Consider the following 72,089-nt stretch of genomic DNA (forward strand, 5'->3'; position numbering starts at 1 on the left):
GGATTTCCCACCTCTTAGTAGAATTTGCAAAGATGGTATAAATGCGTTGGATGAATCCAAAAAAGTTCTTTCCTTTAACACACTTGTTAGCCATATCACATAATGTTAGATTAAGAGAATGGCAACCACAAGGAGTGTAAAATGCTCTAGGATTTATATCTAAAAATCTCTTTTGCACTCCTTGGTGTATTCCTTTCATGTTTGCTCCATTATCATAGCCTTGACCACGCATATCATCAATTTCAAGACCAAAAGACTTTAACTCCTCAAGTGTAATATCAAATAGTCCTTTTCCAGAGGTATCATCAACATTCAAAAAACCTAAAAATGACTCCTCGACAATAACAAAATTATATGATAACTTTAAATACCTAACTATTATAGTCATCTGTTCTTGGTGACTTGAATCGGAAGTACAATCAAGTATGATTGAGTAGTACTTTGTTTCCTTTATCGTCTTGATAAGTTCTTTTTTAATTTATTGAGCTATCAAAAGTATTAGTTCGTTTTGGATTGTGTGCCCAAGATAATGCACATGAAGCTCTTCATTTGTGATCCGTCGCACATGCTCTTTGATAACTGGGTCAAACTCTTCTAACATTTCAATGACACCCAAAAAATTTCCATTACCTGTTAAATATATTTAACAAATAAGAAGTGGAATCAATATTAATAATTAACAAAAAGGTATTTGTTGGAATCGGAAAAAAATATACAACCTATAGTTACCTTTTTTATACAACTTTTCATTTGATCCAATGAATGCTAAATTATGCTTAGCAAGAAACTTCACTACTGCAATGATTCGCAAAAGGACTTGTTTCCAGTAATCTCTTTCTTTCTTGAATTGCTCGTATTGCACTTTATCAATTGTTTCATTCAAGTTCAATCTTTTACGCATATCAAACCACTTATTCCTATTGGTGAGATGATCCAAGGAAATTTCGTATTCTTTAACTTTACTAGTAACATGGTGCCAATCCGAATAACCTTCGTCACCTAATTTACCTTTAGAAATCCCTTTTCTAAACACTTTACAAAAAAAACAAAATACCTTATCGAGCTCTTTCGAATATACTAGCCATTCTCTATCACACTTCTCCAAATTTGATAAAGTTCTTGTATATAAAGCTGCAGAAAATCGTCTACCAGATTTATCGTAGGGACCATACATAATACTAGTATCACTTTTAGGACCTTTCTCAACCAAAAGTTCAAGCTCTTCATAATTAAGTTTTTCCCACCTTCTTGGATCACATATATCAACAAGCTCTTTAATAGGCTCTTGCTCTTCTACCTCTTCTACTTCTACTTCTACATTTTCTTGGTGTTCAACATGCTCTTCAACAGGCTCCTCAACAACCTAGGCTCCTCAACAACCTCTTCAACAGGCTCTTCAATAGGCTCTCCAACAGATTGTCTATGAATAAACTTATCTAGAGCACCGACGTCAGCCTTTCTCTTTTTCTTCTTCTAGTTTTCTCTTTTTACGTTTTTGACTACCGGATGGTTGTTTAGACTTCATCACTACAAGTTCATTACTTTCAACTTTCAATATTCAACTAAATACAAAAAACATAATCTGATAATTTGATTAAATACAAAAAACATAATCTGATAATTTGATTTTAGCATCTGATAAATTTCAATCAAATAACAATATGAGATTTTAGATAATAACATAATAATCACAATTTCAACATTCAATCATATAATCAAATTTTTGATTTCAACTTAATTTCAAAATTCAATCAATAATCACATGAAAGACATTCAATCTTAATTGAATTAGTGAATTTTGATTATGATTCAAGTTCAATTATTCTCTAATGATTCAAGTTTAATTGCTCATCAATCATCATTCAATTATAAAATAGTACTATTAATCTGAATAAGTGAATAATCAATTAAACAATTACCTGATGAAGTTATGAACAATCAATCTTCAATGTTTTTCCTTCTTTTCTGCCGCAATGAATTGATAGTCACATGCGATAAGAACTAAGCCGCTAATAATAATCAATTAATCAATAATAATTGCTAATTGATGAATAGTCGCTTAAACCTTTGCTGCCGACCTACTGTCTATGTTTGTGGATTAAGAAAATATTTGGGCACAGGCCCTGCCCTGGTTGCCCCTCCTTACCACCAGCTATGCGTGTGATGATTTATTGAAGAGTGTTCGAGAATTTTTTTTTTGTTCTAAAGGAGATATATACCTAATATGGTTTAGCAAAAGATGGTAATATTTATCTTTATTATTGTTTATTAACGTTTAGTATTTACTAACATTTATTAATTATTTGATATTTTAGTTGGTATGACTCCTTGCACCAGTCACTATATGACAACTATGGTTCTTCCATGTGCTTACAAGATAAAATATTGGCAAGGGGCTATTTTTTCGTTGGATTTAATCCATCCACAATGGAGGATTGACACATCATCGTTAAATTTACAAAACGATTTGCATGATGAAGACGCTGGTAGACTCAATGAGTTGCTTAGTGAATTACCCTCAACATACCAAAATGGCCCTTAAACAAGAAAGAACATGCACTTTCGGTCATTACTAACCTTGTGAACCAGTCCGATGCCGTTTTTGAGCCTGTGATTCAACGACCAAAAGGAAAACTTCCAAAATTAGAAAAGATAAAAAAATAAATAACATCCACGACACGGGATCCTTGAAGATTTGAGTTGGTGTAATCAACACAAAGACGCAACAAGATGGATAATGGAAACAATTTATTTGATTTAAACGTCTATCAATTAGATATATTTGATTTAGATAGTCATTTTTTAAGTGAGACATAATATTTTTTATTTTTGATTTGGATGGTTGTTTTACTCGAAATCTATTTTAAACCCGTCATAGTAGGTTTATTATTATTATTATTATTATTATTATTATTATTATTATTATTATTATTATTATTATTATGTGGATGCTTATTTGATTGGACAGTTGTTTTTATAACATTTATTTGGAAAAAGTTTGTTCATATATAGCTAAGTCTTTAATTTTTAAGTTATTATCAATTTGTATGTACTTTGTGGTAGGCAGAAATATGCATACACGACAGCACGTGGAAAAATTAAAGGAAATGGTAAATTTGGGGTTTGGCAAAAAAAAATTATATATGAAATGTATAAACATATTTGTATAATGGGAGAAGTAAAGTGCACGATTGAGGAAAACATGGTAGAGAAAGGTTGGGGTAAATCTATCTCTTTTAATAAATAAAATCTAAAAATTACATGCATCAGCTTTTTAGAATATTTTTTTAACATATAGTATTTTTCTATGATTTTTATTATTTTCGTTTTTTTATAACAAATCAAATTCAATTCAAAATTTGAAAAAACAAAATCATATCCTAATAACATTATTGTGTTTATTTTGCTTAACAAATTAATTCATAATTACTTACAATCAACAATATCTTGAGTTTTTTTTACATTTTTTTTATCTATATAAAAATTTTAAATATACCGACTGTGATTTCTACGGGTTATAACCTAGTTTTAATATAAAAGTAAGAATAAAATTGTTTATTTATAAATAAATTTGTGTGTCGTTAAAAGTTGTGTACAAATAAATATATATATATATATATATATATATATATATATATATATATATATATATATATATATATATATATATACACAAGGAACCAGATCTTTTTTTCAATTTCTAGAGCTTATTCTTTATCGGAAAAAAATCTAAAAATATCTAAATTCATATATTAACATTGTGAATGTGAAAAATATTTTTCGGATTCACCGTGTGAATCCGGATTCACGTTTTGAATTTTTGAAGATTCACATTGTGAATTTGACGTAAAAAAAAAAAATCGAATTTTATATCATTGGAAAAATGATAAAAAGTTATGAATTTCTGGATTTTTAGTTTTTTTTTTGATAAAAAATAAGTTCTAAAAGTTGAAAAAAAGATTGGTTCCTTGGTTAATTATGGTTCTCTATTGAACCTCACCCTATATATATATATATATATATATATATATATATATATATATATATATAAATGTTTCCAACAAGTATTGTGTGCCTCAAACAACCAATCAGAATTAAGAAAAAATAAAATCAATAATAAATCATAAAATGGTATACTAGTAATCTTATTTATGATAAATATGGTAAATAATTAAAATCATTAATAACCTTTAAATATGGAAATTCTATTAATAAACACTACAAAATCACTGAGATATCCCTTTATTCGTCATCCCTATCTTCTAAACCTAGCCCAACATACTCCCATCGTCCTTTCCCATCGCCGACTAATGTCCAACCCCACTGCAATCGATTGTGGCTTATTTCCCCCAACCCGTTTTTTGTTTGATCAGGGAAAAGGGAAAAGGCACACAATGAGGCGATGAAAGATACACGAAGGAAAGCACGAGGCAGAATCATTGGGGGAAAAGGACTTCGATCCTTGTCTGATCGAGAAGGAGGACCACGGTTGAGAACGACCGCAAGGTCGATCAACGGTCAAGTGGCCGAATTCGCGAGGAGGGGCGAGCAACACAAAAGGCCGTCGCCTCTTGTCTTTCATCGGGAAGAGAAATTGCTGCCTCTCGGTGTTTGGAGGATGAAACGAGGGCAACAAGGGCTGCTTGACTAGAAATTTCATATCAATCAATGAGCAAACCCTTCCCCTTTCTTATTTGTGCGAAAAATCAAGAAACTTGGGGTTACTCAATCTGTTTTTGAATCACCTGTTAACGAGGAGATGCTGGTAAGTTCACATGAACTTTATTGATCTTTGATTAAGTTTTCCGAGTTGGCTTTTTGTAAATTTTTAATTTTTTCAAAAATTCTAGACACCATTCTTTGATGGTAGAGAACTTGTAGCTGGAAGTATTGATGATTCAATCTTTGTTTACGATGTTGAAGCAAACATCTATCCTGATTATAGCTTTGATGTTAAAGCAAATAGACTTTCCCTTATGTTTATGATGTTGAAGCAAACAGACCTATGGGTTGATCATAACTTTGACGTTGGAGTACCTGTGGATCCAACCTCGGTAATTATCCCCTTCAATTTGCGAACAATTAGACTATGAATGGTCCTCCAACATTTGCATATTTATATTGGCATGCCTATTGTGCAAGGTTATTGAGGTTTTAGCAGGATAAATGTTCTTAGTTCCTCCTTGTTACCTGTTTATGTAATTTATATGTCCTGTTCTATACTGTTATGGTTGGAAGTGTAAATTGTTAATTTTCAATTTGATGGGGGAGAAGTACCTGCTTGCAAAGAAAATGAAGAGGATAAAACTTATTAACCATTGATGGTTAGAAGAATGGTATGCATCTTGTTTGATATGCTCTCTTCCTGAGACCTTGTTTACCTTTTTATAATATTTTTGTTTATTTCATTATATTGTAAGCTGCTACTAAGTTCAAATTTATGACCTTGATACCCCCTCTTCATTTTCCAGTTTAAAGGCCTAGGAGATTGTCTCAGAAGCAGATTATACTAGAAGGCGAGAATGAGTTTTTATGTCAATCATATATGTGTATGCACATCTGATATGAAATACATCTTTGTAGTTATTCATTCAAAATACATATTTGTGTTAACATGATCTTTTCCTGCATTTATATTTCAAATGTTTTGTTCGTTGGGTATATTCTTGATAATACAAATTCTTTAAGAATATTCAAAACCATTCTGCAAGAATAGTTTATTCTGTAAGAATATTATTGTTGTGTTCTGATATAATTGTAGTTAATTAGTTATATGTTTAATGTGCAGTTGTTACAAGTGTATCATTACAAAATATTTGGCAATGAATTTGTGATAGAAATGACTTGAAGACCTGATGGGAAAGGCTTGAAGAATGAATTAAAGAATGATCACACTCATTTGTTTAAGAATGTTGTTATTTTTTAAGAATTACACTTGTTATTCTTTCAGAATGTTGTTATTATTCAATAAATCACAATCATACAATGTAACTATTTGGTATAATATTAGTTCAAGAATCAATTTTGTGTATTCTTTCAGAATGTATTTACTAGTTTATGATTGACATTCTGTCATTCTGACAAAATAAAATCGAAAACTATATTTACTAGTTTACAGTTGACATTCTATCATTCTGATAGAATAAAATTGGATTTTTTAATTTGAACTAATTTAAAATATTCAGATTTTTAAAAATAAAGGAATTAATTATCCCTAAAAATCCGAATATATCCTTTTTTTAATATATGTTAATTGACTAAAATGCCTTTATGCTGAAATTTGTGTGATTATATGGTACATGTTATCCTATTATAATATCATAGACCCTCAGATCATGACCTTGATTCTATTTTATCTGGTGGTCCAGATCTGTACATTCTGGCACACAATAGTTGTTAAAAACAGAATAACCTAAACATATATATATATATATATATATATATATATATATATATATATATATACCTTACATCAATATGTAAGGGTTACTTGAGACTAATGAATGTTAATGCTACTAGATATTTAGATTAACTATATATATATATATATATATATATATATATATATATATATATATATATATATATATATATATATATAGTTAATCTAAATATCTAGTAGCATTAACATTCATTAGTCTCAAGTAACCCTTACATATTGATGTAAACCTTATTTCATGCTAGTATAGATTAGAAGTTCGATAACTTTCAAGATCTATCGTTTTTATTAGGGTAAATGATATATAGTTACTAACTTTTGTATTATTTTTGCAATTTTAACATTGTTTTTTTTTTGTTTCAATTAGAAAAAAAAGATATTATATTTTCATTATTTTATGATTCTTTTTCAATTTTGACACTATTAATAAAATGTGCAATTTACCCTTTACTAAAAGGTTTAAACATTAAAATATTACCTAATATAACGATTTGAATGATAGTTTCTTCATCATTTTAACATTATCTGATGAAAAGGAATTCAAAATCTTCGATCACAAAAATCAAAGCTTTTTCCCTTTAAGCCTTTGGTTTGCAATACAAATGAAAATAAACATATGCAAAAACTTATACAAACGGTAAATGATAGTTCATAAAAAGATCATTCATGATTTCTTTTCAAACAATAACGTTTACCATAAAAACAGTATAGATATTGAAAACAAGATCATTTAAATCCAAAAGTACATCTTACTAAAAGAATCTTCTACCATAAAAACAAAGAAATTTGAAAAGAAACAATGTATGTAAGATACAGAGAAACACCTCAAGATCTACAACATCGAAATGATATGACCCAATGCTTGAGCAATTAGCAAATTTCATATTTCCATCTAACTTTGATGGTTAGATATGCTCTTAGCTTTCCTTAATAACACAGTCATGCCTCATTCCCGTGAACTACTTAATGAGTGTTAATAAAAATAAATAAAATACATTAAATATCAATCTGAATATATAAATTGTAATTTATAAAAGATTATGAACCACCGTTTAAGTGGTTATCAAATGAATTGAATTCAAATCCCATTATATTCCTTGCAATTAAACTATTTTGAAGGGGAACCAAAACTTGGATAACATTAAGAAAGCAAAAGAAAGACATCCTAACCTATAAGATTGATGTAGCACCAATTGATATATATATATATATATATATATATATATATATATATATATATATATATATATATATATATATGATGGGTTTTAGCCATAAGAACTTTCCTATGTGCGCATGCAAAACCCTAATGCTTGGATCTAGGTTTTCTAATTAAACATGCTTTGAATCCAAGACTTCTAATGACTAATTAGGTATAAGAACAATACAAAATCAGATCTAGAAGTTTACCTTTGAATCTCTTGTTTGATCTTGTTGTCTTGGAGCTCTAGAGTCACAATTGTCACTCCTCTAATGGCTTACAAACACCAACTAACAAAGAGGATGATTTTAGAGAGAGGAGAGGGATTAGAAATCGGCCAGGGGTTCTTTGCTTTAGCAGATGTGTCGATTTTCCTTGCCCTAGGGATCTATTTATACTTGTAAACTCCTAGGGTTTCACCTTGAAACCCTAGCTGGATAATCTTTCCTTAAAGCAATCCAAATCCTTACCTTAGATAAGCCTTGGACGATTTTTGAGCTATCCTAAGCCCTAGAATCCGTCCATCCTTTATCCCTTAAGGATTTACAGTATAAAGTGTAACTATCAAACAATTGACAGTTTATACCCTCTTATTTAATTAATCTCTTTAAGTCACCAAATTAATACTAATTAATTTATGACTTATATTAATCAAATAACAATATTATTATTCCTTATATTATTCTCATAATATAATAATATCTATTCTCTCATAATAAATCATCCTATCAAGTTGCTATGGTGAAGGCAACCCACAAGGACCATGCACAATCGGGTCAAATACTTGCCTAATATAGTTGCTGCCTTAGACACTATTCCAACAGTCTCCCACTTGGATAAGTCTAGTAACTATATACACAAGTACAATTCGATATGCAATCGTAGCTCTCAAAGATGCTGTCAAACTCTGATCTAATCAATCTTGTCCTTTAGATAAGAGATCGTACAGTCCTCTGTTAAATATCATGCTGACAATTTCTATGGAATGATTAGTCAAGCATTTAGGTTTCTCGATCTCTGATTTATTTGACATAGAACTTAATCGAACACATCAATTCAGTTCTGACCGGGCCCGACACATAAGTCAAATCAAATCATCGAGCGGCCGAGATATCGCTTTTACCTTCTTAGGATAAAAGTTACAGATAAACTTCGACTTATATGCATTTACTTATTCATTAATCAACTATACACAACAATGCGTTTTATAACATCGAGTTACTGATGCGTTTTCGCATTATCAATGTACAACCAATCAACAAATAACAAACCATATATCTAGGTTTTAAGACTATATGATATTATCGTCTTGCGATCACCCTTTTATATATCATATTCCATAAGGTGATTCCAGCAAGCACGGGTTTGTTCCAATGCTCAAAACCAGTTCATAAGCACTCATGAATGTCGCAACAACCCTTTGCTATGTCTAATACCATTTAGACAATCTACGCACCAATTCATGACAATCTTCATCCATATATACTTCCAACATATGAACGATTGTGGACAATTTGAATAATTCGATTATTCTTAATAAATTCAATTATTCTGGAAGTCAAAACATGCAAAATGAAACAATAGTTAAACAATTAACATAAGACAGTAACATTACTCATAAATAAAACTCATTTATTTAAACATCAAATGTTAATTACATTTATCTATTACACGTTTCTTATACTATTATCTAATCTATGCTAATATCATCCTTCAGCCTAATACTCCTAGCATGCTGCAAGTGCTTAACCCTGCTCAGTCCCTTCGTAAGCGGATTTGCTGGGTTATCTTCCAATGATATCCTCTTCACTACGAGTTGTCCTTCTTCTACACGATGTCTAATAAAGTGATATTTTCTGTCGATATGTCTAGATCTACCATGATCCCTCGGTTCCTTGGTCAAGGCAACCGCTCCTTCATTATCACAGAAAATCTCCATGGGCTCCTTTATGGCAGATACAACTCCAAGATCACCGATGAAGTTCTTCAGCCATATTGCCTCCTTCGATGCTTCGCTCGTTGCAATGTACTCTGATTCGCACATTGAATCAGCTACGGTTTCCTGCTTGGAACTTTTCCAAGTCACTGCTCCTCCATTTAGGGTAAAGACCCAGCCCGATTGCGAACGGTAGTTGTCCCTGTCGGTCTGAAAGCTGGCGTCACTATACCCTCGCACCTTCAAGTCATCACTCCCTCCGAGGACTAAGAACCATTCCTTCGTCCTCTGAAGGTACTTAAGTATATTCTTCACCGCAATCCAATGGGCTCTGCCAGGATTTCCTTGATATCTGCTAACCATGCTCAAAGCAAAGGCTACATCAGGGCGAGTACAAGTCATAGCGTACATGATTGAGCCAACTGCGGAAGCATATGGTACTCGGCTCATTTCTGCCATTTCAGCTTCGGTACTCGGACTTTGAGTCTTACTCAACTTGGCATTAGTTTGTATCGGTAATTCTCCTTTTTTCGAGTTTTCCATACTAAAAAGTTTTAGTACCTTCTCTAAGTAAGTGTTCTGACTAAGTCCTATTAGTCTCTTACTTCTTTCTCTCACTATCCTTATTCCCAAAATGTAAGAAGCCTCTCCGAGGTCCTTCATAGCGAAGCACTTCCCGAGCCAGGACTTAACTTCCTGCAGAGTCGGGATGTCGTTTCCAATGAGTAATATGTCATCGACATATAGAACGAGCAAGCTTACTATACTCCCACTGGCTTTGACATATACACACGATTCATCTTCGCTTCGTACAAATCCAAACTCGTTGACTTTCTCATCGAAGCAAAGATTCCATCTGCGAGACGCTTGCTTAAGTCCATAAATGGACTTCTCAAGCTTACACACTCTATTCGGATGCTTCGGATCCACAAACCCCTCTGGATGAGCCATGTAAACATCCTCAGCCAACTTCCCATTAAGGAAAGCGGTCTTGACATCCATTTGCCAAATCTCATAATCATGAAATGCGGCAATCGCTAGCATCACTCTAATAGATTTTATCTTCGCAACTGGTGAGAAGGTCTCATCATAGTCAACTCCGGGAGTTTGAGTAAAGCCCTTCGCCATCAATCGTGCTTTATATGTGTGTACGTTTCCATCCACGTCGGTCTTCTTCTTGAAGATCCATTTGCACCCAACGGTCTTACGTCCGGGCACATTATCAACCAAATTCCAAACTTGGTTATCATACATGGATTGGATCTCGCTATCCATTGCCTCTTTCCATTTCGCAGACTTCGGGCCTGCCATGGCTTCCTTATAGCTATTAGGTTCATCAAGGTTTATTAGTGTACCATCACTAATATACGTGTCCCCTTCGGTAGTAATATGAAAACCATAAAACTGGGGTTGAACTCTAACTCTTTCGAAACGTCTAAGAGGTAAGGACTCGTCAATTGGTTCAACCGGAGTTTCCTCCTCGGGTTGAGTGCCAACGGTAGAGGTTCCTTCATCTATCGACTCTTGAATCTCTTCAAGCTCGATTTGCCTCCCACTGTCTCCTTGGCTTATGAGTTCTCGCTCTCGGAAAACCCCTCTTCTCGCAATAAAGACAACATTGTCCTTCGGTCTATAGAAGAGATATCCAAAGGATTTCTGCGGGTAGCCGATGAAAATACATCGCTTACTACGAGGTTCGAGCTTGTCGTGAGTATCTCGTCTTACGAAAGCCTCGCAACCCCAAACCTTGATATGTGCTAACGAGGGAGCTTTCCCTCTCCACATCTCGTGAGGTGTTTTGACAACCTTCTTAGTATGGACTCGGTTAAGGATATGGGCGGCAGTCTCTAAGGCATACCCCCAAAAAGAGATAGGTAGTGAAGCACGACTCATCATAGAGCGAACCATGTCCAACAAGGTTCAATTATGCCTTTCTGCCACACCATTCAATTGTGGTGTCCTAGGTGGCGTCAATTGTGAAACTATTCCACACTCCTTGAGATAATCGTGGAATTCAAGACTTAGGTACTCTCCTCCTCGATCGGATCGAAGCATCTTGATTTTCCTGCCCAATTGATTCTCCACTTCATTCTTGAACTCTTTGAACTTTTCAAAAGTTTCTGACTTTTTCTTGATTAAATAGATATACCCATATCTACTATAGTCATCGGTAAAAGTCACGTAGAAGCGGTTCCCATCCTTCATGGTTGATCTAAACGGTCCACATACATCGGTATGTATTAGGTCCAATGACCCTCACCCCTTTCACAAGTACTTGTGAAGGGTGACTTAGTCATCTTTCCAAGTAAACAAGATTCGCATGTGTCATCTTCCCTAAGGTCGAATGACTCCAACACTCCATCCTTTTGGAGTTGGGCTATGCGTTTCTTGTTGACATGTCCAAGACGACAATGCCACAAGGATGCTTTATCCATACTATTGGAAGAATCTATGTTCAAAACATCATTTCCTAAGTTATCAACAATCATAACAGTTTCATATATTCCATTACATGGTATAACTTCAAAATAAAAAACACCATTTAGATAAGCTAAAATAGAACCATTCTCATTATTAAAAGAAAATCTAAAACCTTGTCTAAACAAACCATGAAATGAAATGATGTTTCTAGCCATTTCTGGCGAATAGCAACAATTGTTCAAATCGAAACTTAAACCATTCCTAAGCACTAAAGAATACACTCCAATCTTGGTCACAGGCGACGATCTTCTGTTCCCCATGATTAGATTTATTCTTCCAGCCTCCACATCCCTATTTCTTCTTAGTCCCTACACATTAGAACAAATGTGGTAACCACAACCAGTATCAAGAACCCAAGAAATAGCATGAGATGAATCGTTAGATTTAATTATGTATATACCTGCGAAAGATGGCTTGATCTTTCCTTCCTTGATGGCTTGCAGGTACTCTGGGCAGCTTCTCTTCCAATGTCCTATCTTGTGGTAGTGGTGGCACTCTGCCTCCTTTGGGTTAGGGCAGGGTTTAGCAGGATCAACTTTGGTCCCACTAGAAGAGGCACTATCTCGGGCTTTAACCTTGCGATAGTTCTTAGACGAAGCCTTCCTCTTCTTTCCCTTTCCTTGTCCAATAGCCAAGACAGGAGCAGCGGGTGGATTGGGAGTTGGTGCAGCAGACTTGTCCTTGAAGTTGCTCTCAGCGACCCTCAAGAGACCTTGGAGTTTGCTTAGGGTGACCTCTTCTTTGTTCATATGGTAGGTCATCCTAAATTGATTATAGCTTGGAGGCAAAGAGTGAAGCACCATGTCGATCGCCAAGTCTTCCCCAAAGTCAACATTCAACTTGCGAAGACGGTCGACATACCTTTGCATCTTTTGCAGGTGCACGGTAAGAGACTCTCCATGACCCATCTTAGCGGAAATCATGTTAGTGAAAATCTCATAACGCTCTTGTCTCGCGTTTTGGTGGTATCTCTCCAATAAGTCTCGATGCATCTCGTACGGGTACATGTCCTCATAGGACTTTTGGAATTCGGAGTTCATGGTGGCTATCATGATGCAATGTACCTTCGTTGCATCGCGCTCATGAGTTTCAAAAGCGGTCATTTCAGCCGGAGTAGCGATTTCAGGGTTAATTTTCTCGAGCTTCTCATCGATGACATACTCCTTATCCTCATAGCGAGCAATGGTGCGGATGTATCTTATCCATTCGCTAAAGTTCGTCCCATCGAAAGTGACCTTTTGACAAAGGCTCATCAATGTGAAAGAACTAGTAGCAACGTTGTTTGCGTTAGACATCTACAAATAGAAAGGACAAAGATAGATTAGAATATGAATCCCTAATTATCACCCAATAAGAAAAATTAGGGCTAGGATCCAACAACAAAATTTACATATTGGAAAAGGGATGCCGTAATCCAACATGCAAATAATATGAAGGTAAGTGAATGACGATTCACTAATTCTCCACCATAAAAACATAACTTTAAGTCCTAAATGTATTGAGAATTCCTAGGTTCGGATGAGATTCATTGAAACTATTCAATGGCATGTTTAAATCTCGATATGCCCCTCTTGTTTGTGACTGGGATACCGAGGATCACAAAGCGGGTGTGAATGACCATGAAAATTCACATGGTGCCTTCATTGTAACGATCACCTATTCGATGTGCCGGTAAACCACACACGCTCCATCGAACTATGATAAACAATGAATCACCCTTTGCCACCTTTGCTTAGAACCAATTAGTGTGCCGGTAAACCACACACGCTCCACTAACTTCTTAGCAAGGATGCAAAGTGTAATTTCATGGGATCGCATCAATTCACTTTTCCTAAAGTAACTAAGATTGGGAAATTTTAAAAACATGTAGTTACTTTGTATTTCATATTATACTTTTAATGAGGGGATGAGGTTGCCCTATCATACCCGTTCGGCTAACGACCCTCCACCGATCAAGCAAGCGGTGGGTCTGAGTGTACACCCATTAAGCGCCATTTTATAGGCCGCAACCTTATACCCATCTTATAGATCGGCTTCGTGAATGAGGCCTACTAACGGTAAGACTAGCATTTTAGTTATACATACATACATACATACATATATATATATATATATATATATATATATATATATATATATATATATATATATATATATATTAATCTTGTAATATTATATTAGTATAGGGTTGTATTTTAAACTTTTAAAAATCTAGGGTTTGAAATTTATATTGTCTAAATTAAAACTTTTAATCACAAAGCATAAATTTCAAAACTTGAGGAAAAGTTTTAAACATTTAAAACATGGAGGATCAAATAACAAATAATCTTTATTAACAATTAATTCCATAATTATCCATATTTGATTTATTTAAAGATTTCTTGCAAGATAATTATCAATTTAATCAAAATAATTAATTAATTATCTCATAAGGAAATTAAATATTTTATTAGTTGATAAATATCTTTAATTAGATCAAGATTATAGTCATATATATCAGAAAATCGGATTAAGGTTGATCTAATATGATAAAGACAAGTTTCCATAAGATAAATATGAAAAAATTCCGAATCTGGCCCTTCCTGATGCTCGAACTCGTCGAGTTCCCAACTGGACTCGTCGAGTCAGGCCAACTCGTCGAGTCCACCATGGGACTCGTCGAGTTCATGACACAGAGACAAAAAAACGAATTTTGCAAACAAGATTCAAACAAACAAGCAACACTTTAATAGAAACCAATCTAGGCTCTGATACCACTGATGAGTTTTAGCCATAAGAACTTTCCTATGTGCGCATGCAAAACCCTAATGCTTGGATCTAGGTTTTCTAATTAAACATGCTTTGAATCCAAGACTTCTAATGACTAATTAGGTATAACAACAATACAAAATCAGATCTAGAAGTTTACCTTTGAATCTCTTGTTTGATCTTGTTGTCTTGGAGCTCTAGAGTTACAATTGTCACTCCTCTAATGGCTTACAAACACCAACTAGCAAAGAGGATGATTTTAGAGAGAGGAGAGGGATTAGAAATCGGCCAGGGGTTCTTTGCTTTAGCAGATGTGTCAATTTCCCTTGCCCTAGGGATCTATTTATACTTGTAAACTCCTAGGGTTTCACCTTGAAACCCTAGCTGGATAATCTTTCCTTAAAGCAATCCAAATCCTTACCTTAGATAAGCCTTGGACGATTTTTGAGCTATCCTAAGCCCTAGAATCCGTCCATCCTTTATCCCTTAAGGATTTACAGTATAAAGTGTAACTATCAAACAATTGACAGCTTATACCCTCTTATTTAATTAATCTCTTTAAGTCACCAAATTAATACTAATTAATTTATGACTTATATTAATCAAATAACAATATTATTATTCCTTATATTATTCTCATAATATAATAATATCTATTCTCATAATATAATAATATCTATTCTCTCATAATAAATCATCCTATCAAGTTGCTATGGTGAAGGCAACCCAAAAGGACCATGAACAATCGGATCAAATACTTGCCTAATATAGTTGCTGCCTTAGACACTATTCCAACAATATATATATATTTGCATGACTTTAAATTACTCCATGGGTAGTACTTACAGTTCAAATTTTACTTAATACTGACACTATTACCGTTTGACAGTTGTATTAAATCTTGAGACTTCTTAATAACATATATAAAATCCTGAAATAACATAAAGAGAGTTACTAAGTTGGGTGATATTTAAGGTTTAAACCTTTTATTAGAGGGTAGAAGTCTGTACATATATATACATTTGAATTTGCATTTTATTTGGTAATGAGGTTTAAACTTTTTAGTAAAGGGTAGCCCAGCGATATCAAGTATTGCCCTCTCTTGTTGAGGTTAGGGGTTTAAGTTCCGTCATGAACATACTGAAATTAAAGAGTAGTTTAAAAGTAGATTAAATTTTCTGTTCTAAAAAAAATTGGAAAAAGATTGAAAATTTAGTGTCAAAATCGCAAAAAACGAACACATATTGTCGTTTGCGCCACTTTTTCGACTCTGACACGTCATCATACCACATCAACATCACATAACCAAATAATATTATGTTAGCATGTTACGTCATCGCCTCATGTCACGTCAACAGTGAAGGCCGTTAAATATCTCATTGATGTTACAAGGATGGTAACACTCAAAAGTTTTGTTGGGTCAAGTGGATCCCCTCAAAGTAAATTGCTTTGTATGGCAAATGTTGAAGAACCGTATTCCCATTTACTCAAATCGTGTGAAGCGGGGATCACTGTGGCGTCCACATTATGTCTGTTATGTTGGAACCTTGAGGAAAGTTTGGATCACTTATCTTTCTCTTGTTCTGCAACCTTGAAACCGTGGGAATGGTTGTTGAAATGGTCTTCATTACTTCATCACAAACCTCTTCTTTTGTGAATCTAGTTGAGATGTTGAAGTCGACCGATGGTAGCACGAAGTTACAAAAACTGAGGCTGTCTCTGGTTTACACTACTTTGTGGATGCTTTGGAAAGAAAGGAATACAATCACTTTTTGAAACAAAAGACTATCTATTATTATTATTTTTTTTTAATTTTTTTTCGGATGACATTATTACCTGCAACTTTAATAGAATTGCTCATAAATCTAACTTAAAAATGCTTGATTGGCATAGTTGGTGTATGTTTCCCATTTCAAATGTTTTCTGATAGGTTTGCTTGAGGAACTTGCTTAAGCTTTTTCTGTTTTCTTCTAATATAATTTGTTCACTGTTCACTTAGGTTGTGGTGACTCGGTAAGACATATGTAAGATATGATGAATAACCTATTGACTCATGTTCAAATCCTGACACTACTAAGCCCATATGGCCATGAAAGTTCGCATGTAATGACTTCAAGACAATGAAGCATAGTCTCATGTTCGCAACGAGAAATTAATCGGTATATGAACGCTGACTTGAAAACCATCGTTAGAGAACTTTCCTCCCCAGAGAAAAAAAAAAAAAAACAACATTGGAAGAAAACAAATGAATTTTTATTTGATTTATAAAAATGGGTCCATCATTCATGATCAATGGCCAACTCCTCTTTTTTTTGGGCCCACCCAGAAATGCATCCCGTTCAATCCCCTAGATGGCGTTAAGTGATTTGAACAGTTTAAGTGACAAAATAGTCAAGTAATGATCAATCTCTATAGTATTTCATCATTAACATCATTTACCAAATACAATCTGCTCACAATCGTAATCAATTCTTTCCAGCGGCTGTGTTTGCACCACCAAAACAGAAAACTGAAACTCCGACGAAGCTAACAAGTCTCCAATCCGCCCCAGTTCAGGGCACTGCGGTCTCTCCGATAGCCCATGCGTTAACTTAGAACCAGAAAGAGAATGTGCTCGACCAACTATAAACAAATCACAACCCTCTTCCATTGCTCTCAGCAAATGCACTGTTTGTACTCCATCGTCTACCACCTCCTGTTGAATAAAGATATCTCGTCCTTTACACTCCATACGAAATCGATCTATCATCTCATTATCCAGTTTCTTCTCGTGTAACATATCTGGTGTCTGGTCTACGTCAGCATTCGCCGGCCGGAGCACAACCACCAACAAACTTACATACGGGTGTTGCGCCATTCGACAACTTAATGCAAGTGCTTCTCTATCGTCTTCACCACCGAGGAAAAGTTGGGTAATATGGAAGACTTCCGTTCGTCTGGTTAACACAGATTTAGGTCCTCCGATCTGGCCTCTATCCACAAGTATGCCGATCGAACAAGGTGTTTTCTCCATGAGTTTTAGGTTGACTGATCTAATTCCAGGAAAGGTAGCATCAATAGTTCCATCAATACCCCAACATTTGTGAAATGGAACGATAATAATGTTAGCGCACTTGTTAATGGAGATAGTGAAGATATCTTCATGCATGGTACGATATGGTGCCATTGAGACAAAATGTTCGACTACAACAGAGTTGCGGTTACGTTGCCTGAAGTAATTGAACGCATTTCCAACTTGAAAGACTCGAGTTTGGGCTGATGGGATCTTTTTGACTTCGGAGCTGGGGACTAAAATGGCGGAAGCTCGACCTTCGAGCTGTAGTAGATTCATTGTGATAACTTCTATAGGTTGATGTCTTGAAGGATTAGATGCCTGTAAAAGGTTTATGATCGATGGAACATTGTCTTCATTGTGAATGCAAACCACCATTCGAAGATAATCATCTGGTTCGCTATCCAAGATGCTAGTTCTTTTGTAGCTTTGGTATCTTGCCGATGGATCATAAAAATGCCATAGAAGAAACCTCGTACTTCCTGTCACCAGTAGCATGTTGAGTATAAGAAGAGAGTATCCTTGTTCTGTTACCACCTGCATATGCCAATCAAAGTATATATATATCGAGTAAATCATACATAGCAACAGAAATAGAGCTATATAGTGTTAATTAAAACTTAAAATCATGATCATTAGGCATATATACATACCCGATTAGATCGTATAAGCGAGAAGGCAGCTACATCAATGATGCCTTTGGTACACATGATCATAGCGAAATGAAAAGCATCCTGTGATGAAACGTTGAAATACATGGCTAAAAGAAAGTTGCTCATGAACTTGACCAAGTAAGCTATGGTGATAACAACCTCAGTGATTGCAGAAGCTAACGCATTATCACCTCCAAGAGACCTTAGATTGACCTTAAACGCACAGATTGCAAACTTGGCTGGAACTAAAATGGAAGTCGCCATCCAGTCAACTCGATTCACCATAGCCGAACCAAACGGAGGTCCATCAGGCACACATATACCCATCGTGAATCCACCAAACGAAGCATTTTGTCCCAAACACTCTGATAGAAACCCACATAGCAAAACTGCCACAAGCACCATAACAAATTGACTCTCTTTTATCTGCTGACCTTCAGGAATTCTCTTCGCCATCCACAATATAAATGGCCGAACTATAAAACAAATGGTGAACAAAAAACAAATGATATAGAAGATATTGGTCAACGCCTTCCATTCTGATCTTTCCAAAGCTACACCAATCGTAGTCAAAGCTAAAGTTGTGACGTAGCTGCAGGAATCGGTAACTAAAGCTGTGCTACAAGATAATCGACCAAGATCGGAATTTAACAAGTTTAAATCAGAGAGAGTGGAGGTGACAGCCGGGAATGTTGTCATGGAGGTTAAAGCAGCGACGAATGGAAGAGTATGGAGGCTTAATTCGTCAAGTTCGATCAGATTAGGCAATGGCACAATGCATAATATACAAACCGCATACGGAAGAAAAAAGGACATGCAACCAATGAGCACCATGTGCCTATGCACACTCTTCAAGATATTCGTGTCAATCTGAACTCCGACGACAAAAACATGCAGCATGAACCCAAAGCTGGCGACGGTGTCAAGAACCAACTTGCCGGATTCCGGGAACAGTTTGTTGAGGAGGCGATTGTCGAGTCTTACGAACCAGATGAAAACAATACAACCCTGGAAGGAACAGACGAATCAAGGCATGATCAAAAAGAGATTTCAGAAACGAAAGCATGGATGCATGTATATAAATTCTTACGATAAGTTGGCAAGAGAGAATACTTTGTCGTAGGGGTTTGAGCAGGAAGAAGGTGGTATGCGAGACGATGAATATCATACTGAGCTGAAGCATCAAAAGGGGTAAACTGAAGGTAGAAACATCACATCCGAACCAAGAACATCCCATAGAACCGGTCATATGTAGGTACTGGCAAATCATTTGTTCGGGCTCGTTAACTCCGGGGACATATCCTTCTGATGATACGATGGCCGGTAGACGAGACATTGTTTCATGTGAAATCAAACAAATTTGACAGAAAAACGATGGTTTTTGGGAAGAATGTCAGAGACATAGGGAATGGAAAGGCCAGAGAGGAGGAACAAGATTGTTGATCGACGATTCTATAGCCTAAAATCACGGGTATCCATTTTCTTACAAGTTTTGTTTTTGATATATTCAATCAATTTGAGCTATATTTTTGGCTAGATTTTCAGACCCAACTTTTTGCGTTCGGCCTCAATCACGCCACTCGTCAGAATAAGGAGGCAAAATCTCTACCTCTCTATCATTTTGTATTTAGATGATACAAGGTTGAACGTAGGTTGTTCACGGAATTGTGGGTGTCAATAAAATTATAAAGATGCGGGGGAGTGGAGATCTATACTCTAATACCAATCTATAAGAAAAAAGGCGATGTGAAAATTATAAAGGAGTTAAGCTTTTAGTCACTCCCACTTGAAGATCGAGAGAAAAGGAAGTGAAGAGGGCACTGTAATCCCTATTCTTGTGTGGTTGTACCTAGGAGAAGAGGGAATTCCCTGGTTGACGAACCTCTTTAACATTATTTTTTAAGTCGACAAAGATGTTAGACGAGTGGAGATCTAGTATTCTGGTACCGATCTATAATTAAGAACAAAGACAATGAACAATGTTGTGACAAGTACAGAGAATTAAACTTCTTAGACCTGAGGGTGTGGGAGGGACTCTTCCCTCATTTTTGGTGGACCATACCCCTCTTTCCCTCACTTTCCTTTCCCTCGTCTAAAGTCAAGGATTGGGTGGGAAGCCCTTCCCTCACTTTTTTTTTTTAAATATATTTCATACATATATTATACTTATTTTGTAGAGAATTAAAAACCATGAATTTTGATATATTTTTTATATTTTTATAATAGGTATATAATTTTATAAATATTAAAAAAGATAAAAAAAAAAAAACTGGCCAATAGCGTGAGGAGAGAGAGTGCGGCACCCCCTCCCCCCCACCTCCTTTCCCGCGTTTCTTTCCCTCACCCACGGAGTGGTGTGCAGGAGTGAGGGAAGCTTCCCTCATCCATTTCCCGCACCCACTCCGTTCGACCTTAGTCATACCATGAAACTATGTGAGACACTTCGCCTTACAGATAAATATCGAGAAAGAAATAAGGATTTGCACATAGTATTCATTAACTTAGAAAAGACATATGACAGTGTCCCACATTAAATGATGTGGGAGATCTTGGAAGCTAGAAGGGTCTTGAGGAGTCATGTCAAGGCTATTCATAATATATACTCTAGGTCTAGAACTTTTGTCCAAACTATATTAGTGACACCACTAATTTCACATTAAAAACAAGCTTCATTAAGGACCAACTCTTAGTCCGTACATCTTTTCTTTGATTATGGATGAAATTTTGTGAAATACCGGAACACCTGGATCCAGAGGTATTTCAATTTTCCAATTACTTTTAGGCATTTTAAGGTTGCCACGACGTGAGGGAAGACAAGTTGGTATCAGAGCCCTAGTTTGAGAGAATTGGATGAACATTCGTGTGAAACCAGACTCAAACTAAGGATCAGTAAAAGTGTTTTTTAATTGTTTTCAAAAATAACCAAGAAATGATGAGATGTGTACTATCAGCCGGAGCAGTAAATTATACACCAAGTTACCCACACTATTATTTGTTTATGATGATTATGATAGAACAACATGCTAGTAGTAGGCTAGAGATCCTCAAGAATTGCATGATAGAATTGTCTGATATATGATGCCTGATAGCCTAGGAGAACTTCTTATATGTTAGATGGAATTGATATCATTACTATAGTTGTTTAGTGTATGCATCATAGTTGTACATAACTAAACTAAGAATGTATAGCCTAAGAATGTTTGATTTAGCCTTATTTCATGTTCCTTGTTTGATTGTGGGCTTAGGGTAGAATTAAGTATTCGACTGTCTATAGAATCTAACGTTACACATGATTAGCATTCACGACTGGCTGCATGGTTGGTGGAAGTTCCATAAGTGTGTGTGGGATGGTAGCAGGATAGCTTGAGGGATGATTAACCACTCTCAAGAGAGTGAGTATTGGATGTATGTGCATCCTAGTCGTGGGGCTTTGTTATCGGGTGGTCTATGACGATCCTTTGAGACAAATATGGGTAGGTGTGGAAGGTAGTATGGGCCCACACTGCTGGAATCACAAGGTCTGTACGCATAGCAAGGAAGTCACAAACGTTAAGGGTTTATTTTTCTGTAATGGTTGTAATATCATGAATTGTGGTGTTTTTGATATATTTTGGTTCATTTTCAATATGGTGTTCACGAGAGGTTCTGGTTCAGGAGCTGGCGGTCTGGAGAGGCCAGGTTAACAAATGATGATATTCGTGAGTTGATCACTACTGAGGTAGCTACGACTATTTGGGGTGCCATCCTGAATGTTTTTGGGTCTATCAAGACCACGATGATTGAAGTATTTGATGAGCAGTATGCCACTGTGCTGAGGTTGCTAATACTGCAGCTACCGTAGCTGTTGCTACTACGGGGGTTCAGAGGAGAGGATCATTCCAGTATTAGGACTTCAGCAACACGAAGCCCCTGAATTTTGATGGGGTCAAGGACCCGATTGTGGCTATGAGGTGGTTTTCAAATATGGAAGGCAGTTTCTTCACTTGTTCCTGTCCGGAGGACTGGAAGGTCTGGTGTGCCCTGAACCTTCTGCATCTGGGCGTGAAGGACTGGTGGAACCTGGTGACTAATTCTTCTACTTCAGAGCAAAGGGTTTCTATAATCTGTGATCAGTTTAAGGCAATGTTTTGCAAAGAGTATGTTCTATGAGCCGGAAGTCGATTGTGTAAAGGCTTTGGGCCTTAAGGAAGTAAAGTTTAGTCCTTGTGGAAGGAGGTTGTAACATCCCGAAATATCAAGAGTAGAGTTGAAGGGCTAAAAGAGTAAATTAGGAAAGAGCGACTCGGCGATTCCATGGGTGGACTCGGCGAGTAGAGTCGCGACTTGGTCGCGTGTTAAGTAGCCGACTCGACGAGTCAGTAAGATGGACTCGGCGAGTAGGCGCTGAGTGGAGAAAACCCTAATTCTCGGGGTTGAGCCCTATATAAAGAACATAACATCCATTCCCCCAACCTCTTTACTCATCCTCAAGTCCAGAAACCCTAATCTTCGTATGTGAGTGGATCAAATTGCATTTGGGAGCTTGGATAAGCAATTGTTGAGGAAATCTTGAAGGGTAGGAGGCTTGGAGCAAGGGGCTTTGCTTGGATTCGAGTTCCATTGCAGTTGGGGCGTTCTTTTGAGGTAATTGTTGGATAAGGTGTCTAAGTCCATAACTATTTCTGGTATGTACTTGACCCGACCCGGCATGGTCCATTTGGGTTGCATGGCACCATGCAATTGGATAGACTAAATGAGAGAAATAACACTTGGAGATTATTAATATATTATAAGTTCTAATATATTAATAATATTATTTGATTAGTTTGATCAATAATTAATTTAGAATTAATTAAGTGGTCAAAAGAGAACTAATTAAATATATGGGTTGATTATGTAAATCATCCATATCTTGTATAGTGGGCTAAGAGGCTCCATGGATTATCAAGTTGGGTTCTACCCATAGGATGCTCCATGGATGCTCCATGGGAGTTACAAACCCATGGGTCATGGAAATGAAGAGTCATGACACATTAGGGTTTACATGGTGTAACCCTAGATGTGTCAACACTATATAAGAAGCATATTCTCCACCAAAATCGGCTACACTTATAGACACTAAGGAAACTAGAGGGCTTGGCCGATTTTGAGAAGTGTGTATTATCTCAAGAGTCTTTCCAAGAGCATTTGGTGTTGTGTGAAGCATTTGAGGCATCACACTTGGGGTGCTAGGCTCACAAGGTTTCAAGGAACACAAGCAACAACAAGGTAAGTTATTCTATCTATTATTCAAGTTAAAATTGTTCCCCATGTATGCTAGATAGGAATATAACCTTGGAATTCAACTTTGCATGATAATTAGACAAACATAGATCCAAGGTTATTAGGGTTGCATGTACACTTAGGAAGTGTTAGAATGCTCAAAACCCATCAGTGGTATCAGAGCCTAGGCTTGTTTGTTTGTTATTTGTGCTTAAAAGTTGAAGAAAGTCGAAAATCTTGCTGTCTGACTGATGGACTCGGCGAGTCCATGGGGAGGACTCGTCGAGTTCATGTGTATCTTCAACCTACTCGGCGAGTAGGTTTATGCACTCGGCGAGTAGGGTCGACAGAGTGCAGAATTTCGACTTCAGTTGCTGGAAATGGATTAGAAACATTACCCTAAACTGTTTTGGTACTTGAAAACTTGTTTTAGAAGGTGTAATGTCTTTTCTAACTCATTTACAACAACTAGTTATCAAAATTACAAAGATTAAATGTGATTTTGATTCTTGAAGGTGTTCATATTCATATTCTTGTTCTTATGATGTTTAGATGATCATAGGAATTATTTGTAACCTATGTGGTAGATTAATTCATGATCATAATGTGTTTTAATGGAGTCCATAACTTGTCCTCAAGTTATGGAAAACCAAAAGTCTCTTGGATTAAAAAAACCATTAAAAGAACACAAGAGTTAGAAAAATGAAAAGTCCTCATTTTATTACTCTATTAAACTCATAAGTTACAAGATATGAAAAGTTTTGAAAGTTTACAAAACTTGCCCTCAAGTTTTGGAACAAGTAAAGTTAAGCTAAAACTTTAGTTCCAACCCCTAGAATTTTAAAAGTTAAAATTCAACCCTTATACTTATATTATTATGATTTAATAATTATATATATATATATATATATATATATATATATATATATATATATATATATATATATATATATATATATATATATATATGTATGTATAAGAACAAAGTCGTCTTACCGCTAGTACGCCTCATTCACGAAGCCGGTCTATAAGGTGGGTATAAGGTTGTTGCCTATAAAATGGTGACTTAATGGGTGTCCACTCTCACCCACCGCTTGCTTGATCGGTGGAGGGTCGTTAGCCGAACGGGTAAGACAAGGACTTATTAATTCTCATTCAAAGTATGATGAATATTATAAAGTAACTAAATGTTTTATTAAATTCCCAATCTTAGTTACTTTAGGAAAAATGTGAATAAGGTGCTATTCCATGAAATTACACTTTACACTTTGATTAAGTCGTTGGTGGAGCGTGTGTGGTTAACCGGCACACTAACTTGGACTTAACAAGGTAGGTAAAGGGTGACTTAGGGTTTATTATAGTATCGATGGAGCGTGTGTGGTTTACCAGCACATCGATTGAGTGATAAACTTTAAGGGTACCAAGTGATTTGCATGGTTACTTCACACCTCGTTTTGTGATCCTCGGTATCCCAGTCACAAAACTTGGAGGGCACACTCGAGATTGAAACATGCCTTTGAAAAGTTCATTGAATCTCAAAGAATCTAGGAATTTCTAAGAACCATTCAAAAACCTAATACTTAAATATTGCGGTTTTCGTGGTGGAAATTGGTGAATCGTCATTCACCTACCTTTCAAATATGGTATAGCTTAGATTACGACATACCTCTTCTAAGTTATATTATATTGTGATTGGATCCTAGCCTTAATATTACATTTGGGTGTTTTATTAAGGACTCTCTTATATCTAAACTAGTCTTGTTCTCTTTTCTTCAAATGTCTTTCAACAATGCTTATGCCTCTAATCCTAATGGCTCCTTTACCCTTATGAACTTGTGTAGGAAAGTCACCTTTGATGGATCCAACTTCAATGAGTGGATCAGAAACATCAGGATGATTACCCGCTACGAGGACAAAGAATATGTCCTTGACAAGGAGCTTAAGGAGATTGATGAGACCACTGCAACTCCTCAGGAGATCGCTGACTTTCGGGCACATGAAAGGGATGCTACGAAAGTGGCTTGCATCATGATGGCCACGATGACAGCGGAACTCCAAAAGTCTTATGAGGATTTCTACACTTATGAAATGCACCAAGATTTGATGGAAAGATACCATCAAAGTGCAAGACAAGAGAGGTATGAAATCATCTGCTCCATGATAACAACCATGATGAAGGACGGGGAATCCGTCACGACCCACATGCAGAAAATGCAAAGGTATGTGGATCGTTTGCTGAAGCTTAATGTGAACTTCCCGGAGGATCTTGCAATAGATATTATTTTGCATTCCTTACCATCGTGCTATGATCAATTCCGCATGACATATCACATGAACAAGGAAGAAGTCACCCTCAGCAAACTTCAGGGACTTCTCAAGACCGCAGAATCAGGTCTTAAGGGGAAGTCGGTTGCTATCACTCCTACTCCAAACTCAACTCCGGTTTTGGCAATTGGGAAAAGTCGAGGGAGGAAGAGGAGGAGATCTTCGAAGGGTACCAAGGCTCGGACCCTTGATGGCTCTTCCTCGAGTGGAACCAAGAAAGGTTTCATTACTCCTTCTTCTGACCCAAAAGAGGCTGAATGCTTCTATTGCCATGAAAAATCTCATTGGAAGCGGAACTGCCCAAAATACCAGCAAGATGTGAAGGATGGGAAAGTCAAACCCAACCATGCAGGTATTTACACTATCATTTCTAATAACTCACCCCATTCTAATTCTTGGGTCCTTGATACCGGTTGTGGTATTCACATTTGTTGTGACTTGCAGGGACTATGAAGAAGTGAGGATGTGGAGCAAGGAAAGATAAACTTGATCATGGGGAATAGGAAAGCTTTACCTGTTACCAAGATTGGAGTGTATACTTTATCGCTAAGTAGTGGGTTTAGTTTAGATTTGAATAAATGTTGTTACTCGCCAGGAATGGCAAGAAATATTATTTCCTTTCATGCTTTGTACAAACAAGGGTTTACCTTTTCATTTAATAATGAAGTTGGTTCTATTGATGCTTTCTTTAATAATGTTCCTTATTTTAAAGCATTACCTTGTGATGGTGTGTATGAAGCTGTGTCTGTTGTAGATAATTTAGGAAATAATGTTTTGTGTATTGATTCTACTAATAATAATAACTTGGATAAAGCATCATTATGGCATTGTCGTCTTGGACATATAAGCAAGAAACGCATAGGCCAAATCCAAAAGGATGGAGTCTTGGAGTCATTTGACCTAAAGTCATATGATAGTTGCGAATCATGCTTACTTGGAAAAATGACAAAGTCACCCTTCACAGGCTCGTGTGAGAGGGGTGAAGGTTTGTTGGACCTTATACACACGGATGTGTGTGGACCATTCAAACATGCCACAAGGGATGCTAATCGTTATTATTTGACTTTTACTGATGATTACAGTAGATATGGATATGTCTACTTGATCAAGCATAAGTCAGAGACTTTCGAGAGGTTTAAGGAATTTAAACAGGAAGTCGAGAATCAATTGGGCAGGAACATTAAGATGCTTCGATCCGATCGTGGTGGTGAGTATCTTAGTTCAGAGTTCCTCGACCATCTTAGGGAATGTGGGATTGTCTCACAATTGACACCTCCTAGGACACCACAGCTGAATGGTGTGGCTGAGAGGCGTAGTCGAACCTTGTTAGATATGGTTCGTTCCATGATGAGTCGAGCTACGCTACCAATCTCATTCTGGGGGTATGCCTTAGAGACTGCCGCCCATATTCTTAATCTAGTCCCTACAAAGAAAGTTGCCAAAACTCCTCACGAGATGTGGACTGGTAAAGTACCTAAACTAGACCACATCAATATTTGGGGTTGCGAGGCTTTCGTGAGACGCGAGACTCATGATAAGCTCGAACCTCGAAGCGAGAGGTGTATTTTCATCGGTTACCCACAGCATTCCTTTGGTTACCTCTTCTACAGACCTAGTGACAATGTGGTTTTTGTAGCAAGAAGAGGAGTCCTTCGAGAAAGAGAGTTTATAAGCCAAGGAGACAGTGGGAGGCAAATTGATCTTGAATAAATTCAAGAATCAAGCGGTGAAGGAACTTCAAACTCTAGCCCTCAACTTGAGGAGGATACTCCTGTTGAGCCAATTGACAAACCTGTACCTCTGAGGTGTTCCACGAGAGTTAGGAGTGCACCTGAGCATTACTATGGATTCCATATTACTGCAGAAGGTGAGACACTTATTAGTGATGGGACACTAGTAAGTCAAGATGACCCTAACAGCTACGAGGAAGCCATGGCAGGCCCCGAGTTTGCTAAATGGAAAGAGGCTATGGATAGCGAGATACAATCCATGTATGACAATCAAGTTTGGAACTTGGTTGAAAATGTACCAGGTCGTAAGACAGTAGGGTGCAAATGGGTCTTCAAGAAGAAGACCGACATGGATGGTAACGTACACACTTATAAGGCTAGACTGGTTGCAAAGGGCTTCTCTCAAATTCCTGGAGTGGACTATGATGATACCTTTTCTCCGGTAGCCAAGATTAAGTCTATTCGGGTTCTGTTAGCCATAGCTGCATTTCATGACTATGAAATATGGCAGATGGATGTCAAAACCGCTTTCCTTAATGGAAAGTTGGCTGAAGATGTTTACATGAGTCAGCCAGAGGGTTTTGTCAGCAACGAGTACCCTAATAGAGTGTGTAAGCTTGAGAAATCCATCTATGGATTGAAGCAAGCACCTCGCAGATGGAATCTTTGCTTTGATGAGAAGGTCAAGGAATTTGGCTTTACTAGGAGTGAAGATGAATCTTGTGTGTATGTCAAGGCTAGTTGGAGTATAGTTAGCTTTTTGGTATTGTATGTGGGTGACATACTACTCATAGGAAACGACATTCCAACCCTGCAGGAAGTAAAGTCCTGGCTTGGGAAGTGTTTCGCTATGAAGGACCTTGGTGAAGCTGCCTATATTCTAGGGATAAGAATCTTGAGAGATCGGAGTAAAAGACTAATTGGACTTAGTCAGAGTACCTACTTGGATAAGGTGCTGAAGAGATTCAGCATGCAGGATTCCAAGAAAGGAGAATTACCCATCCAGAGTAACACCAGATTGAGTAAGACACAAAGCCCTAGCACTGAGGCTGAGATAGCAGAAATGAGTCGAACACCTTATGCTTCGGCTGTAGGATCGATCATGTATGCTATGACGTGTACTCGACCCGATGTAGCTTTTGCCTTGAGCATGGTTAGCAGGTATCAGGCGAACCCTGGCAAGGCACACTGGACTGCGGTAAAGAATATCCTCAAGTACCTACGGAGGACTAAGGACTGGGTCCTTACCCTCGGTGGGAGTGATGACTTGAGAGTAGTAGGGTATAGTGATGCTAGCTTTCAGACTGATAGGGATAATTTCCGCTCTCAGTCGGGTTGGGTCTTTACCCTGAATGGAGGAGCAATTTCTTGGAAGAGTTCCAAGCAAGAGACAGTGACAGATTCTACTTGTGAATCAGAGTATATTGCAGCTAGCGAGGCAGCAAAGGAGGCGATATGGCTGAAGAACTTCATTGGAGACCTTGGAGTTGTACCAGCTATTAAAGAGCCAATGGAAATTTTCTGTGATAGTGAAAGTGCTGTTGCCTTAGCCAAGGAACCAAGGGATCACGGGAGATCCAGACACATCGACAGAAAATACCATTTCATCAGACATCGGATCGAAGAAGGACTCCTCGTGGCAAAGAGGGTATCATCAGATGAGAATCCGGCAGATCCCCTCACAAAGGGACTGACTCGGGTTAAGCATCTCCAGCATGCTCGGAGCATAGGGCTGAAGGATGATATTAGATTCAGTTGTTAGATAACCCAGAAATTTGTAAAGTGTAATTGACATTAGATGATGAATAAAAGGAGTTTTATTTATGAGTAAAGTGTTGCTATCTCTTGTCGATCATTTACTATATTTCTTTTGCATGTTTTGACTTCCAGAATAATTTTTGTTTGGTATAACATATTATTCAAACCTCCACAGTCGGTCATATGTTGGAAGTAGATATGAATCAAGACTGTCATGTTTGGTTGTAGAGGTCTTGGACAAGGCTACAGCAATCATGAGTGCTCATAAGTTCTGAGCATTGGACTCAACCCACGCTCACTGGAATCACTTCATGGAATTCTATCTCGAGTGATCGTGAGACGGTAATATCGTATAAGTCTTCAAACCTAGAGATATGATTTGTTACTTACAAGTTGGTTATGCATTGACTGTACGAAACCGCATTGGTAACTCGATGTTATAAAACGTACTTTTGTGTGTAATTCAATGAGTGGTAGAACAAACATATGAGTCGAAGTTTATCTGTTCCTTCTTGGATTAGAAGCTGATATCTGGGCCCCTCGATGATTTTGTTTTGACCTATGTACCGGGCCCGGTCAGAACTATGTTGATGTGTTCAATTAAGTTCTATGTCAAACAAATCGGAAATCGGGAAACAAATGCTGGACAATAAGCAAGACAATGTTCCATGTATTTGTCCGGCTGATATCTAGAATAGAGGATTATATGATCACTTATCTTAAATGGCGTACCATCATCTTCTCAGTTCCGAGAAACCTTGAAAGAGCTACGATTGCCGGTCGGTTCCTGAAGTACTAGAAGATATAGTTATTAGACTTATCCAAGTGGGAGACTGTTGGATAAGGTGTCTAAGTCCATAACTATTTCTGGTATGTACTTGACCCGACCCGGCATGGTCCATTTGGGTTGCATGGCACCATGCAATTGGATAGACTAAATGAGAGAAATAACACTTGGAGATTATTAATATATTATAAGTTCTAATATATTAATAATATTATTTGATTAGTTTGATCAATAATTAATTTAGAATTAATTAAGTGGTCAAAAGAGAACTAATTAAATATATGGGTTGATTATGTAAATCATCCATATCTTGTATAGTGGGCTAAGAGGCTCCATGGATTATCAAGTTGGGTTCTACCCATAGGATGCTCCATGGATGCTCCATGGGAGTTACAAACCCATGGGTCATGGAAATGAAGAGTCATGACACATTAGGGTTTACATGGTGTAACCCTAGATGTGTCAACACTATATAAGAAGCATATTCTCCACCAAAATCGGCTACACTTATAGACACTAAGGAAACTAGAGGGCTTGGCCGATTTTGAGAAGTGTGTATTATCTCAAGAGTCTTTCCAAGAGCATTTGGTGTTGTGTGAAGCATTTGAGGCATCACACTTGGGGTGCTAGGCTCACAAGGTTTCAAGGAACACAAGCAACAACAAGGTAAGTTATTCTATCTATTATTCAAGTTAAAATTGTTCCCCATGTATGCTAGATAGGAATATAACCTTGGAATTCAACTTTGCATGATAATTAGACAAACATAGATCCAAGGTTATTAGGGTTGCATGTACACTTAGGAAGTGTTAGAATGCTCAAAACCCATCAGTAATATCTCGTCCTTGGGCTGTTGTTCTTATGGATTCATCATTATGGGGTTTGTGGGGAGTTTATCTTTTGGTGTTTTGGACTTTAGAGGTTAGATCTGAGGTTGCTACCTCAGATCTGGAATGGAGAAGGGTTGGAATGCCTGAAAGTCCCTGTGTTTGAGTGTGTAGAGAAGCTATCATGTCCCAAACCCTAGCCCTAAAGTGTTAAAGGCCTAGATCTCTTTGGATTCATGTAAAGTTTGCCACTTTACGTGATGGATGGGTTGTAGAAGGCTAGATCTATGTTTTGGATCAATTGCATGGCCTGGAGTGCTTCTGTATGGATTCAGACCGGTGGTACTCGGCGAGTCACATGGGTGGACTCGACGAGTTGCTTGAAGACGAGCTGGAACTCGACGAGTTGGAAGAACAACTCGGCGAGTTGGATGAAGATGGCCTGGAACTCGGCGAGTTGTATGAACAAATCGGCGAGTAGGTTGAAGATAGTCTTAGACTCGACGAGTCTGGTCTTGGACTCGGCGAGTCTTGTCGAAGAGTCCCAATATTTTCTGGTTGAGTCGAGAATCGGCGAGTCAAGGGATGACTCGGTGAGTTGTGGGCGAGTGGACTCAGAGTTGTTGGACTCGACGAGTCTCGGGGTGACTCGGCGAGTTAGGCCGCGGATTGAGGGAAGTTCTGAGCTTGGGTACTCGGCGAGTCATCGGGTTGACTCGGCGAGTAGAGTCAGTCAGGGGTTGACTTTGACCTTGTCTTTGACCAAGGAGTTGACCAGTGGTTTCCAGGGGCATTTTGGTAATTTTTGGTTATTGTTTTGAGTTCAGTGCTTTGTTGTTGTTCAGTAGAGGAGTTCGTGTCAGTGGTCGGAGCAGCTTGGGTTATCTGTTCAGTCGGCAGTATCGAGGTGAGTTATCCTCACTATATCAACAGGGTCTAAGGCACCAAGGCCGACCCTTATAAGATTGAGATCCGGGTAGTTGTTGTTATGTTACTGCTTTGATATGTTTGCATCCTGAGAGCTAGGATGGTATATTTTAGAGACCTAATTGAGATCAGTATCCTGAGAGATAGGGAGATGCTATGCTAGTGACCTGTTAGGTCGCTATCCTGGTTAGGATGATGATATGTTATGTGATCTGTTTGATCTGCTTGTTGACTGTGAATTGCTATATGATTGTATGTATATGTGCACATGGTTGTTTGGACTGGAGTTGGGTTGAGGCGGGTCCTGCTTTGTGCTGTAGGCCAAGATACCCAGGGCGGACCGGTTGTTCCGAAGGCCCAGCGAGCGGTCCGGATAGGCTGTAGGCCCCAAGAGGGCGGACCAGACGTGCCAAGGCTCGGAGAGTGGACCAGGCCGAATGAAGGCCCGGTGTGGGCGGACCAGTCATACTGTAGACTCAGAGAGTGGACCAGGTGGATTGAAGGCCCGACTCGATGTATGTGGTTAGATTCGGAGAGTGGACCAGGTGGATTGAAGGCCCGGTGCGGGCGGACCAATCACACTGTAGACTCGAGGTTTATGGCTAGACTTAGAGGGTGGACCAGATGGACTGTAGGCCGGTGCGGCGGACCAGTCACACAGTAGACCCGAAGTGCATGGCTGTTCTGTGATCAGATATGTTGTGGCATGTTATGCGTGTATGGTATAAGTGGTTGGTATTTTGGGGATATCTCACTAAGCTTTCGGGCTTACAGTTGTGGTTTTATGTTTTTCAGGTTCTTTAGGAGACCGTGGCAAGGCGAATGCGTGATCGTACCGCTCCTCATGATTTTGTAGTAATGTGATTCTGGGAATACGCTAAATGTTTTGTATTGAAAACCTTTTTGTAATGATTTAATGGAATCGAGTTGTTTTTGAAAAATTTAAAATTGGTTGTATTTTTCGGTCGTTACAAGTTGGTATCAGAGCCTTGGTTTGAGTGAATTGGAGAAACACTCATGTGACTCCAGTCTCAAATCGAGGAGAGTTTTCAAAAGAGAGTTTAAAATGGTTTTCAAATGAGTAAAGGAGGACGCGGAGGTACGATCAGCCGGAGCCAGTAAGTAACCCCAAAATACCATGCATGTTATTTGTTTTTGAGCTTTGATAGAATAGCATGCTAGCGTTAGGCTAGGGATCTTCAGGATTTCATGATAATGTTGCCTGATTTGTGATGCCTGTAGCCTAGGGTTTCCTTGTGGGAGATTTTCAGTGTTCCTCTAGTGGTGAGGGTTGAGAGCTGTTATGCATGTTTCACTAGGGTGTTGTGGTAGTACTTCATACGAATATGGGTAGGTGTGGAAGGTAGTATGGGCCCGTACTACTGAAAGCACAGGACCCATACGCGTATCAGGGAAACCATGACCTCTAGGGTTGGGTTGAGAGAGTTGGATCCCAGGATGATGGGAAGAGTCTGAGAGGGATTGTCGGCAGTCAGCGCCAGTTCGGGATTTGAGGATTTGTTATCATTGTCATCAGGTTGACATTTGAGGGTCAACTGTCCATAGCTTCCTGTGGGACCGGTGCAGGCTCCAGCACCGGCCACTTTGAGGATTACAGGTGGAGGTCAGAGTGGAGCGGAGCCCCCAAGGGCTCAGGGTCGTGCTTATCAGCTTGCAGCAGAGGAGGTCAGAGCAGTGCCGGATGCAGCTGCGGGTATGTTTCTTTCTTGATATCTTGTTATCTTGTGATTATTTGTGGTGTATTGTTTATGTTCTGGTATCTTTGTGTGGTTTTCGATGCGATATTCGTCGTTTTGAGGGTTGTGGTTTGGTTATGGGTTATTGTATTGGGAATTTCGCTGGTTATCATTCATGAGAGTTATTAGTGGAAAGTTGGCATTGGTTTGAAGGCCGGGTAGCATCTGCTTTCTGAGGAGTGGTTAGATGCAGGTTGAATTTCTTTCGAGCGGGTTATCAGTGTTGATGGGGGATCTTGTTAAGGTTGTTTATGTCTGTGTGAATCAGTCCGCATGTAAGTGTTGGTTTTGTGCAGAGTTGTTCTGGGAGGTCGGTGATGGCGACCGGTGGTTGTTAATCAGTGCTACAAGTGGGGGAGAATTGGAAAATTCTCCGGGAGATCGATGAGTATTTGAGGGTGCTTAGTTGCTTGGGTTTCAACAGTGGTTCTGTCAGTCAAGAGTATAGGCTGGTACGAGTAAGTGGCAGGCATGCGGGGCGGGATACAGACCTAGGGCATTCGATTGTGGAGGGCCTGGGAGCAGGCCGGGATCGAGCATGTGCGATTGAGACAGAGTTCGGAACCCTTAAAGGGTTAGAACAGTATGCATGCGAGAATTTCTGGGAGAGATAGCTCAGAATGATGAATGCTAGTTGAGCGGTCCGGATAGACTGAAGGCCGATAGACGTACCAGTCAGGCCGAAGGCTCGAAGAGCGGTCCAGATTGGCTGAAGGTTCTGAGAGTGGTCCAGATTGGCTGAAGGCCTGGTGAGGCGATCCAGTCATGCTGAAGACTCTGCAGGTATTGCTAGTCCGGTTGTGGAGATGGATTGAGTATGTTGCGATGTGTTAGCACCAGGAGGTCTGGCCCCGGGTATTGATCTTGATTAGTGGAGTTGGTGCACGGACTCGAGAGTCCTTGCGAGCAGATTCAGAGCATGTGTGTTGCATGGATAGCGGTTACGCTATAAAGGGGTGGTGCAGCGTTGGGTGAGCACCGTGGCACTTGTTGTGGTGACAAGGCAGCCAAGTGGATTTCCTTGGTAAGGAATGAGAGAGGAGTGTAACTCCGAGAGGGAGTGCAAGTTCACGGAAGTGAAAACGGCAGAGCAGAGTTATGATTAGAGTGATCCGAGTATGATTATTGCGCAACATGTTTGTGGCAGTGGAATGGAGTTACATCCGGATTGGGATGTCTGCTGAGGTCGCGGAGGGAATTCCGCGGGTGTAGAGCCAAGAGGCTCGGAAGGGATGCAGGGAGAGAGTCTTGGGCTCTCAGTGTGATTCTGAACAAGGGTTGAGTGTGTAGTAGTGGTTTATCCTGGGGGAGGTTTGGAGAAATCATCAGTGTATCGGGTTTTCCCAACCGGAGGGTGCTAGAGCTAGTTCAGCATGTGTATGTGATTGCAAGAGGAGAACTCATGGGAGTTTCTCTGAAGAATGGGTCTTTCCGTCAGCATGGAATGGATAGAGTGGGATTCGGATCGGGGATCCAATGGTTCATGGTTCTCTAGCTCATATGGGTCGAGTGATGGTTGTGATTTGGTGCAGTGGTGCATCTTGGGTAATTCTCGATTGTTGAGTGTGATTATCAGAGGGTACATCCGGTGCCCGGTTTGAGACGGTGGTCAGGACACCGTAAGGAAAGAGGAAATGAGTTCGAGTTTCGATGGTTATGCCTTGAGGAACCTGGTTCGGTTAGGGCCAGGTGGCGCGTCGTGGGAGTATTTTGGAGTTGAGTTGCCGTAGGCTTTGAGGACGAAGCCTAATTTAAGTGGGGGAGAATTGTAACATCCCGAAATATCAAGAGTTGAGTTGAAGGGCTAAAAGAGTAAATTGGGAAAGAGCGACTCGGCGAGTCCATGGGTGGACTCGGCGAGTAGAGTCGCGACTTGGTCGCGTGTTAAGTAGCCGACTCGGCGAGTCAGTAAGATGGACTCAGCGAGTAGGCGCTGAGTGGAGAAAACCCTAATTCTTGGGGTTGAGCCCTATATAAAGAACATAACATCCATTCCCCCAGCCTCTTTACTCATCCTCAAGTCCAGAAACCCTAATCTTCATATGTGAGTGGATCAAATTGCATTTGGGAGCTTGGAGAAGCAATTGTTGAGGAAATCTTGAAGGGTAGGAGGCTTGGTGCAAGGGACTTTGCTTGGATTCGAGTTCCATTGCAGTTGGGGCGTTCTTTTGAGGTAATATCTATTCCTTGGGCTGTTGTTCTTATGGATTCATCATTATGGGGTTTGTGGGGAGTTTATCTTTTGGTGTTTTGGACTTTAGAGGTTAGATCTGAGGTTGCTACCTCAGATCTGGAATGGAGAAGGGTTGGAATGCCTGAAAGTCCCTGTGTTTGAGTGTGTAGAGAAGCTATCATGTCCCAAACCCTAGCCCTAAAGTGTTAAAGGCCTAGATCTCTTTGGATTCACGTAAAGTTTGCCACTTTACGTGATGGATGGGTTGTAAAAGGCTAGATCTATGTTTTGGATCAATTGCATGGCCTGGAGTGCTTCTGTATGGATTCAGACCGGTGGTACTCAGCGAGTCACATGGGTGCACTCGACGAGTTGCTTGAAGATGAGCTGGAACTCGACGAGTTGGAAGAACAACTCGGCGAGTTGGATGAAGATGGCCTGGAACTCGGCGAGTTGTATGAACAACTCGGCGAGTAGGTTGAAGATAGTCTTAGACTCGACGAGTCTGGTCTTGGACTCGGCGAGTCTTGTCGAAGAGTCCCAATATTTTCTGGTTGAGTCGAGAATCGGCGAGTCAAGGGATGACTCGGTGAGTTGTGGGCGAGTGGACTCAGAGTTGTTGGACTCGACGAGTCTCGGGGTGACTCGGCGAGTTAGGCCGCGGATTGAGGGAAGTTCTGAGCTTGGGTACTCGGCAAGTCATCGGGTTGACTCGGCGAGTAGAGTCAGTCAGGGGTTGACTTTGACCTTGTCTTTGACCAAGGGTTGACCAATGGTTTCCAGGGGCATTTTGGTAATTGTTGGTTATTGTTTTGAGTTCAGTGCTTTGTTGTTGTTCATTGGAGGAGTTCGTGTCAGTGGTCGGAGCAGCTTGGGTTATCTGTTCAGTCGGCAGTATCGAGGTAAGTTATCCTCACTATATCAACAGGGTCTAAGGCACCAAGGCCGGCCCTTATCGGATTGAGATCCGGGTAGTTGTTGTTATGTTACTGCTTTGATCTGTTTGCATCCTGAGAGCTAGGATGGTATATGTTAGAGACCTGATTGAGATCGGTATCCTGAGAGATAGGGAGATGCTATGCTAGTGACTTGTTAGGTCGGTATCCTGGTTAGGATGATGATATGTTATGTGATCTGTTTGATCTGCTTGTTGACTGTGAAATTCTCTATGATTGTATGTATATGTGCACATGGTTGTTTGGACTGGAGTTGGGTTGAGGCGGGTCCTGCTTTGTGCTGTAGGCCAAGATACCCAGGGTAGACCGGTTGTTCCGACGGCCCAGCGAGCGGTCCGGATAGGCTGTAGGCCCCAAGAGGGCGGACCAGACGTGTCGAGGCTCGGAGAGTGGACCAGGCCGACTGAAGGCCCGGTGCGGGTGGACCAGTCATACTGTAGACTCAGAGAGTGGACCAGGTGGATTGAAGGCCCGGTGCGGGCGGACCAATCACACTGCACACTCGATGTATGTGGTTAGATTCGGAGAGTGGACCAGGTGGATTGAAGGCCCGGTGCGGGCGGACCAATTACACTGTAGACTCGAGGTTTATGGCTAGACCTAGAGGGTGGACCAGGTGGACTGTAGGCCGGTGCGGCGGACCAATCACACAGTAGACCCGAAGTGCATGGCTGTTTTGTGATCAGATATGTTGTGGCATGTTATGCGTGTATGGTATAAGTGGTTGGTATTTTGGGGATATCTCACTAAGCTTTCGGGCTTACAGTTGTGGTTTTATGTTTTTCAGGTTCTTCAGGAGACCGTGGCAAGGCGAAGGCGTGATCGTACCGCTCCTCATGATTTTGTAGTAATGTGATTCTGGGAATACGCTAAATGTTTTGTATTGAAAACCTTTTTGTAATGATTTAATGGAATCGAGTTGTTTTTGAAAAATTTAAAATTGGTTGTATTTTTCGGTCGTTACAGAGGTAATGATGGTTAAGATATTTAACCCTTGAACTGTGTATTGGGCCGAATGGTAGAACGGAGAAAGTTATAGGTTGGATTCTTGCATGAAATATGGATTCCTTTTCGAGAATTTTTTAGTTCAAGATATCTAGATAATATTGTGGGGCTCTTCAATACCTTTCCATGGATATAAAGATCATCAAAAACAGAGTTGGGACGAAGAATTTATGGTCGTTAGAAGTTAGAAAGGTTTTGTGTTAAGGCGAATATGCTGGGTGTACAGGGTGTACGTTGGGCATACTAGGCAAGGTTGATCGTGGAGGATCAACATGGTACGTTGGATGTACCATGAGTACGCTAGGCGCACACAAACATGATGCCAACCCTAATATTCGGGTCTTAGACCCTATTTAAAGACCTTAGCTTATTCCAAACCCTTATTACCTTCAGCCTCCATCCTCTCTAACCCTAATTTCGAAACCATAGACCCATTTGTGATATACTTGAGTTTTTGAGTGCTTTGGAGTGTTCTTGGTGTATCTTGGAGAAGAAGGAGCTCATTGGAGAAATGTCGGTTGCATTGGAGCTTGTAGATCCATACCTTGTTCACCTTAATCTTTCTTTTGGAGGTATAAAGCTTGAATCTTGATGATTCATTTGTTAGATCTAGCTAGTTTTGGGTGTTATGAGCTTTTTTTCACTTTAGTGCATAAAGTTTAGATCTTGAAAGTTGTGACCTTGTTATCGATAAAGTTGGAAACTTTATCCATCTAAAGATCGTATTGATTCAAATATGAAGCTTGGAGACTTGGACTTAATGGATTAAGTTAAGAAAGATGCACTTTTGGTCCCTTTGAGACTTAAAGACTAGATCTTGGTTGTTTGGATCATCCTAATGGATAAAGTTGGAAACTTTATCCATTATGGAGCTATTAGGAAGCATAAAAATGTGATCTTGGTCCTTCTATCCCTTCCATGCAAGAGTTGTGATATCTTAATGAATTGATAAGTTAGGGTTTTAGCTTTGGGACCTTTTCTAGCCATGGAAAGTCATAAAGGTGGAAGCTTTATGACTTAATTTGATGTTTTGAGTCTAGATTTAAGCTTTGGAAAAAAGCCCTTAAGAGATAAAATGCTTAATAAAGGAGTGGGATCATGCCGCGTATGATGGGCGTACTTTGAGTACTTTGGGCGTACTTTGAGTACTTTGGGCGTACTCAACAGCCTTAGACTTTGACTTTCGTTGATTTTTGTTGACCGTTGATTTTTTTCACAAAGTTTGACTTTGGTTCAAACTTGATGATTTTGGGCTATTAGTTAAGATTCTATCTGGTTTTGGTGTTAGTGGATTCGCAAGTGCAAGCAGTGCAAAAAAAGGGATCATATCGTAGTGTTTCAGAGTTCTTGTATTCAGGTGAGTTTGCCTCACTGTACTTGTGGGTGGAAGGCACCAATGCCGGCCTACTAGGTTATATATCCTGGTATATAGGATACTATTATGTTGTGATGATCTGTTAGATCTGTATCATGATATATATGATGTTATGTTGTGATGATCTGTTAGATCTATATCTTGGTATATAGGATGTTGCTGTGTTTTCGTGATATGCTAGATCTGTGTATAATCCTTGTATGATAAAATGTTGCAGTAGTGGTATGCTAGTTAGAGTGTTAGTAGACTAGTTATCATTTAGTGGAGTGCCTTACGGGGCTATATGTCGTCATGTAGGATAGCCTGAGAACTCTTGATCTTGACTTTCTTGCTTGTTCCTTATTTGGTTGTGGCTCTAGAGTAGGATCATTTGTTCGGGTGGTTATATCACCTCTAATTACTTATGGTTACGCACTTCATGGAGGTTAGCTGGTAGTAGGACAGTGTGTCGTAAGAGCTAGTAGGCGGTAGTGAACTGTGTGATTGATGTTTGCATGTATTATGTGCATATTTGATCCTTGATTGTTTATATGTTGACATATGGTGGTAATGGGTTGAGGCGATCCTGGTTGTACGGAAGCCAACAAACCTGGGAGCAAGTCATACATAAGTTGGGGGCCTAAAAGGCAAGCTAGACTTATGATGTGGGCTTGGGAGCAATCCAGACATATGATGTGGACCCGAGAGGCAAACCAAACTTATGTTGTGGGCTTGAGAGTAAGCCATTCATGAGTTGTGGGTCGGTAGGCAAGCCAGACTCGTGTTGAGGACTTAGTGGTAATCCAGTTTGTTAGTTGTGGATCCAGTATGCATGATGTTATATGTTTGTGCGATGGTATTTTGGGGGAACTCACTATGCTTTGTGCTTACCTAGTTGTTTATGTTTTTCAGGTTTTATCACTGATAGTGGGAAGGCGAAGGCGAGACTGTACACACTCATCAGTAGTATTGAGGATTCTGCGTTTCTTATATTACTTTGATTTTCAATAAATGTATTTTGGAATATGATAGCTTATTTTATTTCCTTATTTTTATTAGTTTATTTTAGTTTTTTTTAGATCTTTTTATCATTATTGTATTGTATATTCTTTATTTTCTTTATCATGGATCGTATCGGGGACTTTTTATTTTGCATGAGGAATTTTGCAGAATTTTGGAGCTCATTGTGGTTGCGATTTGACTGGAGTTGGGCTTAGTGGGCTTTCCGATGCATTATTGGGCTTGGTGGATCCACCAAAGAAGATTTGGGCTTAAAAACCTAAAGGCTTGGATGAAGTGGGCTTGTGAAGATGGATCATGGATTGTTATTTTGGGCTTGGAGCATCCATATTTGAAGCTAAAAGATGATTGGTTGATTTGAATCATGTGACATATGGAGGGTACCAAGGGAATCGTTAGTAGTGGGATGGTTAGTGGAGGAAAAATGAGCCAATTGCATTCCAGCAGCACTTGCACGGGTGGAATTTCCATCGTGCAGGTACCTACGCAACTGCCCAGTTTTGGGTATTTTGGTCATTTGGCTTGCCATTACCTTGGGGGATCAGATCTATGAGCCATCACTTCGATTTTACACCATTGGAGACCAGAAGAAGGCGATTTTGGAGCTCAAGACTCATTTTTTTCATCTTTCCAAGTTATTGGTAGTTTCTTTATCAATTAGACTTTTGTGATTGTTATTCTATTGCCATGATTGGCTAAACTCTCTATTTTGGTAGACCTTGGCTAAAACATTTGAATGCTTGTGGGTTTTTGAAGGATTTATGATTATCTATCATTTATCTTATGTCTATGATTCTAGTTCATATTTCCTATGCTTGTTTAATGCTTTGATCATGAGCTTGGTACTTTAATAAGCAACCGTTGGTTTATTTCTTTGGTTTGGCATTGAATCATTGAATTTTACTAAGAACAAAGGCTTTATGATGATAGAAATCATCTCTAGCTTATGAATTATAACTCCTTTATGGATGTGTAAGCATTGACATCCTCTAGGAATTGGGGATTCCTTTATTCTTATGGCTAATAAACTTCTTGGGTTCAATTGCTTCAATTGAATCTTTGATTTTGATTAAGAAGGTGTGTTGTGGGCTTCCCCAACCTCCATACAACTTATGAGGAATCTTGGCATATCATGCTTCATGATTGCTATAACCAATTTGGGATGAATGATAAGCTTCATATTAAATCCTAATGGTAAACACACAAATGTTCATTGTGTTAAATTGCCTTGGTTTACTAAGTCTCTCCAATATTTGAGCATCTCATCATCTTGATTAATTGCAAGTTTTCTAGTTATTCAAGTCTTTTAGTTTTCAAGCAATCATAACACCCCCTTTTTAGTTTAATTGTAGTTAGTTAGTTTATTTACACTAGTTCTTTTAGATTGCATTGGTGATTGAATACAACCATTTCCCCGAGGATTGATACCCCTTTTTACTGTTATATTACGTTTTATTTGCAAACAAATGGTGTAATTTGCTTGGTGGATTTGACATCCCACCAGAATAAACGGTTTTCTTAATAAGAGATTTATAATTGGGAAGTTTTACCTTAATAAAAAGAAATTTGTTGGTGGTGAAAATGGGATGTTACACCGTTTGGGCTCATCAATGTGTTGGGTTTTAGCTCAAAAATAGTTTCATAAACTTGAAAAATATGGCAACGGAAGACTTTATTTTTTGAAATAACATAAACATTTTATACCCACCAAGGATCTTCTTGCATGTTATAGAAATAATAAAACACCAACCATAGAAAGGATGAAGAAATAACAACCTTTGTAGTTCTTTGGGTCCTCTTGAGAGGCTTGGACGTTGATGAAGAATGTGAAACCTTTGGGGCACCAACAATGACTTAATTTGATGTAGATGCTATTCCAAAACTCTTAAACCCTTAAGCATTAAGTTCATAACGAATATAAACTTAAACAGGGCATGAAGATGCAAGTGTTCTTCAAGTTTTCTAACCAAAACTAGAGAGAATGAGGGAGAAAGAAGAACTTTCATCCACTTGCCTTAAGGGAAGAATGAATGAGCAACATTTCAAGAATGCAAGCCTCTTATTTATATGCAAAAAGTGAAAGTATTAACCATTAGGTCTTAACACTTTAAGCACATATGTCCCCATGTCATAAACATGTCTCCCATGCTTCATTTCTTTTTGAATAAACTAATGGAAAAGTCATACCTTTCTTCCTTTTATACAAAGTCCGAAAATTATATAAAAAAGAGGAAAGTTAGTTTAAATTTTATAAACTCAAGGATTATAAAATATAACCTTTGTCAAAATTTTCATTTTAAAAGGAACCATCTTTTCATCCACAATTAAGCTCTTTTCCTCGGAAGTAACCTCGTCCTCGTTACTCAATAAATCTTCACTTTCCTTACTTACCCAAGAAGTTGGATTTGTATAAGCAGTTACTTCAAACACCAATGGAACGGATGCTATTGGTTTGGTATGTTTGACTTGTTGAATTGTCTTCAGTTCTTCTTCCATAAGCTTGTCCAATTCTTCAAGTTCATCTTCTTCTTTATCAATATTAAAAACTTCACCTTGAACATCACTTCCTTGGAAACCATCCTCTCTCTCTCTCTCTATATATATATATATATATATATATATATATATATATATATATATATAGGTTTAGGTTCTATGAAAAACAAAAAACCCTAAAATCTTAAAAATGCATAAAAAAATACTTAGAGATCACAACTTTTTTTTTTTAATTTTTTAATGAAAAAATCGCAGGTTTTTAAATAAATTCGCTGATTTTCTTTTTTGAAAAAAAGAAATTTAACTTTTTTTTTTAAATTGATTTTTTTTCAGCGAATTTATTAAAAAACCTACGATTTTTTTTCTAAAAAAAATTAAAAAAAAGTTTTGTAATCTCTAAGTATTTTTTTTATGTATTTTTATGATTTTTAGTGTTTTTTAGGGTTTTTTTGTTTTTCAAATAACACTTCCATATATATATATATATATATATATATATATATATATATATATATATATATATATATATATATATATATATATATATATATATATATATATATATATATATATATATATATATGCTTTGGGCCCTTGGGTTGGGCTTGCCATTTAGATTTTAGAGTTGGGCCTCGGGAGAGCCCATTTATTATTGGGCTTTGGTAGGCCCAATGGGTTTTAGGTTATGGATGAGCTGGTTAGTAGACTACCTTTAGACCTAATGAGTAAGAGTTTGGACTGAGTTCCTAATTGGGTTAATTGTGGGTTTGGCTCAGAGATAGAGGTCGGTGTGTAACAACAACGTTTATAGGGCTATTCATCTTCTGCGGTGAGTCTTCTCACTATACTTTACCTAGAGTGGTAATTCTTGTGTGACCGGAGGGTCTTATGTGTTTATATTGAGTACTGTGATATCCTGCATTATGTCTATATGATTGATGTTGTGTATTATTTTATGCTTACTGAGTTAGGACCGGAGGGTCCACCCGAGTTATGGGACTGAAGGGTCATACTGTGTTATAGCCTCGAGTGGCTAATGAGTTGTGTGTGGTATTTTTGGGAACTCACTAAGCTTCGTGCTTACTGTGTTATGTGATATGAGTTTAAGGTTTTTCGCAGGATCGCAGGAAGGCACCGACTTGATTGTACACACCAGTGAAAGATTTATTTTTTGAGGATCTTGGATTATTAATCAAACAATTATAGAGTTGCGATTTGTAAACATATATAGAGCTGTGTATTATTCTGTGCTTACTGAGTTAGGACCGGAGGGTCCACCCGAGTTATAGGACCGGAGGGTCCCACTGAGACATATTGACCGGAGGGTCTTACTGTGTCATAGCCTCGAGTGGCTAATAAGTTTTTTTGTGGTATTTTGGGGAACTCACTAAGTTTTGTGCTTACTGTGTTATGTGATATGGGTTTCAGGTTTTTCTCAGGATCGCGGGAAGGCACTGTCTTGATTATACACACCAGTGAAAGATTTATTTTTTGAGGATCTTGGATTATTAATCAAACAATTATAGAGTTGCGATTTGTAAACATATATAGAACTGTGTATTATTATGTGCTTACTGAGTTAGGACCGGAGGGTCCACCCGAGTTATAGGACCGGAGGGTCCCACTAAGACACATTGACCGGAGGGTCTTACTGTGTTATAGCCTCGAGTGGCTAATAAGTTTTTTTGTGGTATTTTGGGGAACTCACTAAGTTTCGTGCTTACTGTGTTATGTGATATGGATTTCAGGTTTTTCTCAGGATCGCGGGAAGGCACTGTCTTGATTGTACATACCAGTGAAAGATTTATGTTTTGAGGATCTTGGATTATTAATCAAACAATTATAGAGTTGCAATTTGTAAATTAAATAAATGAGATTTTTGTGAAATGTATTATGAGAATTATGTGATTTTAAAATGAAAATTTTGACAACATTTATATTTTATAATCCAAAAGTAGCTTCATCATCTCCCACTCTCAAGGTAAGCTTGGATTCGCGAATATTAACCAAGGCACTAGCAATATTAAGTAGCGGCAAACCCAAGATGATTGGAACATCATGATATTCTTTTGTGTCCATAACCATAAAGTCAATTGGAAAAACAAATTTCCCATTTTTTACTAAGATGTCTTCCATAATCCCCCTAGGACGTGTCACTGAACGGTTTGACATGTGAATGGTCATTCTTGTAGCCTTCAACTTTGGAATCTTGAGCTTTTGATAAATGAAAAAGGCATTAAATTTATGCTAGCCCCAGAATCGGCTAAAGCATAAGTCTTCAAATTATTTCCAAATTCACACGGAAGAGTGAGACGTCCAGGATCTCTCATCTTGTTTGGTAACTCCCTCAATACAACCTTTGAACTCTGCTCACTAAGAATCACCTTGGAATTTTTCTTCAAATACTGGCGAGTATCTATTAAATATTGTAAGAACTTTGCATATTCGGGAATTTTAGACAACAATTCAATAAAAGGAGTATTTATTGGAATACCCTTTACTTGCTTCATAAATTCCAAATGCTCCTGTTCCAGTGGATGACTATTAGCTTAGGACGGAAACAGTAAAGGAGGACGATAATCCAGAACTTTTGCTGAATTTTTCTGTTCAGACTCGGCCCACATCGTGAGCTTTGAAGGCTCACGTCGTGAGCTCGGTGTTTCAGCAGAAAAAATTTCTTCGGCTTTAGAATTTTTTCGGCTTTGGTTCGGACGGTCCTGGTTCCATTTCTAGTGCTTCTAAGAACTCAGAAATATCCTCTTCTTCAGTTTCGATCATCATGACATGAGATTGACGCTTTTTCTCAAAGATTTTTGGAGATAACTTTTCTTGTACGAGAGTAGTTACTTGACCTAGTTGGACTTCAATATTATGGATCGATGCTTGGTGATTTCTTAGCAAAGCTTGTTGTTCCTTCATGAGATTATGATGTTCCCTTATCACTGCATCCATTTCATCGTGCCTTTTTTCAGAAGCCTCCATAAAACGAGCTAACATGTTCTCTAAGTCAACTTTCTTTTCGGCTGGTGGTTGTTCCTTTTGGTAGAAGCCTCGGCCTGTCTGCCTATATTTTTCTTCTTTTTACTTCTTGTATTATTCATATGACAACCACTCCTTCTTGGGTTTTCTCCAATCTTCATCATATTTATCCCCACTAGAATAGCAAACTTGAGCCTTTTTATTTCCATGTTCATCCAAATGGCATTCCTTTGTCTAGTGTGGACCATTGCATCTTTCACATCTAACTCTAATAACATGAATTGACTGGTCCATCTTGGTCATTCTTCTGTCCATGGTGTCAAGCATAGCTACTATAGGAACCATATCTTCAGAATTCCTACCCGCAATACCTTTTGCTCCTTCATTTGTTGGATTGTGGTACTTACGAGAATGCTTTGAGAATTCTTCAATCAACTCATTTACTTCACCCATATTTTTCTTAGTAAGTGGTCCTTGAGAATCAAGGAGTTGCCTTGTCATGACATTCACCCCGTCATAAAAGATAGATACTTCTTGTTGTATGTTGAGGTCATTTTGAGGACAATTCCTTAGCAACCCCTTATAACGCTCCCATGCCTCATAAAGTGATTCACCCGGATTTTGCTCAAAGTTGGCTATTGCCTTCTTGAGTTTAGATATTTTTTTATAGTAGGCAGAATTGTTCCAAGAATTGCTCACGCATCTATGCCCAAGTAGTAATTACACCGGGTGGAAGTGCTTTCAACCAATCTCTTGTAGCTCCTTTAAAAGTAACGGGAAGCATCCTTAACAACATGGTCTCTCTTGGAACATTCGTGATATTGAAATAATCCGCAATGTCATTGACTTCATCTAAGTACTTGTAATCATCCTCATGATCCTTTCCATAAAATGGTACAACCTTAAGTGCAACAAGAATATATCCTTTCAACTCGAATGTTGCAATGGCGGGAATTGTAGGTTGTATTAGACCTAGACCAACATCGTCTCTTATCTGCTTCTTGTATGCTGCCATGGACATATCCACAATGTTTGCCATCTCGTTTTCTGGCTCGTCTTTGTGTTCACTCCTTTCTAATTAGAATTCAGGCTCGGATTCGTATTCGGATTCTTGTGGGTTAGATATTTGATCAAAGCTTTCTACCTTTCTTTTGTCGTTTGATGATGTACTTGACTCTACCACTTTCTTTCCTGTTTTCTTTCCAAAGACTGATTTGAGATCCTGAAAAGTGACTTCTTTGGTGTTTCGTTCACTCCTGCATTCTTATTCGTCTTTTGTCGACTCTGGATCTTCAAATGGTGGCACCAAAGGCGTGTTGGAACCTCTAGTCATGAACTACTGCAAAATAAACAAAAATAAAAACGTAAAACTGAACAAAAACAAAGAAAAAGAAAAATGACTGGATCAAAGGCATGTTGGAACCTCTGGTCATGAGCTTTAAAAGCTCACGTCGTGAGTTCAGTTCTGAAAAAAAAAACTAAGCTGAAAAATAACTTTTTGCAGGTTTTACCCCACAAAAAGGATCGATTAACCTAAAGAAAATAAATTAACAACTAAAATTGTCATTCCCCGGCAACGGCGCCAAAAACTTGATGTGCCCAAAAGTACCTAACGATTTTAAATTTATTTCCTAACTAACTTAACTAACCAATATGCACCTAGGAAGTGTACCTAGTCGGATTGTAATGTAGTTTAAGTAAGTTGGAGTCGAACACAGGGAACGATTTTAATTAATTAATCTAACTACTATCAAGTTAACATAAGATTCTAGCAAAGTAATGGTTTTTATCTAACTTTACAAGTTTAGATGAACCTAATTCCTTAACAATTATTCAATCAATTAACAAAAACACTTTTGTTAGTTTGAATCCACTTTCCCTCAATGGTTTTAAATAATAATTATGACAATTTTGTTGGTTACCAATTAAAATATTATTAGCAATTCAATTCCAAATTTACTAATATTCAATTAATTCATGTAGAGCTATGTATAATCACACATAATTTAACACATAATCAATTATTAAATAGAATTGGAGCTATGTAAGATTGAGTTGACAAACACAAATTATGGTTACAATATGAGTTCTCTAGCATAGCTAAATTCAATAATTCAATTGCTTATCTAATATTGGTTCGATCTTAGCTCTAATAATATAATATTCACTAAATTACTAGGTAATCAAATTCATGAGATTAATGGTCACTAACTACACAGAATGAGAATTTAAAGCAATGTAGTTATCAAATTAACCATGCTAGGTATAATCAATCAACCACAAGACATTAAACAACAAGAAAAGTATAAATTACAATAAGCAAACTATGAGTTCCAACTTCATCTAGCTAACAGAAGCAGCTAGATTTAGCTACTCATTCTAACAAATAGACATAAACAAGTTATAGTTGAAAACATCATAATGTACCAAACTAGAAAGTAGATTATGAACTTCTTCTTCTTCTTTGGTATTAGAACCAATTCCCAAGCCTTCTTTCTTCTAAAATTCGACTCCTGGAACCCTTCTCAAGTCAGACAACCTCTTCAAACTCTTAGGGATGAAGGACTTATATATTTTCCGAAATATCCATACTCACGTCGTGAGTCCAGTTATTGTCCGTATCCAACATGGACTCTTACTCTGTGATGTTTATCTTCTAGAAGTCCTTACTCACGTCGTGGGTCTTTAATACTCACTTCGTGAATACATATTTTTGCTGGATTATTCATCTTTTTAGCCTTTATCCTCGAAAATTCCATTCTTTAACGCTTTCGGTCCATTTTCTTCAAAATGTCTTCTTTTTTGCTACAAAATATAATTTAACCTTATAAGTATCATTTATCTATGCAAATAACCAAAATATTAATCAAAATGTAATTAAATATTGCCTAAAAATATGCAGAAGTATGGCAATATCAAGAGTAGCAGTAGATAAAGGTTCAAACCCAAGTGAGGAGAACCAACCTTTAAGGAAAAAATGTGAAAGGCAACTCAACTTTGGATTCGAAATCAAGATCTAGGAGATTTGCAACACAAGAAGCTATGCGAAGAGTTATTAGCTTTAGCTGTTGTTATATAGATATTAAAATGGGTGTTTAGGTTGGAAAGTAAAAAAAAAAAGACAACAAATGTCGTGAAGGAACTTTAAACCTTGACCCGTGCCTATAGGTAAATGGGCCGATCTTATCTTAGATCTTATCATCCGGTGTTTGAGGATGGTGTAGAACCATGATGTGACATGGGTTATAGTTGACAAAGTGATAAAAGTATGTCTTTCTGGGCATTACATTTGTAGAGGATTGTTCTGTAGAGAATGTTTCTATTGACTCATAAGTAAAGATTTTTTTTTATTTAAGATCATTCTATGATCTTATTAAAAATACTAATGTTGGTAATATCATGAAAGTTGTTGTAGTCTGACAAAGTCAAAACCCGAAAGGGACACGAAACGATAAAGTTCATGAATTCGTCATTTTAAAATCCTTATGGGATGAAAGAAATGGCCATGTGAGAAATTCAATTTAAAATTATGCATATTGATAGTGAAACTTTAATAAACATAGTTGATGTTTCAATCATGAAGTTAGGTCTATAGGCTGATAAGTTATCATAAAGGAACCTAAAACATTATTCCGTGTAAAACCCAATGGTGCCGGTTGAGATAGTATTATGTGAAAACAAGTACTGAGGAAAATCCTTACTTAAGGATTGGAAGGCGACTTAGAAATCACTATTCATATTTAGGTGATTTAAAAGAGAAACTGAAGTGTTAGCTAAGGAACTGAGTTTCCCACGAGTATTCCACCTCAATCAGGTGAGTACATAGTTGCTTTTATAAACATAATTTAATACAAGTATTTATTAAAAGCATTAACTATTTGTTGAAAGTCTAGATATCAATTAAATGCTTATTATATAGAATATGTTTTAAATGTATATTTAATAACATACATTGTGCAAACCAGATATGATTATATATGTGTTAAGTTTATATATGATATATGACATAACAATCTTAATAAAATTATTATTACTTAAAAAGATTAATATATATTAAATACTTAATACTCTGTGTTAAATATATACACTGAATTATGATAGTTTGTCTAAACAGAGTTGGTATTGAAATTGGACTTATAAGTGATGCTTAGTTCGAGTTAAATTGAATGAGTGTTTAGTTATAACATGTAAAGATATTACATAGGCATAAATTGGTGTTGGAGGTTGATTACAAATATTGTAATCTTGTCTAGTTATAAAGTAAGAACTAAAGAGGATGCTTAGTTCAATTAAGTTTGTATATTGGGTAGCGTCATATTAAGGACGTGTGATAGGAACGGATATTAGAGCTCTGTTATGTGACACTATCAGGTGTCGATGTTTGGATTATGTATCGAAGTATAATCGTGTATTTCTTTGGACAGCTAGATATTGTGGGTCTGATCAGGCAACTGAAATGGTATGTCTGGTCATCTACCAGAGTAATATGATAACACTTGATCATTCTAGACAATCTTGTGAATTATGTTACTAGTGTGGACTTATGAAATACAGATGTAGATGAAATAGGATACCATATTCCTCAAATAATTTGATGGCTTGAGTGCCTTTATGACTTACATCGACCAATGAATCCTCTGGTTGTGTAGTCAAACCAATGCTCTAAACGATTCATCGGTTGAGTTGATTCTTTCTGATAATCGTGGACTAGTAATTGTGAGAATCGGTTGGGACGAGTATATATGTGTGTAATGTTTTATAAATATCTAAGTTGTGGGATATATCTATATTGTTTGGTAATAGTTGGTTTTGCAGGTTTTATAACTATGGATTATTATCATCATAATATTGTGAGATTGAAAACCTTATGCGTCTCACCAGGTTTCCCACTCTGACTCACTCAAATTATATGTATCACACGTGACAGGGCTAAAGCTGTTGGAACTTTATTAGGATGCAAAATGATTAAGATACAACTTACAATAGTGTTCAGGACCGTTAGGTATTTGTCGTTGTAACATATGTTGTGTATTGATTATGATATCCTTAGGGTTTTAGTTTCAGGGGTTTGCCTAATGTATATGTGATCTTGGTTTCACTAAGATCATGTGTGACTCCTCGTTACCCATCTATCACCAGAGCATCGCATCACATCGATTATCTTATCTTTTATGTGGATAACATTACTCTAATTGCATCCTCGATAAATCTCTTATAACACATCACGGTTATTTGGAGCACCAAGTTCCATATGACAAATCTCGAGGATCTTTTTTTTTGGCATTGTAGTTACTCGGGATCAGACCAACATGTTTCTAACTCAACAAAAATAAGCTTTGGAAATTATATAGTGGGCCAACATGCTAAACTACAAACTAGCTTGCAATTTGATGACACTTCAGCGAAACTGGGTCCCTTATACACACCTGTCGCAAACCCACCAGAGCCTTGTTAGAGGTCTTCAGTACCTTACATTTAATGGGCCCAACATCACCTAAGTAGTTCAAAAGATATGCCTACCAATGTGTGACCTCACGAGCTTCACTATATAACACTCAAACATATTCTTTGATGCATCCATGTCTAAGTAGCCGACAATTTGCATCTTTATGATACTTCCCCTCACAGTCTGAGAACTTATATTGATGCTAATTATGATACTTCCCCTCACAGTTTGAGAACTTATTTTGATGTTAATTAGGTTGGTTACCCTTATACTAGGTGATCTACATTTGTATACTATGTATTTTTTTAGCACAACCTCTTTTCTTGGTCCTCAAAACGACAGGGTATGGACATGCTCCAGTGTTGAAACGGAGTATCAAGGAGTCCTTATTGTTGTAGTAGAAACATATTGTATCAACAACTTACTTCATGAGCTTCAGCAACTACTAAAGCCACTATTGTCTATTGTGAAAATGTCAATATCGTATTTGACCAACAACCCAGTTCAACATGAACAAACGAAAAATGATCATGATATTCATCGAACTGGAATGTTTATAAATTATATTTTACTGCATTTATTGTATTCGACTCTTATAAATGTTCCTGTAAATGTACAAACGCATTTACTTGTTGTATTTTGACTATATAAGCACACTCTCAAAACCTAATGATATATGGTGTTTAAAAACGTGTTCATCCATGAGGTTTGAGAGTTCAAATCCTTTTAGCAAACAAATATTTAAGTTTAGGAGTAAGATTTAGAAGATATGTGATAGTTCTAAAAATAACCAAAAAATATATTTGCCCCGTAATGACAATGACAACTTAGTGGTTGATATAAAATTTCATTTAAATAATTAGGATTTAAATCTAAAATATTGTTAGTGTTTCGAAACTGAATTTTACGTCATAAAAATGGTAGAGTTTGTCATTTTTTTTAATTTTTTTTTATATTTTGTTTTAAACGAGTGATGGTGGAAATTAACCGAGATACAAAATGGAGTAATGGAGTCCCTTCTACCGTTTACTCCAACGGCATGTGGTAACGTCTGGAAAGTCGTAGATTACTCGTACGCGAGGGGAAAACAACAAATAATACACGAACAACACTCTTGTTGCGATATCTGATCACACTTTTGAAAATTTCTCTAAAAATTCAATCGTTTCTCTACCTAAACTCCACGAAGAAGGAGATCGATGGCGCTTAATCCTAATCTGTATGGTAACGGGATGCCCGTAGCGTTCGTCAACGAGATGTTCGTCTTAATTAGAGACGGCGTCGAATTTGAGGTCGACAAGATCCCCGGGTAAGCATCTTTTCAATCCTTTATCAATTTGATTATTTTTCTTTTTCTAAATCCCCACAATCGCCTGCATCAGTTTCGATTTAGGGTTTATCATGTTAGTTTTAGGTTTTAGATTTGTTGTGTTCTTGTGTTTCGTTGATGATGATGTAGATGATCATTTTAATCTTTATGGTAAACTTTGAATACTTCGTAATTGCTTGATGATGGCAACCGATTATCGTACTTTATTATGACTAGTTGCTTGAATCTTCAATTCGCTTCCTTTTAATCGGTTTATTTGGTTTCCTCTACACGATTATCACAAAAGCACAGTGTAAATTCATACATGAATTCACATATTTGCTATTGATGTGTTGAAACATAACAAGCACGAATTTATATGAAATTGGATTTGATCAAATCGTGAGAGTTAACACAAGCAACAATCTACATGAAATTGGAAGTTGTATCAATGGAACAGCGACTGATGGACAAAATTTGTAACTTTTTGTGGATGTGACAAGGTTACAAAAGACATGAATGCCCTCAATGGTTAAGCTAAGTGTTGTTTTATACTATGTATCTTCAGGGCACCTGGTGGAATGGGGAAAGCAAAGGGGAAAATCTATTTGTCAAATGTCCGGATGGTGTTTGTTGCTGATAAACCTACAAACAATTTTATTGCTTTTGATATGCCTCTGGTGAGTAAACTCACATAGTCACATTTTTCCTTTAAATTTTACTCTTATAAACTTATATATAACAGTCAGTCACAGTCACAGTCTGAGTCACAGTTTAAGTCAATTTGACTTTGTTTTTGGTGCAGCTTTATGTACATGGAGAAAAATTCAACCAACCGATTTTCCACTGCAACAATATATCGGGACTTGTGGAGCCTGTAAGTGGATGATGACATGTCATTATACGTAATCAAATCCGATTGATTATTTAATGTAATAATAATTATGTTGAATTGTAGGTAGTCCCAGATGATCAACATCGTGCATTGTACTCCACTCACACTTTCAAGATTTTATTCAAGGAAGGAGGTTGTGGGACATTTGTGCCTTTATTTTTCAACTTGATAAAATCCGTGCGACAATATAATCAACAATTTGGTGGCCCAACTGAGCCCCGTGCCCCTGATCCTTTAAGAGCCGCTCAAACTCCTGTTGACGAAATGATGAGACACGCGTAAGTACCATTCTATATTAGACACAGACACATTTAGCCTAAATGTGTCTGATCCTCATACATATTTTATGTATGAGGCACAATGTCAAATACATTGTGCCTGACACATATTTATGTGTCAGGTGTCGGGCACATCAAAACATTTGATGTGCCTGATGGATAGTAAGTATATATTATGCACAGAATGCATGATACATATAACATGTATGTAAGTAATATGCGTTTTGTTTTGAGCAGATATGTTGATCCGAATGATCCGACAAGAATCTTTCTACAGCAGCCGAACTCAGAATCACAGCTCAGACGCCGAACATATAATCCTCAGACTGAATGAAATATGGATTTTAAAAAATGAAACTCTTTGAATATTTTAGTAATCTTTACTTGTGAAGTTCTTGTGTACATGAGATCTCTAGCTCTTTGTGTATTGATATATTGCACTTTGGTAACTAAATGGCTTGTACTGTTTCTTTTAAATCGGTTTAGGGTTTTCTTTTTTGTTTTTATAAAATCCCTCAACTGTTATCGTTTTGCATACTAGTCCTTTCACTTTCAATTCTTACATACTTGACCTTGTATGTAAGAAGTAGATCTATTGTCTTTATGATAAGATGTTTGATACAACCACAAAAGGATTATATGCTGTTAAAGTTCTAAAATCCACAATAAGAGACCAACCTTGTAGCTATCATCTACAGTTTCACACGTATTGGCATGATCAGAATGCTACAGTACGATTATATTTTCACACATTTAGGCTAAAGTTTAAAAAGATGAAAGATAATTAATTCCTTAGTTATGTAATTAAATGGATATTAAATGGGAAGAATTTAAAGGTACAAAACCCTAACTCAAGTCCTTTTGGATGTCTTTGTTAACCAAGGAAGGAAAAGGAAGATGATTTGTTCGACTTTAAGATACTTGATCACTGTGGTTGCATCAAGGTTTGAGAATATTTTTGTACATCAAGAGAAAATTCAATTCCCACTGTTTGGATATAAAAACTCTAATTAGGCCATGAGGTATATCACCTTACAGTGTGCAGTGAGGCCAGGTGACACTCCGGGTACAGTAACACCACTGCTCTTGGTGCACGGTGAGGTCCTCCATTCGGTAAAAAACAACCATTATATATATATATATATATATATATATATATATATATATATATATATATATATATATATATATATATATATATATATATATATATATATATATATATATATTCTAATAAAAGAATAGTTTTATTCTCCTTTTGACATGTGTCAATTTATTAGGCCTTATAATTAATGCATATGTTATTCTTTTTTTGCCATGTGTCACCCTATTATGTCTTCTAATTAATACATGCCACTTGTCAACCTATTGATTCTTCATTTTAAATTTCAAAATTTAAATTTCCCACTTTAATTACATTAAAATAGTAACATTAGAATAAAAATTAAAATAAAATTAATACAAATTATAAAGTAATATAATTTCACATATTTATTTAAATCAATGATTATAATTATATATAATTAAAAAATCTCATAATTAATAATTTATTTAAAATAATTGATTAATAATTTTGAGTTTTTATTATAAAAATTCAATTAATTTTGTAACCATGGTTTCCATGGGTTATAAACTAGTATATATATATATATATATATATATATATATATATATATATATATATATATATATATATATATATATATATATATATATATATATATTAGAAAATTGTAAATTTAGCCAAAAATATTAATTACTTTGTGGAAAATAGCTAAAAAACCCAAATTACATTTTTAGCCACCAAAATCGCAGATGGATTAAGCCCATCTGCGATTTTGGCAACCCATCTACGAACATACAAGTCGCTAAAGTACACGTTAAACAACTCTGTACACATTTACTCTATGAAGCCCCAATCTTACCGGTTACATCCACCGTCTCCACACCAATAATAGGGCCGCTTCATTTTTCCAACACAAACCTGCTCCTCTATTCTCCTCCTATCTCATTTGTCCTTTTCTCTCACGACGAACTGGGTTTCCTGACTCTTACCCTTTAATCGACAATCAACTGATACAGATTCACCAAGGTTCCCCCTTAATCTTCGTATTTGGCATTGCTTTTCTATTAGAAATCCTACTGAAACCCTAGCCCCACCCTGCTGATTGCTGTTGGTACCAACATCCACCGCTTTCAACATCATCGGAAAACCACATAACCATATATGTTCCTCTTTTGATTTACAGAAGTAAGTGAAACAAACTTATTTAGCATTTGAACACAAGACAGAGTTGTCTGTTTGTATTTCTTTTAACATAGATACTAACGGTTCTGGAAAGAGGTAAGTCTTTTCTAGTTTTACTGCAAAATCCAATCATGATAATCTCCTTCCAAAATGCTATTGATGGCTATAATTTGTTGATTTGAAGCAGAGAATGACAAATTTCTTTAATGAAATAGCAACGATGATGAATGTAAGTATTTTAATTGTTGGTTGATAGTAAATGCTAAAATATATTTGATCTTAGTACAGGTTAGTCATATGTGTGGAAATATTATACCATTTATGCGGCCTCAAGCTCTTATTCATCTGATAAGCTACCTTAAGTTGTGATGAACAAAATCTAGGTCAATGGTTATAATTATGGATTTTCACCCTGTATTCTATGAAATCTGTCTTTACTTAAGGTGTGACAAGGTAACCCTTTAATATTTAGAGAAAATTGCAAATTTAGCCAAATACATTACTTACTTTGTGGAAAATAGCCAAAAAAAAGAACAAAATTCCAAATTTCGGCACTTAAATCGCAGATGGAACCACCCCATCTGCGATTTTGCCTATCCATCTGCGAATGTACAGGTGACTAAAGCACAGACGTGCTTTAGCCACTTGTACATTCGCAGGTGGTTTATTTTATTTTATTGTATTTATATAGGCTTTTCCAGGCTAAAATCGCAGATGGATTATGTCCATCTACGATTTCCTCTCTCTTTTATCTGCGATTTTCTTGGTTTTTTTGAATTTTTTTACTATGAAACCAATGAGTTTGACTACGAAATTAATTTATTATATATATTTTTTTGTAAGTAATTATCAGTTTACTTGTTATTTCTTTAGAAAATTTCTTTAAAAATCTCTAAAAAAAAAATGATTGAATATTTTGTTTGTCTTGTAACTGGTGGGAGATGGCAAGTTAGTGAAACAAATTTGGAATACGTATGTCTATAGAGAGGTATTTCTGAATTCGCTTTGATATTTTTAGAGTATATTAGTTATAGGGAGCTTGTATCTTTGGTGAGAAGCAAAATTGGTTTGTTACACAAATATAAAATTAGTCTTCGTTTCCATCATCCTGAATTGAATCATTATATAGCCATAATTGAAGACATGGATGTTAGACTGTTGATAAATGTAATCAAATGTGGTGGAGGAAAGGCTGTGAAAGTGTTTGCGGTGGTTGATGAAGGAGATGAGGTTACTGAGGTTGGCCAGAGTGGAAATCAGCCGGTTGCTAATTTATACAGCTATAAAGGGAGCAACGATCCGATAGGTACTTTCAATACTCATAGTGTACCTCAATTTTACAGTGTTGCTGAAAATGTTAATGTTAGTTATTCACTTATTCACTATGTGGATCCTGATAATTACAAGTATGTTGGTGATGATGATGTTGGTACATATCTTAATGATGTGGGTGGTCTTTGTGTTGATGTTCCCGTACAAGAAGTTAAAGTTATCAATAGACGTTTAGTAGATAAAAGTAAAAAGAAAAAAGTTATGACTCAAAAAAGATGAAAAAATGCATGTTTACGGGGATTATGTTGATGTTGCTGATGTAGCTTTAGATATAACCGACTTACAAAGCAATTCAAATGGAGATGAGTTGTGTGATGAAGTTAAAGGTAAGTTTCCTGATAACATTTTTTACGGTATTCCCCCTGTACCAGCATGTCCAGTAGATATTAATGAAGATATTCCAACACAAATGGTAGACATCAATCTTCTGAAGATTGAATGTGAGAGTATATTTAACAACAAAGAGCTTCTAAAACGGGCTATTGGGAAAAAATGTATTCGAGAAGGTTTTCAGATGAGGACAAGTAGATCCACCAAATCAAGGTATGAGGTTGTGTGTGTTTCGAAAAATTGTTCTTGGTTACTAAGAGCAAAAGGAATTAAAAATTATGGTGGACTTTTCCAAGTGAATAAATTTGTTGATGTACACACATGTTCTTTAACAATTTTACAACCTAATCACCGATAAGCAAACAAATATGTTTTGGGTGAATATCTTGCTGATGTTTTGGCTGAAGATTATATTAGAGTTTATCGGGGAAAATATATTATTAATGATATGAATGTTCAATTGAATATCAATATCTCATACCATCAGGCTTGGCGTGCGAAGCAATATGTATTCTTTTTGTTAAGGGGTACAAAAGAGGATTCTTTTACCAAACTTCCGACTTATTTCCACAATTTGGTCAAACATAATCCGGGTACGGTGACACATATTCAAACAGATGGTGATGATCGCTTTGAATTTTTGTACGTCGCACTTGGTTGCTCGGTTAGTATTTTATTATTATTTTTTTATTTTGGTGTATTTAAATAGATATACAATGTATTGTAGGTATGCGTTTTTGTCAATTTTTGTAAACCGACCTTTGTAGTAGATGGAGCCCACCTAAAGGGCGAGTTCAAATGTACAATGTTACTTGCAGTTAATAAGGACGGACAAAACCAAATATTACCGGTTGCGTATGGTATATGCAAAAATGAGTGTACAGATTCTGGACATGGTTTTTTCAAAAACTACATAATTGCATAGGCAATATGGAGGGGCTTATAGTTATATCTGATAGGTCTCCATCTATAGCGACATTCGTTGCCAACATTTTTCCTCACGCTCATCACGGAATATGTGGTGTCCATTTGTATTTCAACACAGTATCTAGATTCGGGAAGAGTAACACAGTTAAAGGAATTTTTTGGGAAGCATGTAGGGCGTATATAGTTGATGCTTTTGACGCTGCCATGGAAGTTATGAAAAAGAAAAAAGAACAAGTATGAGAATACCTAAAAAGTATAAATCCAGAAACTTGGTCTAGGGCACATTTTAGAGGGAACCGATACAATCTTATGTCGTCTAACAGTGTAGAGTCTATAAATGCATTATCTAGTAAAATGTTTATAGTAGTTTATACACAAAATGTTTTTTTAACTTAATGTGAATTTATAGTAGTTTATACAAAAAATCACAGTCAAATCTTCTAATTTGTCTGTAATTCATGGTCAAACTTAACCGAAGAACGCAATGTACTTACTGAGAACACAAGAGATCACTGTTCGAATTGACAAGCCATTGCATCGAATGACAACACAATACACTGCTACTTGAGTTTACAAGCCATTGCACCGGGAAAATAAGTAGTCACTATAAATTGTTGTTGATATCCTTTTTAACTGTATCACATTGCATTTTCACCTTGCATCTATGGACTCACCTGTACCACTTGGATGGAGTAACGAAGAGGAGGTCGCTTTGGTTCAAGCTTGGATTGTAACTGTAGAGAAGGATTTTCCACTGGGTCCGCTACAAGTTCGCGTTAGATCATTTTGGTCTCGTGTATCTCATTTGTTTCACCATCAAATAGAGCGTACTCAATATCGAAGAAGAAGAGATATCAAAGCGAAGTTTCTATATTTGAAAAAAAAGGTCAAACATTTTCAACATATTTATAACGAGCTGGATAATGAACATGCGAATATGGATGCAGACATTCTCATACAGGTGGCTATAGAACTATACCATTTCGAATATAATGGTAGGGAGTTTACCCATGGGGATGCATGAAATCTTTTAAAGGATGTCCCTCACTTTTAATATGAATGTTGGTTAAGTTGTTTGTTTTTATTAGTTACGTTACATTAAAATTAAGACATTATAATTATTAACGAAAGACACATTAACATTTAACAATTAAAATCGTAATTTTAATATATATAATAACTTTGTCGTCTTCAATATCACCAAAAACATTTTCATTTGTTTTATTTTTATTCATCCCTTCATCTTCTACAACCTACATTTTCAGCTATATAATATTAACAAAAAATTTCAAATATGTAAACAAATTATATAAAAAATGTAGCATGTAACTAACCGGTTCACCAAAATTTGTTTGGAATACTGCAGGTTCCTCAAAACTGATGTTCTTCCAGATATCTTCATTATCCACTTCTTCTACAAACACCTCAGTGGGTTCTCGATTCATAAACACTTGTTGCTCCAGTATATGTAGCCGTTTCAACACCTCCTCTAACCTAGGTTTCCCACTACGTCCACCTCTACCGTGAGAGCGATCAATAGACGACATACTAGACGAAGATTCGTCTTGTCTCCTAAAATGGTCCCGTACTGGAGATGGAACCGAATTCCGTTCACCATATAGATACTCTTCCCATGCCATATAATAAGAAGATGTCATCTCATCAGCACTAGGTGACATTTTATTCTTGTTCGTTGTCCCTCCTAAAAAAATTTAGCATATTAAAAATGCATATAGAAAGTGTAATAAGGAATTTTTTAAAATTAAAATATTTTTTATAAACCTTTGTCATTTGTTCACATCAACCAATTTCAATTTTTTTTGTGTCACTCCATCGTTTCATCCGAGGCATGTCTTTATTTTTTCTCAATGCAAATCCACCACCACCAACAGCTGGAAGCATCTCATATATCCATATCTATAATTTTCACAATTATAACAATAAAAATAAAAATTAAAATAACTAACATAACAATAAAATGTTACGAATAATAACAGATTTTATACCCTAAATGGCACCGTAACTCCTGAAACGGAGTATTTAAATGTTTGACTAGGCTCCAACAATGAAAAATATTTATTTATCTTGTTCCATGTATCCTCAAGGTCGTCATAGGTAAAATCCAATAAATAACTAACCCAAGCAAAACTGCCAAAAAAAATATTAATTATAATATACATTAACATTAATAATATGAAACTTTCAAAGTAAACAAAAAATACATATTCCACACATCCAAATTCTCAGCAAAAAAAAAAAAAAACCAGTGTTATGGCGCCCGATCATTTATTTCTTTTCCTAAAAATCCTTCACACAAAATGTATATTAGACAGACTCGAACTGCATCATCGTCACTAGCTTCTAAGAATGAATTATTTAAAATAAAACTTTTCAGGTCACCGATTTTCAACGAACTATTTGTATGGTTCGAAAATAGACGTTCATGCAATAAACATCTTTTTTTAGTACTAACTTTTTTTTCTGACACTTTTTTGCCAATCATTTTGGGATACTCGCCAAAATTAAACCCGGTTATCAAACAAAATTCTTCCGGGCCATATACCATTTTCATATCCTCCACTCTAAAATATAACCATTTTATGCCATTTGGGGATAAAACAGCGTCCGACCGTATCTGATGAAAAAACATCTTATGGAACAACAATCTGTCCTCTTGTAAATGAGGGACGTCCAACAAATAACCAAATATAGTTTTTCTAAAAATATTGCGTCTAGCACCATCTAACACCTCAAATACTTCCCAAATGTTACACTCAGATCCTTTTAAATTCACAATAGCTTTAACATTCAAATTATTATAATCATGCTGTAGAAAACAACAATATATTTGAAAAGTAAACCATTTCCATTAAAAATATCTGGAAATTAAATGGAATAAATAATGCAAAATAATCCAGCATTCAAATTACAAACATAAACAATGCAGAAACCAACATTTAATAAATAATTTCTGCATTTACGCTGAAAAAATATAACATAATATAACAATTATTAGACTTAAACAACAAGTATATACAATTTTTCAAGTTATATGACAAGTATACGACGAGTATACAATTTTCAATTTATACGACAAGTATATAATTTTTGTAACCATTATTGTAACAATTTTAAACTTAAACGACAAGTACATAATATATACAAATTTTCAAGTTATACGACAAGTATACAAACGACCACTTACCAAACATATTGTAACCATTATTGTAACATTTTTTTTTTAACTTTCAACTTAAAAAAATAACATGTTCTAACCATTTAACTAAATGTACAACAAGACAATGCACATTCTACGCAGTCTATACTTATACATTAATACAATCACTAACAAAATAGCATAAAAACTTTAATGATACCAATAAACAATATTATATCTATCAAATACAACACAATTACCCAATAACAAACAATATAGTTTCAGTTTCTTTTACAAAAACTTATAGAATAAATAATAAATAAATATAAACATACACTAAATAAATGTTGATTAAAACATCAAATGAGTTAAAATTTTACCATATTTTTAGGATTGTTGAAGAAATCGTCCATTTTGTTGAATAAATCGTCAAAGGAAATCGCACACACACACACACACACACACACACAGAGAGAGAGAGAGATTTCTAAATTGGAGAGTGAGAAATGAAGGAAAAAAACGGTTTTTATACAAAAATCAGGTCAAAATTGCAGGCGGAACACAAAATCGCAGATGGAATGACAAAATCGTAGATGGAACACAAAATCGCAGATGGAATGGCAAAATCGCAGGTGGACTATTTCTATCTGCGATTTCAGTGGCTAAATTTGCAATTTTGATTTTTTTTTTTTTGGCTATTTTCCACAACGTAATTAATGTATTTGGCTAAATTTTCAATTTCTCTAATATTTATATTTAGTTTTTTTTACAGCCTAATAGGTCTATGAATTTGGCCAAGCTCTCCGTCCTTCTCAACCTGATCATGTTTCCATGTTTTTTCAACTTAATAGGTGTATGAATAACAGCTAAAGCCATGTAGTCAAGAGATGATGATATGATATTTTGGATTTGGCTATTTAGTGATCAATAAGTTTGATTTGTAGATTATTAACCCCCTTTTGTTCATACATGGCAGTTAGTAGAAGATTGCAAAAACGTAAAGTAAAATAAAATAAAATTCAAGGGATTTATAGTGTAAAAATATCAACATATGGATTATTCATCCATTCATTCCATTCCAGTTCTAGAGATCCAAGGGGTGAAAACATCATTTCATTTGACTTCTATGGTATATTTTATGATATGTTTTTTACTTTGTGTGCGGCTCAAACCTATCTTAAAAAGTGGTTATATGGGATTCCATTTGGATGATCAAATAGCATCTACCATGCAGTCAAATTCACTGTACTTCGAGCAAAAACCATGTTATCAAATGCAAGAATAACCAATGTTTTTTTTTTTTTTTTTCGGTTTTAGTTTACTTTTTGAATATGATATACTAATGTTTTTGGTAGAGAGTGTTTGGATGGGTTTTTAGAAAAAAATTATTTCATTTAAAGTTAAACTTATAATGATCAAGTTTTATATGAAATATATTCATTGATCACAATATTCATTTAAAGAGTTAAACTTCTAATTTCTTTTTCTTATATTTGATATAGCAACCAAAAGGTTTGATGATGGGATTTGGTAATGACAACTTATACATTGTCTTATACTTATACATATGATTAATATTATTTATTTATATCTAATAAATATTTTTTTAAATATTGTACATGTGAAATGTTGTATGCAGAAAATCGTATTAATTCATTATTATATTTGGGACTATTAATTACTATATATTAAGTGATTTTCATGTTAATGTTGAAAACAAATTTTAACCAAAAGAAAATTAACTTTATATGTTAATTACTCTAAAGAATTTGTCTGAGTTTTAATAGACTTCTTTAGAAAATATATGAAAAAATTTGAATAAAACATGAATGGCTCCCACCAATGTAAATCACTAAATCTTGATAATTTTTTAGGCGCATACTTTTTAAACAGTTTTTTCACCTTTTTTTTTTTTTTTTTTTTTTTTTTTTTTTTTGAATAATATTAGTGTGGTTATAATTTAACAAAAATTATGTTTCTCTTTTAATATTAATAAAATCCGCCAAGATATGGTATAAAATAATTTTTCTAAATTATACTTGTGGGGACAATTTTATGTTTACCGGCAATATTATATAAAAAAAGTTCTTCAAAAATTACAAAGTTTCAAAAATTTTAATATTAGACCAAAATTTTCAAATTTCAAAGATTTATTTTCTTAGGATATATAAATATTTGAATAATGTTTTAATAAATTATTTATATTCTAACAAAATAACTAAATAGCAATAAAATATGTCGTATTATTAATTTTGTTAGAGGATATGTAATATATATTTTTTTAGAAAAATCTGATACAATTAAGGATATCCATCTAGGTGCCGATTAGTCACTTGACCTCAATCGAATGGCTAAAAAAAATTAAGAATTTCTACCTAGACATCGATTTATCAGTTACCTGTCTGTTATGATAAAAATCAACATAAATCATAAATATACTGTAAAAAACAAAATTGTAATTGAATTTTTAGTCAACAATGCACACCTATATAAAAAACACTTTCTTTTTGAACAAAAAACATCAACACACTTCTATTTTTAATCCAATATAACAAATAAAATGGACATTTCAGAATATCAAATAAACACAGAAAGGAAACGATTCCTCGAAAAACAACTTGTGTTCTTTTAAATATAACATGTTTTCGAATATTGGCAATGTCTAAGAAACAATTCAACGACAGTAAAATCTAGACATCAAATATGGTGTATAAAAGAGTGTTGTAGAATTAATAATGCAAAATCAATAATGTTTTCATGTATATTTGTAAAAAATCTAAACTTTTTATTTTTAATTGTTATTTATTTCGATTCTGTTAACGTTACTCTTATTGATAATTGTTTAGATATATTAATTTTTTACGCAAAATAACTAATTGTCTCACGAAATTAATTTCTGAAAGAAATTATTCACAACCCACCGCTTGGTGTGGGTAAACGAGTAGTATAATCATTTAGGAATGATAAATATGGTGAGAACATAATAATAGATTTGTATCGTTGGATTAATAAAATCAATTAGATTGATAATGACATTCTTGAAATTTATTTTTTATTCGATACCCTTTTTAAATTAATACATGAATTAAGGGGTATTTTTGTCCATTCGAATGGTCAAAACGTAACTTCAAATAATTGTACAAATAGCTGAATGAGAATTTCTCCATTCCTCGATCATTTTTTTCTCTCAAAGATTATGAATAGGCGTTCGTCAATCAACATTGTTAGTAGTGGGGGATACTGATTTGTATTTTAATCCATTAGTTTTCCATTAATAATTTCTAGTCTATCGCATATAAACCACACGTTATAGATAGTGAACCTAATTGAGTATAATATAGTTCTGATATGCAATGGTGTCAAACTCAAGGGGAGCAGTGGACATTTTATTATACGTTATACTAAATAAAAGAAAGTAGTGAAAAAGGGGGGGGGGGTTATTATTAAATGTCAAACAAAACCATAACTAAACTAACTAGATAAGCTGACTGGAAACAAATCACTTCAGGTACTTTGGTTCAAATTGAATTAGATATCAAAATCATGGATAACTACTTTAGTGTAATGGTCATTTATTCATTATTCACCGATTCCTAAATTGATTCATGTATTTGGTCCACTTACGAATACTAATGACTCTAAGGACTTTTAATTTCATCGACATGCCATTTTTTTCAACAACAAATCTATTATACTCCTAAACTACTCCTTAATTTCATCTATGTCCACAACGGGACTTGAACTCTCAACCTCAAGGAGGGAGGGCAACACTGAATATCGCTAGTCTAGAAGTCATTTTGTGTCATGCCATTAATTATCCCTAAAATTCATTGTTTAGTTCGTATAACGCAAGATTAGATTTTTAGTATTTCTAAAGATTAGAATTTAATCATGCTAAGAGTGGTGATCTAAAACATGTATACACATTAAAGTTCATATCTTTATTAACCTAACCTTAGATTTTGATCCAACACTAGTCATAATTATTTTACAGTAATAAAACAACTATGATTCAAGAATACATAACTAGATTGTTCTCCTAATTACATAGACTTAGCATGTAACGCCCACAACTTCGGGCCAGATAGTTAAGATATAATAAACTATAAAACAACATTTTAATAAGAAGATTATTTAGGATAACCTATCTTAACCAAAGTTATAGTATATGTGAGAATAATTCCACACATATAAAGAACTCTGAAATTTGACTTCGTATGAAGAAGTTATGCTTCTTTGAAGTTCTGCGATTGAACTGAAACGACTACACATGTTGTAAAAAGTGACTTGCAGATAGATTGCTTATTAGCCTACGTAACCTAAAAGAAAGCCATAGTAATCGTAAAACCTAGTGCATGCATATATAGAATGTCTAAATCTGACTTTGTAAGAGGTAGTAATGATTTTTCAAAGTTTTAGCATAGTTGTGTTAGCACAAAAATCAAAGTTCAAATTGGTTGATTGTTAGCCGAAACAATAACAAGAAGTCGAAGATCTCGTTAATAGGAGTCTATCGATATAAAGACAGTTGAGAATGGATGTCATATGCCAGAGTTATGATTTTTATACGGACTTTAACAGTCTAAGATTGTGTAACACTTGGTTCCTGGTACGCATTTAATTATAATTTATTCACTTTTGTAGAGCTACTTGATGAGTTGGGAGCCCCAAAATCGTCGAGTAGAAACCAGAATGGCCACAGGATTTTAAGTAACCTACTCGATGAGTTAAGAGCCTCGACTCGACGAGTAGGGCTGCCAGGATGAAACCCTAATTTTCGGGGTTTTACACCCTCTTTAAGCATCCTAATCCCCACTTGTTGGCCTCATTTCCAGCCTCCAAGTCCCAAACCCTAGTTTCAGAAACCCTACTGCATTTGTGAGCTTGTGAGCCATTTTTGAGTGATCTTTATGTGTTATTGAAGCTTGTAGAAGAAGAAAAAGCTAGAGGATTCAAGGAGAAGATAGTAGATCCATAGACTTTCTTCCATCCTCATCATTTTCTGGTAATCAAGTCTTTAACTTTCCAAATAGTTTCTTAGATCCCCTTAGTTGCTCTTTATTGTGTTTTTGGTCCAAGAATCTTGATCTGTGGGATATGGACGTCCTAAGTGAGGATACCTTTAGATCTGGAATCATTAAGGTTTGTTATGGCATAAAGGTGCAACTTTATGCCATTGGAGCCCCCATGCAAGATCTAAGATGTCATCTTGGCCTTTTAAGCCCTAAAAGGCCATGCATGGAGGAAGAGGCAGAAGCTTTACATGTTCAAATGTCGTCTAAGGCCTAGATCTCTGTTTGTATCTTTTAGTTTGGAGTTTGGATGACTTGTGGACCAAGATCTAGTCCTAAAGATTTAGGGTTTGAGCTAAACTCGTCAAATGGGGGTATTAGTGGGTAAAGTTGGAAACTTTACCCTCAAAAGGACGTTTTCAACGTGTATGCGAAACAAGAAGCTTAGATCTGAAGTGTAGCGGTTTAATCCATTAAGATGGCCCAAACAGACAGAGGAACTCGTCGAGTTCATAGAGAAACTCGACGAGTTGAGTCGAGTTGTCCCGATAATTGAATATGGTAGAACTCAACGAGTCTGAGGATGACTCGACGAGTTGACTCACTTAATCGCAACTATGATTAGCCAGGGAACTCGACGAGTCAGGGGGATGAATCGATGAGTTGGATCGCAATTTCAGGATTTTTGATCTATAGAACTCGACGAGTTGATGGGTCAACTCGGTGAGTTGATTCAACCCAAAACGTTGACTTTGACCAGGGGTAAAATGGTCATTTTACCCTAATAAGGATTATCAGGTTTTGACTAAGTGTTATTGTAATAATGATAGCCAGGAGTCGTTAGAGCAGCCATCAGAAATTCCTCACACGAGATTTCATAATTAGCCTACGAGGTGAGTTTTCCTCTAGTAGGAACGGGTCGAAGGCACCAAGGTCGGGCTGTTTATGTATGTTAGTATGTTCTGTACTAAGTTCCGATGCCAGCCGGGGCCCGATGTAGGATTATACGGTTTACGGGTCTTGACCCGATGCCGGGACAGTACCCAAAGAATGTTAGTATGCTTGATGTCTTTGTAATTCTTGCATGTTTTTGTATCTGTATGTTTCCAGACTACGGTCCGATTTCAGGGCGGTTCCCGATGAATGTTTGTATACTTTCCGGATTTCGGTTTGATGTCGGGCGGGGCCGAGGAACGTTTATATGTTTATGATTAGGCGATTATGCTCATGTTATGTGTATTAGTAGACATTCTTATATGTATGCTGAGCTCTGCTCGATGCCGGGCGGGGCCCGATGCCGGACAGTGCCCGATGCAGTCGGGCGGGGCCGACTATCATTATTATAGTTTTCAGTTTTGGTTTCAGGTACTTCCGCTAGTAAGGGGAAGAGCTCGGGATGACTGCATTGCACATACCACAACTTTTAGCCTGGGAGGATTCACTCTAATGTTTTGACATATGATTTTGATATATTGACATATGTTACGATATTTTTGAGATACATGATTTATGAATTTTATATGATGAATGATACTTATGGTTTTTATTAATGATTTAAAATGAAATTTTTAGACCGTATTTTTGGGATGTTTTAGCATGTTAACAATATAACTTTAAAAATAAGACGAGAATTGGTCGACGGAGTCTAAACGAAAATTGTAGATCTCGTCGATAGCTATGCGTGGATATAAAGAACATTAAAAATAGAGGGCACATAAAGAAGATACGAATTTTGGAAGTTTCCCACAGTTCACGGTGCACAAGCTTCTAGAAGCTGCCACATCGTACCAGGCATTGTCGGACGTGTGTGAACAAGCGGGAGGGTCGACCAGGTCAGGGCGCGACACGACCAGCTAGGGGCACGACGTGCATATTAATTTTTCAGCTATATAAAGGCCTTCAACCCCTTATTCTATTTCCACACAATTCCAACTCTTTCTCTCGAGTTTCCCTCTATTTTAGCACAATATTTTCTTTAATTTTTAAATTTCTAGTGAGGCTCTGAGGTCCCTGAGAGCCTGACAGTTAGAAGCTATCGAGTCGGAGTCTGCCAGAGCAATTTCCAAACTTTTTGTCAGGAAATTCTCTGTAAGTTAAGTTACACTTATATTTCTTTCAATGTAACTTATATTTTTATTCATAATCGTTGTTATGAATTTATAAATAAGAGACCAAATTGGAAGTTTGGTCCTTATGGTATGTCAAAAATTGGATGTCTGGTGCAAAAAGTTTTGGAGTTACACCAGTGGTCCTAAAAGTTTCATTTTTTGTGAACTTGGTCCAAAGTTATTTGAAAACATTTAAAATGATGAATTTGCCATTTTAATTAACCTTTTTTTTAATAATATTTAGAACAATTAAAAAGGAAATAAACTCTCTCTCTCTCTCTCTCTCTCTCTCTCCTAATTTATTGGAAACAACAAACTTTGGACCTAATCTGGATTTTGATGAATTCCGATCGAGAATGGTAAAACAGAACTGAAATTCCATGTCTCACCATATGCATCACCGATTAGTTATAGGCTAATAACTATAAAAGTAACAAATTACGAGTTCAGATATGGGAGCCTTAACAACAAACTAGAGCTGAAACTTATTTATGAGTTCTGATCAAGAAGTCACGGTTTAGATTCAACACCAAATGATGAACAATCACACATACACACGTACACTTGCAAATCGACTTCCTTATCAAAACAAAGAAATCCCTCCTCTCGCCGGAAATCCCTACACATAAAACTCAGACGACATTCAGTGTCCTCCCACTCTGCCACCATCACCTTCGTTCATGCAGATGGAGATGGAGGTGAATCTGCATCTGATTCAACTCTGCAATGGCGAATCCACTGGCGACATGTGCTTCTTCATCTACCCTATGTTTCATCAACTACTCCCTCAAACACAGAAATGGGATGTTCATGGCGGCTAGGGTTTCTTGGTGGTTGTTTGATATGTGCATAATTAGTCATATAATTTGTAATGAATCTTAATATTTTTTTGGCTAGTTTATTACAAATTATGGACAAAAGGTACTTAATGTATTTGTAGCCTAAAAGATGAGCTCGAAAGCAAAAAGAAGCAGAAAAGTGATAGGAAGCTCAGGAATTGAAGAAAGAAGAAAGTAAGAAAAAAAATCCCTAAAAAAATTGGCGAGTTGGGTGCCTACTTTCCGAGTAGGCTCGAAGATTTGTGAAAAAATACAATTCCTTATCGCATACGGATTTTAAGTGGTGGACTCGCCGAGTCTGTCTATGGACTCAACGAGTAGCCCCTGTTTTGAGCAACTATATAAAGAGCTTTAATTCACGAATTTGGGACTTCTCTCTGGAACCCTTGGGAATAAAATTGCGATTCAAGTTGCTGCTGAAACTATGGAACTTGGAGATCGAGTCTAAGCATAAGATTTTCGGGAGATCAAGGAAAATCAAGTGTACTCTTTACCTAATCTCTTCTTTAAACTATGTTTGCATCAATTGATTTTGTTTTCGAGTTGTTTTTTGCTTTAATTATGAGCTAAAAACTCATAACTTCTGTGTATGATAGATGACTTTATGAATATGGTTTGATTTTATGATTGGATTAATTAAATTTGGTGAGTTTTGTTTTGTTAAGCTTGTTAAAGAACCTTATGTGTTAATTATAATGATTTTCTGTTAATTAACCAACATACTAAGTTGCATGAACATCTCTTAATTGCTAATCTTATATGATTTATATGAAAACATTGTTATATGCCTAGGAATAGCGAACGTGAAACTAGGGTTAACTAGAAAATATGTAAATTAATGTGTGAGCTTGTGTGACGAACCATCAACAAAAGGTTAATTGAATTAGTAATTTGATTAACTACTACAAGTCTTACTTAATCTGAATCAATAAACTAGGAAACCTATTAGTTTAATCACTTGATCACTACTTAAACTGATTTTTTTTCTAAGGATTATTAATAGAGAACATGAACCTAATCACATTAATCGGTAGCCAATGCTAACTAATTCATTGCACTTGTCATAAAATCAACCATAGGAATAAATGATTCTAAACCTAAACAAAAGTCTTTTCCATAATTGAACTTAGTTGATTTTCATTTTATTATTTGTTAGTTGCTTAGTTGAGTATTAGTTAAGTACTTAAGTTTGTAGCCTTGAAAAACTAGAGAAAACCCTTTCTTTTCTTGCTTGTTTTTAGATAAAATTAGTAATTAGCTTAATTGCCGTTCCCTGTGTTCGATACCCTGCTTGCTAAACTATACCACCAATCGGCTGGTTCACGGCCTTTTGTGTGTCTAATTTATATTAAAAAGTAGGATTAAAACTAGTGCATTCAACACACATCAAGTTTTTTGGCGCCGTTGTCGGGGAACGGTTCTAAAATTAATTTAAATTGCTAGTGTTATCGATCCTTTGTGTAAGATTTTCTTGCACAAAGTTATTGCTTTAGGAAAAGTTTTAATTAGATTTAAGTTTTAGTTTCTTTTCTTTTATAAATTTCGTTTAAAACTTTTTTTGTTTTACCATTGAACTCGCCGATTCCATTCGCACCGACTCGACGAGTCCAATGTGATTTTTTAGTTTCATTTTTCAGCTTATTTTATTCTATTTACGTGTTTTTTTTCTATCTCTTGCATGTTGTTTATGACCTGTGGATCAAATTCATCCTTGATTCCACCACTTGAAAACCCGGAATCATCGTTTCGCAAGAACAAGGACAAGACTGAAGAAGATACTTCGAAGAATTCGCCTTTTAAGAATCTTAAATCGGTTTTTAGCAAGAAGAAGGGAAAGAAAGTGGGGGAATCCAGCAACATGAAAGAAGACACCGAGTACGAGACCGAGAAGGAGGAAAGTGTTACTGATTTTGAAGAGAGTGATCACGAAGAAGAACCTGACAACATCATAGCCAACATTGCCGACCTCTCAATGGAGGCATACAAAAAGAGGATTCGAGACGACACCGGTCCCGGGCTTGTGCAACCCACCATACCAGCCACTGCCATGTTCGAACTTAAAGGGCACATCCTTACTGCATTAAAGGAGATTCCTTTCACCGGAAAGGATTATGAAGATGCATACAAGCATCTTGATGAAGTTAACGACATCGTTGACTACTTTAACATTCCAAGTGTACCTAGAGAGATAGTGTTATTGAGGATGCTCCCTATTACTTTTAAAGGGGTTGCAAAGGATTGGCTAAAAGCACTACCACCGGGAGAGATTATTAGATGGGCTAAGATGCGTGAGGATTTTCTGGAACAAATTTTCCCACCATCTAAAATTGCTAAACTCAAGAAGGTCATTGCCAATTTTGAGC

The 72,089-nt window shown here is 36.4% G+C and overlaps 4 protein-coding genes and 2 non-coding genes across 6 annotated transcripts in view; 2 read left to right on the forward strand and 4 right to left on the reverse strand.

Annotated features, from left to right (window-relative positions):
* LOC111920627 (uncharacterized) overlaps positions 1 to 388 on the reverse strand; it is a 1,438-nt gene extending 1,050 nt beyond the window's left edge. Inside the window, exon 1 of the mRNA XM_023916202.1 lies at positions 1 to 388. This exon is cut by the window's left edge and continues 348 nt beyond it. Within this exon, the coding sequence (XP_023771970.1) occupies positions 1 to 388 (388 nt within the window).
* Positions 389 to 478: 90 nt separating this feature from the next.
* LOC111920626 (uncharacterized) lies at positions 479 to 1,174 on the reverse strand. The gene is made up of 2 exons (XM_023916201.1): positions 730 to 1,174; positions 479 to 630 (listed from the first exon to the last, which is right to left on the reverse strand). Exons 1-2 carry the CDS (start codon positions 1,172 to 1,174, stop codon positions 479 to 481), a joined length of 597 nt encoding a protein of 198 aa, XP_023771969.1.
* A 15,419-nt stretch (positions 1,175 to 16,593) lies between these two features.
* Positions 16,594 to 19,888, reverse strand: LOC111920624 (cation/H(+) antiporter 14). Its single transcript, XM_052766819.1, has 3 exons — positions 18,670 to 19,888; positions 18,511 to 18,591; positions 16,594 to 18,394 (listed from the first exon to the last, which is right to left on the reverse strand). The coding sequence occupies exons 1-3, from the start codon at positions 19,408 to 19,410 to the stop codon at positions 17,237 to 17,239; spliced, it is 1,980 nt and encodes a 659-aa protein (XP_052622779.1). The 5' UTR covers positions 19,411 to 19,888; the 3' UTR covers positions 16,594 to 17,236.
* Positions 19,889 to 46,392: 26,504 nt separating this feature from the next.
* Positions 46,393 to 46,499, forward strand: LOC111920630 (small nucleolar RNA R71). The gene has a single exon (XR_002859949.1). It is a non-coding gene; the product is annotated as a small nucleolar RNA R71 (small nucleolar RNA).
* A 5,809-nt stretch (positions 46,500 to 52,308) lies between these two features.
* On the forward strand, positions 52,309 to 54,250 carry LOC111920620 (UPF0664 stress-induced protein C29B12.11c). Its single transcript, XM_023916196.2, has 5 exons — positions 52,309 to 52,600; positions 53,169 to 53,280; positions 53,406 to 53,477; positions 53,559 to 53,773; positions 54,011 to 54,250. The coding sequence occupies exons 1-5, from the start codon at positions 52,491 to 52,493 to the stop codon at positions 54,105 to 54,107; spliced, it is 606 nt and encodes a 201-aa protein (XP_023771964.1). The 5' UTR covers positions 52,309 to 52,490; the 3' UTR covers positions 54,108 to 54,250.
* Positions 54,251 to 72,058: 17,808 nt separating this feature from the next.
* Positions 72,059 to 72,089, reverse strand: part of LOC111920631 (small nucleolar RNA R71) — a 107-nt gene continuing 76 nt past the window's right edge. Inside the window, exon 1 of the small nucleolar RNA XR_002859950.1 lies at positions 72,059 to 72,089. This exon is cut by the window's right edge and continues 76 nt beyond it. This is a non-coding gene — a small nucleolar RNA (small nucleolar RNA R71).

This window comes from Lactuca sativa, chromosome 8 (genome assembly GCF_002870075.4).
Source record: "Lactuca sativa cultivar Salinas chromosome 8, Lsat_Salinas_v11, whole genome shotgun sequence".
Classification (NCBI taxonomy): domain Eukaryota; kingdom Viridiplantae; phylum Streptophyta; class Magnoliopsida; order Asterales; family Asteraceae; genus Lactuca; species Lactuca sativa.

What these genes read in the sequence shown, in the direction of transcription:
- LOC111920620 (XM_023916196.2), top strand. Translation starts at nt 52,491, where the DNA reads ATGGCGCTTAATCCTAATCTGTATGGTAACGGGATGCCCGTAGCGTTC. An exon ending in GAGGTCGACAAGATCCCCGG is followed by an intron (nt 52,601 to 53,168) that starts GTAAGCATCTTT and finishes ATGTATCTTCAG; the next exon opens with GGCACCTGGTGGAATGGGGA. An exon ending in TTGCTTTTGATATGCCTCTG is followed by an intron (nt 53,281 to 53,405) that starts GTGAGTAAACTC and finishes TTTTTGGTGCAG; the next exon opens with CTTTATGTACATGGAGAAAA.
- LOC111920626 (XM_023916201.1), bottom strand. Translation starts at nt 1,174, where the DNA reads ATGTATGGTCCCTACGATAAATCTGGTAGACGATTTTCTGCAGCTTTA. An exon ending in TGAAAAGTTGTATAAAAAAG is followed by an intron (nt 631 to 729) that starts GTAACTATAGGT and finishes TATATTTAACAG; the next exon opens with GTAATGGAAATTTTTTGGGT.
- LOC111920624 (XM_052766819.1), bottom strand. Translation starts at nt 19,410, where the DNA reads ATGCTGCATGTTTTTGTCGTCGGAGTTCAGATTGACACGAATATCTTG. An exon ending in TAGCTTCTGCAATCACTGAG is followed by an intron (nt 18,592 to 18,669) that starts GTTGTTATCACC and finishes GTTTCATCACAG; the next exon opens with GATGCTTTTCATTTCGCTAT. An exon ending in CGCTTATACGATCTAATCGG is followed by an intron (nt 18,395 to 18,510) that starts GTATGTATATAT and finishes TGGCATATGCAG; the next exon opens with GTGGTAACAGAACAAGGATA.